Below are 68,202 nucleotides of genomic sequence, written 5' to 3' on the forward strand. Positions count from 1 at the left end.
AAAAACCCCTACCCCAAAGGGTCGGCAGAGCCGGTGGAATGCTGGATGCTCACCTCAGAGATACAAAAATAACAATAAAAATCAAGGTTCGTGCTGGCCAGCCAACACCTTCGAGAGGCTGCAAATGTCAAATGATAGCACCATGAGCATTTCTGAGAGGTTCTCCCCAAATTATTGCTGCTTTCAGTTCCCTTTCCCCTGCCTCCCGCTGGCACGCTGGGGCAGGGTGACCCCGGCAGCATCCCCTGGGTGTGGGTGGGGAGCAGCGGGACCTGCCCAGCCCCAGCAGCAGCCCCGGGGATGGTTTGAGCACCGTTTGAGAGCGGCGGGGCCGGAGAGCCGGGCGCGCCGGGCACGCGGAGCGGCGGTGCCAGCCCGGGCGGGCACGGCGCCGTCACCTGCGGGCCAGGCGCTGCCGGCCGCGCTGCTGCCCGGGCGCGGGCAGGGCAGGCTGGCAGCTGCGGCAGCACTGGGCACGCACCGTGAGCAGCGGGCACCGGCCCAGCAGCCGCAGCGTCCGGCAGAAGGCGAAGCTCAGGCGGTCGCGCTCGCAGGGCACACCTGGAGGGGAGAGAGGAGCACGGGAGGGTGTCAGTGCCGCTGGCACCACGGGCACCAGGTGCCTGGTGTGGGAACGAGATCATCGCTGGCACCACGGGCACCAGGTGCCTGGTGTGGGAACGAGATCATCGTTAATGTCCCTCCAGCCAAACCGACCCAGAATCTGTGGGAGCTGCAAGGCTGCGGAGACACGGACAGGGCAGAGCCCTCCTGCACCTGGGCACCTGGGCACTGCCCGTCCCCAGCAGCTCCAGAGCACCTGGGCACTGCCCGTCCCCAGCAGGAAGCACACCTGTGCTGCTGCCAAAGCACCTGGGGCACTGCCCATGCCCAGCAGGAAGCACACCTGTGCTCTGCCAGCAGCTCCAGAGCACCTGCCCAGGGCACAGAGCTGAGGTGCAGGGGACAAACCCCCCCAGTGTTACCTCCTGCAGCCCCCCAGTGCCAGCAGAGTGGCGGAAAGGCCAGAATTCCTTTTTTCTTTGAATTGTTTAGGTTATTTTGAGAACCTGCATCATCTGGTTCGCTTCCTGCAGGTGTCCTGCAGCCCTCAGAACAACTCTGGTGCTGCTCTGAGGACAGGCTTTGTTTAGGGAACGGCTGCTCCAGGGGCAGCCCAGGCCCCACTGGGCTCAGTCCAGCAGCACAGACCCATCCCCAAGTACTCATGGTTTATATAAATACAGAGCTGCTTGGTTGGAGTTTTTGATTTCCTCCTTCTCTATCTCAGAGCAAGGCCCGACTCGCTGAGCCTGCAGCTTCTCACCCAGCGGTGTCAGACTCACATAAATTACATCAACTCAAAACCGAGCCTAAGCTTGAAATCTAAGATTCTGTGATTCCAATTTTACCTCCTGTACAAGGAACTAAAATAGACGACAGCTTTTCTCTGCAAAAGGGCAGAGCTGATGCACTCTGCGGCCAACCCCCCGTTGCTTCTCCCTGGGCCATGGGACAGAAATGGGGCAGGGCAATGGGATTTCCTCTTTCTCAGGACACAGGGGAGCTCTGGCTGACCACTGGCCCTCTCCCTGTCCCCTCTGGAACAAAGGCTGTGCTGAGGGAAGGGCTGCTGCCCCCATTCCCACGGGAGGGGCTGAAGCAAGGGATGTGGCAGATGCAGAGCAGAGACTTCTCCCTGGTTTGGGATTTCAGCCACAGCCCCCTCCCCCAGCCCAGCAGAGAGGAGGCCACTACACTGCTCTAAAACTTATTTTCTGTTTCAGCTGAGGTATTTCCTCCCTGCCTCCTGAGCTGCAGCTCCTTGCGCCCAGCCAGGGTGTCCCTGTGTCCCCAAAAAGCGATTTATCACTGCACTGCTGGATCAGCATTGCTGAGAGAGCAGGCTGGAATGTCCTGGGCACTGCTGGGGGATGCCCATGGACGGGTGGGAATGCCCTGGGCACTGCTGGGGGATGCTCTGCCCTGGTGGGAATGCCCTGGGCACTGCTGGGGGATGCCCATGGACGGGTGGGAATGTCCTGGGCACTGCTGGGGGATGCCCATGGACGGGTGGGAATGCCCTGGGCACTGCTGGGGGATGCCCATGGAGGGGTGGGAATGCCCTGGGCACTGCTGGGGGATGCTCTGCCCTGGTGGGAATGCCCTGGGCACTGCTGGATATTCCCTGCCTGCCCAGCCCCTCCGGACATTCAGCACTTACAGCTTCCTAGAAAGTTATTTATGGACCACAACCAAGCCACCTTCCCTGGAAAGAGCTGGGAAGGCTCACGCTGCTTTCCAGGCCTGGGGTGATGGTTCAGCTCTTTCCTGCTCCCTCTCCAGCGGCTCAGGAAATTCCTGGGCCCATCAGGAAATTCCTGTCCCTGCCCCATGCCCAGGCAGCACCGAGCCCACCCTGCCAGGGGTCACTGCTCTCTGAACAGCTCCTCAGGCACCCAGGATGGGCTCCCTGTGCACAACAGCAGGGATGGGCCTGGGCATGGGGAGAGCAGCCAGCACCCTTGGCTGCAGCTCTGCTGACCCCACAGGAGACCCCAGCAGCACCCCGGGCTCCAAGGCCAAGTGACCTCATGGACGATCCAATATCCAGCTTGGCAGGGACACACAGGGACCATCCCAGTCCTGCACAGGACACCCCCTCGGTCCCAGCCCAGGCCTGAGAGCGTTCCCAGCGCTCCCTGAGCTCCGTGCAGCCAGTGGGAGTCGCGGAGTTCCCATCACTCTCCCAGATCCTGCTCAGTCTCAGGGTGGATGCGTGCAGGGTCAGCCTCAGGTCTGAAAATCTTGGCTGAGCTGCTGATTCCTCCCTGGAATTTGGGCTTGGGCAAGGGAAGCTGCAATAAGCACTTAATTTGTCAGCTCTTCAGAGAGGGACCTACAGAACCCACCCAATTTTCATTGAATTCTTTTACTGCTATTTCTTTCTATTAACAATTTTTTATATAATGCTCGCACTTCATTTGGAAACACGTTCCATAATTCCGTGCCAAATTTTAGGCTAAAGAAATAGCTTAAAGCAGGGCTTTAAAAATCCAGGCTAAGTCAGCACATTAGGGACTGAAAACCCCCACTTTTTTTGGGGCTGTTTTTTTAGGTCGGCGTGGAAGTCGCTTTAAATTTCATTTAAGCTTCTGCCAGCCAGGCCTAAGCTTTTACTTTTATTCCTGGGAAAAACAAACTTCCTGGAACAGGTTTTGTGAAAACAAGGAAAGGTTGAGCTCGGAGCTGAGCTGGCAAATCCAGGGAATTAGGCTGCTGACCTCTGGCCCTCGGGACGCTCTCAGAGCCAAGGCTGAATTTAACAAGTAAATTATCCCAGGGTCCTGCTCTGGGGCTGAGGTGCCTCCCTCGGTGTCTGGTCAGCATGAGGGGATGGAGGGGATGGGGAGGATGGATGGGATGAAGGGGATGGAGGGGATGCATGGGGTTCATCCCCGCTGACACAGCCACAGCTGGCAAAACTGGGAGAAACCCACAAACCCCACAGTTTTCAGCCCTGCTGCAGACAACATCTTTCTCCTACATTTTATCAAAACAGGGAGTCCTTTCTGCAGCATCCCTTTCCCACTGGCTCCTGCTGTTAATTAGCAGTTAATTAATTGCTCTCCATGCCTCACTCAGCAGCACCTCCTGGCCCCGCCACTCGGATAGGGACTTACACGCTCAAATGGCAGAGAAAATTGGGATTTGCTGCAATTATTTCCCACATGGATCCCTTGTGGATGAACTCTGTGACTTGCAGAGCCACGGACAATTTCATTTCCTCGCTCAGAGCAAGCAGGAGCAGCACGTTTAATTGGCAATTAATGGAAATGCAGCCAGCCCTGGCTAAGGAGCCAGCAAACAGGAGCAGTGGGACAGAGATGGTGTCAGGGGCTGACCCTGTGTGAGCAGAGCCCTCACTCCTTGGCCCCAGGCACTGCTGCTCCCAGGACACGGGCTGGGCTCCATCCTGTCCCAGAGGAGCTGCACCACTGGATACACACACACAGCACTTTACACACCCTTGTCCTTCAGCCAGTGGAGCCTGCACCTCATCCCCTTGGAATTCCAGGCTGAGACACCTGTGGAGCAGCTGTGTTTGCTGCTGGAGCCAACAACTGGCCCCATCACCTGCCTGGGCAGATTTGGGGAGCTCAGAGACCTCCCTGGTATCAGATCTGGAGAAATGGGCCCGAGAGAACTGATTAATTCCATGGTATGGCCCTGATGAGCACCCAGGGCTGCCTTGCTCTGGCCTGGGCAGGGATGTGTCACCACCACCACCACCAGGAGCTGCTGTGCCCAGCACAGCCACCCCCCTGCAGGGACCAGCTGAGTGACCAGCTCCGTTCACCCTGATTCCTCCTCCAGTGCACAGCAATTCCCACTTTTCTGGTCTAAATCTGTCTGATCTGGTTTAAATCTGGATGAACTGCTGCAGGCTCCTCCAGGCCCCCACGCTGACCTGGGCCCAGCTCCTTTCCATGACAGCACAAACAATTCCCAGATAAACATCCCTAGGCTCTGGAGCATCACACGGAGGCACTGGGGTGCCCACGGCCCTGGAGCTCCCAGGAGCCATCTAAGGACACCCTCACAGCTGGCTGCAGCTGTAAGGCAACAGCCACATTCAAAAATAACCTTGGCGGAATCTCCAATTAATTTATAACCTGGCAACAGCTCAGAACTCTGGTTCTAATTAATCCCGACCTCCTTTAATTGAGGAGCCGACTGCTGTGAGATGTTTGTTTGTGCTTCATCTGTTCCATCTCTGCCCCACATCCATCTGATAATGGTTTGAACATTTAAACCCTGCTGGGGTTATTGGCACTTCTGTGTCCAGTGAGGACATGGGCAGTCACAGAGCCAGCCCTGGCACCTTGTGCAGAGGAGGGAGAGGCTCCTTGCGCTCCTCACAAAAACACGGATCGCTCCAGCCTGAGCCCATTTGTGCAGTAAAGATCCCCTAAAGCACAGGAAAGGGCTAGAGTTACATTTCTGTCTTTCTGGGAGCCTTTGCCTGCGCATTTACACATCTGGGATTTCCTGCCATGTGAAAGTTTTGCTCCCCTTCATGCTTTGGCTGGAAACGTTTGTATTTCCAAGAGGCGTTTCCTGCCCTGGGCTGCAGCCAGAGCATTTATGTCATTTTTGATCCAGGCTTTTACCATTTACTTGTGTGCTTCCTACACATCTCAGTGGTTATTCTGGTCCAGCCTTGGCTCCACAGCTCTCATCACCAAGCCTGGCACGGAAATTTTCCCCTGACCAAAACAGCCGGAACCGCACATCGCGTCTTGAGCAGGGCTGACTCACCATTTCCTAAACGCTGGAGTGCCCCATGGCCCTGCAAATGCTCCAGAAAAGGAGCAGATTCATGGCTGAAAACATCCTGATGGCCAGCAGTGCCAGTGCCCAAATCCCAGCTAACCAAAGCCAGCGCTGCCTGCTCTGGAATTGGTGTCGGGATAAACAAGGAGAGCTGGGAGGCTGGAGTGGGTGTCCAGAGGGGACCTTAGGGATGTGTGGAGCAGCCATGGATCCACTCCTCCACCCCAGGCAGCTACTGCTGCCCCCCTGCCCCACCTCTCAGCCCTCCCTTTGGCCAGCAAACCTCCTGGAGGCCCAACAATACCTTCTGGGCAGCCAGAGATTTTCTTTTGCACAGGCACATTAAAGAGATAAAGCTGGTAAGTGACTGACTTGCTGATATCAGTGACATCTAATCCCTCATTATTCTGCATTTCTGTAAGCGCTGTTAACCCTTGCAGTGCCCAGATTTCTGATTCCCAGGGAAGTGCCTGGTGCTTGGGTTGTATCTCTGTGAGTGGAAGAGGGAGGAGAAGCCAAGTGAGTGCCCGTGGTGTGGCCAAGCACCGTGGCTGCAGCTGGGGCAGGTAAAGGATAAACAGGGGCTGGCTCCCTGGAGCACCTCCTCAGACACACCTGAAGATGCTGGAGAACTGTTCCTTTGTTCCATTTTATCATGCTGGACCCAGTTTGTTTCACAAGTCTTGTGTTCTGGGACTTTACCACTGAACAGCTTCCTGAGAGCTCCATCATTGGGTATTCCCTGTGCCTTCCTTTCCCTGAAAGCCCTGCTGCCTCTGGATGGGTCCTTTCACCCCACAGGGTCCCTGGGGTGTCCCTGTGCTGGGTGACACTGCTGACTCCAGCAAGCCCATCCCAGCTCACAAAACCCTGCTGGTCCCTTGAGGGACAGACGCTCTGGACATTTACATTTACAGTTACAACATTCCCACTGAATCATCAAGCAGCCAAGTCATCCTTACACAATCCATGTAGGAACCACTCCCTCCATCTCCCCAGATCTCCCACACCATTCTCCAGCCCGGTTCAGCTCACCTGCCTCGGAGCTGTCACACTCCTGGGGGTTGCACTTCTGGATGCTCTCTGGCCACGGCTCGTGGTCACACATGCTGCTGTCCTCCTCGGCCACCCCGGTCCTGGTGTCGATGCACTTCACCTGCCGCCGCTGGATGCCCCCTCCGCAGGGAGCCGAGCACTGTGGGGACCGGGGGCTCAGCCTGGGACAGCCCCAGGGCCACCCTGGGCAGCCTGGGACAGCACAGAGCCACCCCAGGTTCCCCATTCCCTGCAGGTGCCCCTGGAGGGCTCACCCCGCTCACCTGTCCCCAGGAGCCCACCACCCAGGTGGTGCAGGGCTGGCTGTTGCAGGGCCGGGTGCTGTTGGGCCTCAGGCTCTCCTCGCAGCGCCCCGGCTCCGGGCACGTCACCAGCCGGGCCTGCTCCCCGCCGCCACACGGCTCCGAGCACTGCGGGACACACGGCACGGCAGGGCAGGGCAGGGCAGGGCAGGGCTGAGCCCCTGCTGCACACAGCAGGGCCTGGGGGGGCTCAGGGAGAGACCAGAGCCCTGCCAGGGCCTGGAGGGGCTCGGAGAGAGCTCAGAGCCCAGCCAGGGCCCAAAGGGGCTCCAGGGAGGGCCCAGAGCCCTGCCAGGGCATAAAGAGGCTCCAGGAGAGCTGCAGAGGGGCTGGGGACAGGCATGGAGGGACAGGACACAGGGAATCGCTCCCACTGCCAGAGGGCAGCAATGGATGGGAGATTGGGCAGGGATGGATGGAAGATTGGGCAAGGATGGATGGGAGCTTGGGCAGGAATTGTGAGAGTGGCAAAGAGCCGAGATACAGTTCCCAGCACAGCTGTGGGTACCCCTGGATTCCTGGCAGTGTCCCAGGCCAGTGGAACACAGGGCTTGGAGCCACCTGGGATAGCACAGGAGTGTCCCTGGCCTGGCAGGGTGGGCCGAGCGGAGCCCAGGCCAGTGGGACACTGGTGCTTGGAGCCACCTGGGATAGCACAGGTGTCCCAGCCATGGCAGGGTGGGCCGAGCGGGGCCCAGTCCAGCCCGTACCTCTCTCCAGGAGGACGTGTACCAGTCCAGGCACGGGGCACTGTGGCAGGGCAGCTGTGCCGGCGGCTGTGCCAGCCCCGCCTGGCAGTGGAAGGGCCGCAGCAGCCGCTGGTCCCGGGTGTCAACGCAGTGAACGTCCCGCACCTTGGTGCCCCCGCCGCAGCTCCTGGAGCACTGGGGAGGACACAGAGACCGTGGGGAAGGGGACACAGAGCCATGGTGGGGAAGGGGACACACAGCCACGGTGGGGAGGGACACAGAGACACTGTGGGGAAGGGGACAGAGCCATGGAGGGGAGGGACACACAGCCATGGTGGGGAAGGACACAGAGCCACCGTGGGCCCCGTACCTTGCTCCAGGTGCCCACACGCCAGGCCGAGCAGGGTCTCAGGGAGCACCTCCGGGCGGGGACGGGCCTGTCGGCCATGGGACAGCCACCGTCAGCGCCACTGCTGCAGCGCACCGAGCGCCACACCGCGCCCAGGCCGCACGTGGCCGAGCACTGCAACACAGGGAACGCTGAAAAACCCGCCCCAAAACCCCTCTCAGCAATCCCACATCAGGCAGCACTCGGGGAGGGAAGGGGAGGAACATGCTCCTCCATGGCCCATTCCAGCTGTTTCTGCTCTGGCTGGGACCAACCCTTCCTCTCCCTGCTCAGGGTTTGCTCCCTGGATTCTCATGGCCACAGCAGAGAGGAAAATGGGGCAGCACCCTGGGGCTGGGGGTGCCTGTAGCTTTGGATTACCAGTTGCTTCTTAATTAGCACTAATGACCCCAGTCCTAAATAGCACTAATGACCCCATGCTGCCAAGAGAAACGTCCCAGAGGCAGCCAGGACAGGGACAGGTCCTCACATCCACACTGGCCCTGTCACACTGTCAATGGGACTCACCACGTACCTCACTCCAGTTCCCGACCTCCCAGCTGGGCTTGGCAGTGGCTGCTGCGGGGGTAGATGGTGGAAGCAGAGCCTCCTTCTCCTCCTCCTCCTCCTCCTCCTCCAGCCTCTTCTCCCAGAGCGGGGGGGGCAAAGGGGTGGGCTGGGACAACTCCTGCCCCCCGTCACTGGAGGCAGGTGTCCCTGGGGGTGCCCATGGTGAGGGGTCCCTCGTTGGTGTCCCTGGGGGTGCCCACAGTGAGGGGTCCCTCGTTGGTGTCCCTGGGGGTGCCCATGGTGAGGGGTCCCTCGTTGGTGTCCCTGGGGGTGTCCACAGTGAGGGGTCTCTCGTTGGTGTCCCTGGGGGTGCCCACGGTGAAGGGTCCCTTGGTGACGTCCCTGGGGGTGCCCATGGTGAGGAGTCCTTCATTGATGTCTCTGGGGGTGCCCACAGTGAGGAGTCCCTCATTGATGTCTCTGGGGGTGCCCACAGTGAGGGGTCCCTCGTTGGTGTCTCTGGAGGTGCCCATGGTGAGGGGTCCCTCGTTGGTGTCCCGGGGGGTGCCCATGGTGAGGGATCCCTCGGAGCAGGGATGCTGAGGGGGGTCCCATGGGAGGTCAGCTCGCTGTGGGACGATGCCAGATCCGGGTGCAGGGACACCCCCTGTGCCCCCCACTCCCGGGGGGACCCTGCAGTGTGGGCAGCTGGGCCATGAGCCGGGGCTGTGGGCACGGCTGGGCCCAGGGCACCCTGCTGGCCCCTGGGGGTGGGCTGGGGGGCTGGCCCGGCCATGGCAGGGGACAGGGACACTGCAGGGGCTGTTGTGGCCATAGAGGGGGTGGAGGTGGGGGCTGTGGGGCTGTGCAGCTCTGGCTGGAGCCCTCCCTGCCCCACGGGAGCCCCATCAGCACCCACAGGAGGGGGGCTCAGGACAGGGTGGGGGCTGCCAGCACTCCCTGCCACATCCCAGCCCGGGCCCTGCGGGGTGGGCAAGGCAGCATCTGCCCTCTGCATGCCATGGGATTGCCCTCCTGCCCGCGTGTCCAGCATCCCCTCCGGCATCCCCTCTGGCACCCCTGCCCACCCGTGCTGCTCGCTGGGCTGCGGGGCTGCACCAGGACTGTCACTGCTGGTGGCCAGAGCCATTTCCCTGGAGTCCCCGTGGCCTCTCCCTGCAGTGCCGTGTCCCTGTGTGCCCTCGCTGCTGCTGCTGCCCCGTGCTGCTGGCCCCAGGGACACATCCACCCGGGCACTGCCCCAGCCCACACCGGCGGGGTGGGGACCCCAGGGAGCGGGGACACCCTGCCCCAGGCTGCTCCTGCTGGGCACAGCTCCCTGGGGCTCATGCCAGGGCCCTGCCTGGCCGTGGTGTGCAGAGTCAGGGCTCACGGAGCTCTGGGTGGGCGGGTGGTGCTCAGAGTGGGGCACAGGCACGGCATCCTCCTCCTCCTGCTCCCCCAAAAAGGCATGGGTGGTGTATGTGGGAGTAGCTGATCCCACATCCTCGGGGACCGTGCTCAGGAGGTGATTCCTGCCTAAACCCCCGGGCTCTGTGTCTCGCCCATGCACAGGGGCAGAGGTGTGCTCCTCCTGGGGGCCTGGCTGCCCCTGGCTCTCTGCTCCCAGCCCTGTGGTGAGCAGGGCCTCGGTGGGCACCTCCCAGGGCCCCTCGGTGCCATCCGTGCTCAGCTCTGCCCTTGGCTCCTCGCCTCTGCTCTCCTTCTCCGTGAAGGGGTAGTAGGACAGATCCTCGTGGAAGTTGATGAAGTTATAATCGTAGTAAAAGTCATCCACAAAGACGTTTCCTTTCCTGGCTGAGAAGTCCTCCTCCGTGATGACGTTGACGTCGTTGGACTCCGGCCCGTGTGGGACGAAGGGGTTAAACTGAGGAACGTGCTTGCTGGGGATGTACTGGATGTCATTAAACACCTCCCTGCTGGAGGAGCCGCTGCCAGACCAGTCTGTGCTGTCCCATCTCTGGTGGCACTGTGGCAAGGAGCAGGCCCTCTCGGGGCTGGGTCTGTGGGCAGGCTCGCACGGGGTGCCGGTGCTGTTGCTGCAGTGCACCGGGCGCCGCTGGGTCCCGTTCCCACAGGTCACCGAGCACTGCGAGGGAACAGAGAGGGACAGCGCTGCGGGGCGTCGCAGACAGCTTCTACGGAAAATCCTTTCCTTAGGATTTTCCCTCCTGAGAAGCTGGGAGGCCTCAGGAACAAAATGTAAACAATGATTATCTGCTGCTGTGGAATGCAACAGGTGCATCTGGGATTGGCCCGTGTTAGATGTTTGTAATTAATGGCCACTCTCAGCCCAGCTGGCTCGGACAGAGAGCTGAGCCACAAACCTTTGTGATCATTCTTTGCTGTTCTATTCTTAGCTAGCCTTCTGAGGAAATCCTTTCTTCCATTCTTTTAGTATAGTTTCAATGTAAATATATATCATAAAATATGTAAATCTATAATATATATAAATATAAATATAAAATATATAAATAAATATATATAATAAAATAATAAATCAAAAACTATTCTGAAACATGGAGTCAGATCCTCATCTCTTCCCTCATCCTGGGACCCCTGTGAACACGGTCACAGAGGGGCAAGGCCAGGAGTGGTGCCAGTGCTCCCTCTGTGAGGGCTCAATGTCCCTTTGCCAGCTCCCACCACCCACCTGGGCCCCTGTGCCAGTCCCTCCTGTGCCAGTCCCGCCCTGGCAGCAGAGCATTGCTGCCCAAAGCCCCACTGCAGACCGTGCCAGAGCAGGGCTGGGGCTGTGGGGGTTTGCTCAGGGTGATCCTTGCCCTGCTTTCCTGCCCAGTTTTCCCGGGAGATGGAGGCTGGGAAGGGCAGGGGTGAGATGAGCTAATGGGCCTTTCCTGTGACCTATGGCCATGAATTGCAGCTCTTCTTCTAGAAGAGCGTTCTTTGAAGCAGGGAACAACAACATGGGTGTTGTCCCAGCAGGGAAAAAGCAAAGGTCAGGAGGGAGCTTTGTGGGGCCACAGCATCCCCCCATAATGGGCTCTTTGAGATGGGCCAGCACAAAAGGAGCTGGAAAGGAGAACAGCAGCATTTTCTGCTGCATTTGGGGCTTGGAGCAACCCAGGCTTGTGAGAGGTGCCCCTGCCCATGGCAGGGGGTGGAACCAGATGGGCTTTAAGGTCCCTTCCACCCCAGAGCATTCCAGGATTCCCCATTGGGAATGGCCATCACCAGGCATTTCCAGAGCTGGAATCAACCATTACCACACCAACACTGTGACAGGGCTGCAAGGAGCTGCTGCCCTGAAGAACCACAAACCAGCTCCTTTGGAAACTCCACAAAGCGGGGTGTGCAGAGCTCTGGGGTCCTCCTGAGGCACTGAGCCCCAGTGAGAAGCAGCTGTGGGCCCCCAGAGAGCCCCTGTGCCAGGGCCAGGTGCCCAGTGCCAGGTGGGCACACTGCTGCTGCCTGGGCTCTGCAGACAAAGCTGTGCCACCCTGCTGGCTCTGCTGACAGAAGGGCCACAGCTCTGGGAAGCTTCCCAGCCCCTCCAATCCCCTAATAATGGTGAGAATGGAAAAGAAAGAGGGCTCTCCCTTTAAATTAAAGGACAGAAAAATTACAGAACCTCAAAATCCCAAACACGTTTTCTCCAGGGCTCACAGATCCATTGGTGCCAACACCACAGAGGCCAGCAGTGAGGGCTGGGGCTGCCCTGCCCAGCTCTGACCCACCTACAAGCCGTAATTTTCCCTTTCAATCATTGCATCCCTCTTTCTCAGCCCTTAATTGTGGCTTTTGTGGGCCCCTAGAAAAATATTTCCAGCTCGCTCTCATCTAGCCTTCAAATCCTCTGCTCACATTTGATTCCATTTGTTCCTTAGCAACAAGCTCTGTTCCCAGGCTCTCCCCTTTCTCTCCTGATATTTGTCTTCACTCTGAACACTTTTGGAACGGCTGTTTAAATTAGGAGTTATCATTTTCTGCTTGAAACCCTCAGCCTGTGGCTAAGCTGATTCACAAAAACAGAAAAATAAATCAAGGCTACAGAGAATGTCACCATTAATCACTCCATGGAATCATTTGGCTTGGAAGGGACCTTGAAGATCATCCAGTTCCACCTCCTCTGCCCTGGGCAGGGACACCTTCCCATACACCAGGCTGTTCCAAGCCATGTCCAGCTGAAAACATCATTTCTGCCCTCCTTGTGCCAAGCAGAGCGTGGCCCTCACCCTGTGTGGGTGAGGGGGCTGCAAAGCTCAGGGCTGGGGCAGAGAAACTGCCCAATGCCTCCTCTTCACCCTGAGACTTCCATGAGCAATGGAACTCCCATCCATGGGAGCTGGGGCACAGTTAAACTCCCCAATCCTCACCATGAGACCTCCCCAAGCAATGGAATCCCCATCCATGGGGACCCACAGGGACACAGCATCACTCTGGGGCAGACTGAGGTGTCCGTGGACCCCCGTCCCCAGCTCCCGCCCCTTTGTAAGACACTGGCACATCCCCAGTGTCCCCTCTCACCTCAGACCAGTTGCCCACAGCCCACGGGGAGGGACAGGGGACCTCTGGGTGGCAGGGCATGGTGGCATCAGGCTTGGCGAGGTGCTGGCAGTCTGCTGGCTGCAGGGCCCGCTGCTCGTCCAGCCCCACGCTCTGGATGCACAGCACCGTCCTCTTCATCAGCCCTGCCCGGCCACACGTGGCTGAGCACTGCTGCCACTCACCCACCCACCACCTGCACAGGGGGGAAAGGGGGGGAAAGGGGGGAAAGAGGGGCGGAAAGAGGGGAAAGAGGGGAAACGGGGGAAATGGGGGGATGGTGGGGGGAAATAAGGGGAAATAAGAAGAGAAAGATCTCAGCCAGAGCAATCAGCTGTGCCCCAGAATCCATCCCATTGCCCATCACGTGAGGCCATGGGGAAAGGAGGATCCCAAATGTGTCAGCCCAAGGTCTGGGAGCTCAGACAGAGGGTCAGGGATGGGACAGTCCCCAGGCTGTGCCAGGGCTATGTGCACAGAGGCAGAGAGGAGCATCCTGCCAGGATGGGACCATCTGTGAGGCTCAGCCTGAGGACAGGCAATGCCTGCAGCAGTCAGACAGCCCCAGGGATGCTGTCACAGACCAGCCCAGGGCCTGGGGCCCTTGCCCAGGGCGAGGGAGGGGGGACAGGGCGGGTGGCACCTGGCTGGGCAGGGCTCCTCGCTGCAGGTGCGCTGCTGGTCGTCGGGGCGCGTCAGGGCATCGCAGAACCGCTCCTCCACCAGCCCCGCCAGCCTCTCCACGCAGTGCACCACCTGCCGCTGCACCCCTGTGGGAAAACGGGCTCTCAGGGCACCCCCGGGCACGGAGAGCCACCCTGGGGGCACTGACACCACACAGGCACCAGCACTGCTTTGGAAACCGAACCCGACCACCCAGCAGGGCACAGGAGGGTTCACTCGGTGAGCCAGGACAGTGGGAAGGAAATGAAAGCACCACTTGAAGGTGCAGGTTCATTGGTGCTGAGGCTGAGCTGCCCTCACAGAGCCCTGGCACCGGGGCAGGATGGCAGCTGGAGCCGTGCAGCCACGGAGCTGCACCAGGCTGGCACCACTGCCCGGAGCACACCCAAGGGGCAGCACTGGGCTCCTCTGGCAGCCCTGCCCCTGCCCAGCTCAGGGACAGACGCTGCCCAAGGCCTCGCGTCCCCAGGCTGCTCGCAGGGGTTTCATGGTGACCTCAGCACACGGCCTCGCTCCAGCCCTGTCCCCGTTTCTGTAACACGTACTTGACCTGGGACATGGAGAGCTGTCACCACAGACCCAGCTGAGACTGACAGAACCCTGCTGAAGCTGCTGGGCTGGGCTCCGGCTCAAGCACTTGGGAGCTTGCAGGGCCTTGGGACGCACCAGAGGCTCGCTGTGAGCTCTCCCAAACCCCATCTCATCTCACATCGTCACTCAGAGCAGGAAGAGGGGCTCAGCCCTCCTCACCCTCACCCGACCCCTGCCTGATTCACTCCTCTATTTCCCTTCCCTTCTGGAAGCCAAGCACTCGAATCATACATAGAAAAGCTGGTTTCAAACAAAGCCATGTCCTGGCACTCTGTGCTACCTAGAAAGCACAAGTGTCCTTGAATTCCCCTTTTTTCCGGTGCCAGCTGCTCTCGAGGAAATGCTTGCTGCTCCAGCCTCCCCTGGCAGTGCTCCAGAAATGTCCCCCTGCCCCAAAAGCTGCCCTGGGGACCCTGGGACACCCAGCCAGTGGGGCAGGAGGGGGGAAGCAAACATCCACACACGGACACTGTGGGACCGCAGTGCTCTCTGTAAAACCCTGGATATCCTCCCCCTGGAGAGGCCCAGCCAGGCAGGAGACAGCCCTTCCACACTCCCTGACTTCTCTAAAGCTCCTTTGTCTCCATCCCGTGCAGGGTAACAGGACACCGAGCACTGATAAAGCCCTGGGGTTCCTGCTGAGCACCGCGGGCACGACCTCAGCAGATGTGCCTTGCTTCTCCCCTAGCACCCGTGAAACCCAAGCGCCAGGAATCCCAAAGGCTCCCAGGAATGCCCCACTGCTCAGAGCCGTGTCCCAGGCTGTGCTCACCTGTCCCGCAGGTGGCCGTGCAGGTGGTCCAGGAGCCAAAGCGCCACAGGAACTCGGGCTGCTCGATCTCGTTCTCGCTGTCAGCTGGGCGCTGGATCGTGTACTGGTACCTCACCCCGGGGTTGGTCTCCTGGAACAGCAGCTGGGGACACAGGGGACAGAGACAGGGTGAACAGGGGCTGGGGGACACAGGGGACAGGCAGGAGGTGGCTGGGTAGGGCAGTGGGGGCTGGCACTGCCCCGGGGGCTGCCCAGGGTGAAGGAGCTGCCCAGCAGGACCAGGAGGACGCGACCCTGTGCCCAGCACCCCAACAGAGCTGGGGGGGATTTGGAGTAACCCGGTTTGTGGAAGGTGTCCCTGCCCACGGGTGGAATTTCCCAAGCTGCCTCCCACTGCAGAGGGGCTCCTGCTGCTCCCGTGGCCAACACAAGCCCTGCTGGAAGCGCCCGCCTCGCCAGGGCCGGGAGTTCATCCCTGTTTTTCTTAGCCTAAGCACTCCCATTATTGCCAAAGCTTTGTTGTTCTTGGAGCTTCGGCGGGAGAGCCAGGGCGCCTTTCCAAAACCTCTCCACGAACATCGAAACGTTGTTGTCCACGGGTTTTAATTAGGCTATGAATCCCAGAAAGCGATTTGTGGGTGCTGAGCGCGCCAGCACTCCCATTAACAGCAGCCCTTGGCAGCAGCAGGCCCAGGATGCTGCTCACATCCCACCCGAGCTGCTGCCGAAGGAAAGGCAGGAGGAGATTGCGGCTGCTCGGGGTGAGCCCGTGCAAAGGAGGGGATGTTCTGGGGAGTGCGTGGGGCTGAGCCGCGGCTGCCAGGGCAGGGGGATCCTGGGGGTCTGTGGGATGCAGCTCCCTGTCCACCACCACCCCTGCACCACGAGGGATGCCAGCCTGGTGCCAGCTGTGCCATCACGTGTGGGATCATTCCCACTGGTTTCTGCAGAGGAAGGCTTGGCCTCACGGTCACAAGGACAGTGACTCCCACAGCTCTGCGTGGGCTGGCAGCTCCCTCCCTCCCTCCTGTCCAGCCCAGCCAGAAGCACCGGGGGCTCTTCCCCTGCTGGTGATAAGATATGGGAAAGGCCTCAGGAAACGGCTCCTTCTCCTCACACTCCCTCTCCCGTGCAAATATTCTGCAGAATGCTGCAAAGGGGACGAGGCTCAGATCCAAGTGGTGTGGGCTGGAAACATCCCCGGGCTGGCAGCGTGTGCCTGGCTGCCCCAGTGCTGGCTCCCAGAGAAACACATCCCGAGGAGGGCAGGATCCATCCCCTGCATGCAGGGAGGGCTGTGAGGGACCACGGCAGGATCCACCCTACCTGGATCCATCCTACCTGGATCCATCCTACCTGGATCCACACGGGCTCCACGGTGGGCCCCGGAGAGGTGAGGTTCTCCCAGTTGCCTGTCCTCTTGTAGGTGAAGGTGGTCCCTGCCACCCTGTAGTCCCCGTTCCACTGGATGGTCCAGCCTCCATTCAGGAAATACTTCTCGGGGTCCTCGCTCCGCAGCGCCAGGAAATTCCCGGCTTCTGCCACCTCCTCAATCCGGATCTCCCGGGCTCCCACGGGGATAATGCCAATGTCCACGTAGCCTGGGAATGGAACCAAGCGTTGGGCTTGGGGGAGTCAGAGGTGTCTGGGATGATTTTTGTCCTTGGGTGGGTGCTGTGCCCCCGGGTGCCAGCACTGTGCCGATCCTTACACCTCTGTAAGGCACCAGTGGGCACCAAACCCCACCTGAGTTCCCTGCTGCCTTATCCCCAAAAATCAACAAGCTGGAATTAAACTCCTGTTCCAAAGGAGCAGCAGCAGCCCAGCTGTGCCAGAGCAGCACGGGGTGCTCTGGGGACAGCAGTGGGTGCCCTTACCCAGCCCCTCGCTGTCCTCGAACGTCTTGTGCACGGTGTGGCAGGTGGAGCCGTCCCCGTGGCACACCCCGCAGCGATCCTCCACGGCGTGAGAGTCAATCTCATAGTCACAGCCCACGTTCTGCAAGGCAGCCTGTCAGCCCCACACACACCAGCACCCCCCAGGCCCTCCCAGCCCCGGCTGCATCGTCCCCAGGGGATTCACAGCACCCTGGCATGGCCTGGGTGGGAAGGAACCTTGGATTCACAGCAGCCTGGGATAGCCTAGGTTGGAAGGAACCTTGGATTCACAGCACCCTGGGATGCCTTGGGGTGGAAGGGACATTAAAGACAATCCAGTTCCAGCCCCCTGCCATGGACAGGGACACCTTCCCTGAGACCAGGGTGCTCCAAGGTTGCTCCAGGTTGCACCCATCCTGGCCTGGGTGGTGCCCTGGCCCCCTGAGGCCAGCACAGAGGCTGACACAGCCGGTAGCACTCACTCCACAGGAACCAGGAACGCTCTCCAAGGGGGAACGGCACAAGGAGCGAGCTCAGCACCAGAGGGAGGGGATGCTGAGTGCCCAAGGCTGGGTGCTGCCCCGGGGGTGCCCTCCAGGCCCGGGTGTCCCGGGTGCCGGCCCACCTTGCAGATGCCGTTGATGCAGACGTCGCGGCTGGCGTCGCCGTCGTAGCAGGGCGTGCCGTCCACCACGGCGTCCCGCAGCTTCTCCGCAAAGTACTCGTGCTCGGGCCGGCAGTGCAGCTCGCAGGGGTTCACTGGGGAACAGGCACACGCTCAGCCCCGGCACCGCAGAGCCGAAAGCACAACCCGCCCCGCAAGCCCAGGGCGGCGTAAAATACAAAACACAGCACGGGTGGGCTGCGAGGCAAGGCAGGGACACAAACCGCAGCTCCAGGTTTGAGGCGTCTGCCCTGCACTCACTGTTGTTGGGCACCGGTGTCCACTTGTAGAGCTTGCCCTTGTAGAGCATGGGGTTGAACTGGCTGCACTGCACCTGGCGGAAGGAGGGCCCGTCCGGGGGGCAGCGCCGCACGTTGCAGATCCGGAACCGCTTGCGCTCGCCCAGGCAGTACCGGCCCCCGTACTTGGGCCTGGGGGAGGCAAACACAGTCACCAGGGCTGGCAGGGCACAGGCCTCAGAGTCACAGAGCTGTGAACGGTTTGGGTCGGAAGGGACCTCAGAGTCACAGAGCTGTGAATGGTTTGGGTCAGCAGGGACCTCAGAGCCCGTCCCTGTCCCACCCCCTGCCATGGGTGTTCCATCCACCTTCCACAGAGCAGGCGGCTCCAAGCCCCTCCATCCTGGCGCCCATCCTGCAGCTGCTCTGGAGGAGCTGCTCTCCATCCCGCCCAGGGAATCCTCCTGGCTCTGCTCCTCTGCTGCCCCAGGGAATGGCAAAGCTGACAGGGGGCTTTTTAAAGCAAGAGAGACTCGAGAAGCACAGCAGTGCTTTCCTCAGATGCCAGCACACCCTCACAACACAGCCACCATCTCCTGCCACACTGCCTTGTCCTTCAGTCACACCACTGTCCACATCCCATGTCCCAGGGACCCCATGAGAATTCCTTCTCCTGGGCACACTGTGCTGAAGAGAATGAAGCTAATGATTATTTTAGGGCTGTGTTTACACGCTCTGCCCTGAGGAATGGCTGTGGGAGGGGGGGATGCCCAGCACACATTTTCTCACCTCATCCCAAGGGCAAAGCTGTAGATTTACCTCCAGTGGCCAAAGCAAACAACTGCCCGGGAAATTCCCAGTGTTTGCTCTCCTGCCTGTCCACAGCTGTGTTTGAACACTCCACAAACCACCACAGCACCTCTGCCACAGCGTTTATGTCAAACACAAATCCAGGTCCTGACCCAGGACCGAGACGACAGAGCACTTCCCTCAAGAGCCCAGCAGCACATACCAAACTCACCCGAGGAAGAGGATGGGCAGAACATGGCTGGGAGGGACAGGAGCTCACTCTGGGTCTGCCAGAGCTCCCCATGCCATGGAAAAGCAACTCCCATGGAACATCACTAAAAGCCCCTTTCCTCCCCACCCCAGGCTGCTCTGACACCAGGGGGTTTTGGCTGAATCTGTGCAGCAGGGGTTTGGTGACCAAGGGGACATGTGGGGAGCAGATGGGTCAGCAGAAATGCCAGGATGGAGATGGCAGCTCCTCCAGCAGTGCCCGGGCACTTCCAGCCAGCACTGGCTGATGGAATGCAGCAGGGTGATAAACTGCAGCAGGATTTTTCAAAACAACTCTGAATCAGGCTCCAAGAATGCCTGGGTTGCTGTTCTGTCACTGAAGGACACTGTGGATATGTTTCACATCTCTGAGCGCGGAGCCTCTGCCCTTTGTTTGGGTCACAGTGCAGCACTCTGGGGCAGGGGATGGAACCAATCCCTCCCAGGCAAACCACCGCAGCACTCCAGGCAGGGGATGGAACCAGAACCACCCCAGCACTCTGGGGCAGGGGATGGAACCAGTCCCTCCCAGGCAAACCACCGCAGCACTCCAGGCAGGGGATGGAACCAGAACCACCCCAGCACTCTGGGGCAGGGGATGGAACCAGAACCACCCCAGCACTCTGGGGCAGGGGATGGAACCAGAACCACCCCAGCACTCTGGGGCAGGGGATGGAACCAGAACCACCCCAGCACTCTGGGGCAGGGGATGGAACCAGAACCACCCCAGCACTCTGGGGCAGGGGATGGAACCAGAACCACCGCAGCACTCTGGGGCAGGGGATGGAACCAGAACCACCGCAGCACTCCAGGCAGGGGATGGAACCAGAACCACCCCAGCACTCTGGGGCAGGGGATGAAACCAGAACCACCCCAGCACTCCGGGCAGGGGATGGAACCAGAACCACCCCAGCACTCTGGGGCAGGGGATGGAACCAGAACCACCACAGCACTCTGGGGCAGGGGATGGAACCAGAACCACCCCAGCACTCTGGGGCAGGGGATGGAACCAATCCCTCCCAGGCAAACCACCGCAGCACTCCAGGCAGGGGATGGAACCAGAACCACCGCAGCACTCCAGGCAGGGGATGGAACCAGAACCACCCCAGCACTCTGGGGCAGGGGATGGAACCAGAACCACCCCAGCACTCTGGGGCAGGGGATGGAACCAGAACCACCCCAGCACTCCGGGCAGGGGATGGAACCAGAACCACCCCAGCACTCTGGGGCAGGGGATGGAACCAGAACCACCCCAGCACTCCGGGCAGGGGATGGAACCAGAACCACCCCAGCACTCCGGGCAGGGGATGGAAGCAGAACCACCCCAGCACTCCGGGCAGGGGATGGAACCAGAACCACCCCAGCACTCTGGGGCAGGGGATGGAACCAGAACCACCGCAGCACTCTGGGGCAGGGGATGGAACCAGAACCACCCCAGCACTCCGGGCAGGGGATGGAACCAGAACCACCCCAGCACTCTGGGGCAGGGGATGGAACCAGAACCACCCCAGCACTCCAGGCAGGGGATGGAACCAGAACCACCACAGCACTCCAGGCAGGGGATGGAACCAGAACCACCCCAGCACTCCGGGCAGGGGATGGAACCAGAACCACCCCAGCACTCCGGGCAGGGGATGGAACCAGTCCCTCCCGCCCAAACCACCCTGGCACTCTGTGACCCTGACCGCTGTCCCGGGTGTGGGGCTGGCTTACGTGGGGTGGCTGCAGTGCCTCTCAGCGCTCTGCACTCCTGCCCCACAGCTGCGCGAACAGGAGGCCCAGGCGCTCCAGGAGCTCCAGCCGCCGTCGATGGGCTCGGGCCGGAAGCCCACGGGAACACACTCGCCGTTGAAGCACCACTGCGGGACAGGAGCGGAGCACGGGGTCAGGGTGGGCAGCACTGAGCCCAGCACACAGACTGGGCCCTGGAAATCCCTGCTTTGCTTGCACGGGGGTGCCTGGGCTCAGCCGGGCTCAGCCAGAGCCTGCAGCTCCTCAAGCCGTGGGAAACCCAGAGGTGTTGGGCTGTGTGAGGGTTTGAGGGAGAAAACAAACCCAAAGCTCCATGGAGACCCCTAAGCAAAGGGATTCACAGCCCAGTGTCAGCCCAGAGGGGCTCCCCAGCAGTGGGAGAGATCCCAGGGAGGAGCATCCACCATGGCAGCAGAACCAGCCTTGTGCTCTCCTGCCGCGGTCATCAACTGTGGGTTTCACCTTCCCAGGTGATTCAGGTGACCCCAAGTGAGTCACCTTCCCTGAGGGCAGCCCCTGCTGGGGCAGCGGGTGTTTGGGCAGAGCAGGGGCATGGGATGAGCCCATCCTGCAGTGACCCTGCAGAGCCCTGTGTATGACCCTGCAGAGCCCTGTGTGTGCAGCATGAGCCCACCCTGCAGTGACCCTGCAGAGCCCTGTGTGTGCAGCATGAGCCCACCCTGCAGTGACCCTGCAGAGCCCTGTGTGTGCAGGAGCAGGGCTCCCCAAGGCCATAGAAGGGTGTCCCCACCGTTACCTTGCTCTCCCCGCAGGCTGTGCCATCCACAGCTGCGTCCAGCTTGGAGTGACACGTGTTCCCCACCGTGCACCACAGCGTGCTGCAGACACTCTGTGGGGAGAGAGGGACAGGTTCCTGCCTGGCACAGAGCCCTCCCTTGGGCACAGATCCATCCCATGGGCACAGATCAGATCCCTCCCTCGGACACAGATGCATCCCTCGGGTACAGATCACATCCATCCCTGGGGCAGGGTGGGCACGGCCCCAGCCAAGCCCCCTGAGCCCCCCATGTCCCACCAGCCCCCCTTACGTCCATGTCGTCGCAGAAGGTGGAGTAGGGGCCGTACTGCAGGCGGCACTGGTGGCCCACGTCGTACAGGACACCCGGGGGCACCAGGGGAAAGTCCAGCAGCTCCCGGGCCGGGGGGTCATCGAGGCACAGCCCCCAGCCCCGGCTGCAAGAGAGGCCACAGCAGTGTCACCTGGTGTCCTATAGCAGCGTCACCCAGTGTCCCACAGCAGTGTCACCCAGTGTCCCACACCACCATCAGGGGACGGGCACTGGTCAATGCCCTGGATGAGCAACCAGCATTTCCCAGTGACACAGCCCCAGCTCTGCGGCCCCTGGGGCTGCCCCGGGGTGGATGGGCACCTCTGGGTACCTCATTGGGGTGGGAGACCCCCAGAGTGACAGCCCCATGTCCCCCCAGCATGGCAGGACATGGGGAAGGTGAAGGGACAAAGACAGAAGGGGCAACAGCCACAAATGTCCCAGTGACATTTATGTCAACAGCCAGAAGTGTCCCTGCAGACGCTGCTAACAGGAATAAAGGAGATGAATAAAGGAGATGAATAAAGGAGATTAATAAAAGAGATGAATAAAGGAGGTGAATAAAGGAGATGATGAGCAGCTGGACGTGCCCCTGCCCTGCTCAGACCAGGCTGGACAGCACAGCTCTGGGGCAGAGGTGCCTGCCCTGCTCCAGCTGCTGCTGACACCTCCAAACGCACCGGGATTGTCCCGCTCAGCCCGCGGCGTTATTTCAACAAACTCGTTTCCAGCAAGGCCGGGGCTCTGGCAAGGCTGCGGCGGGATCGGGTTACTCGGGGTTGTTGGGAATTCACGTGCAGTGAGGTTCCTTTTTGAGCCAAAGCAGCAGCATGGAAACAGGGCTGGGAGCAGAGAGCTGCTGCTCTGGGGCGCTGGCAGTGCCACGGGTGATGCCCAGCAGAACCAGCACCCTCCTCTCTTTCCCATCCCAGCACCGAGTTCCACACGGGACACCTGCACACAGCTCCCTGGGCTGGAGACAGCCCCTTAACTCCCCTGCATGTCCTCACTGAAATACACCTACATTTCCCTATGGAAAGGGGTTGTTTTCAGCAGCCCAGGGGCTCAAAAATCTCCATTTCCAAGCTCCCAAGAGCAGGAGCAGCCTGCTGCTGCCAGCCCAGTGGGAAGGGCAGGATCCCATCCCTGTGGGTGATGTGGGGCTGAGCTGGGATGGATGGGGCATGGGTTGGCCAGCCTGTGCCAGGCACACACTGCAGGGCACCTCCCACGTAGTTCCACAGAATCCCAAAATCCTGCCATGGTTTGGGTTGGAAGGAGCCTTAAAGCCCATCCCATTCTGTACACTTGGAGTGTTTTCTCCAAACACAGAAGGTGTCCTTACTGGAAAAAGTCCAGGCTCAAGCACTCCATCCTGGATGAGCCCCAGGTGTGACACTTGTGCTGCTCTGGACCCTTCACCCTGTGCCTGTTTGGGTTCCCCAGGTCCCCCCTTCACTGTCCCCAGCCTCCTCCTGTTCCTCCGGCCTTCTTGGGGCACCCCCTGCCCTGCCCCCGCTCACAGAGGGGTCTCTGTCCAGTCTGGGGTCTCTGGGATCTGCCTCAGCTTGTCCAGAATCTATTGCTTTGTTAAATATTTTACAGTCATTCTCCTGGCCTGTTCAGTTGGCCAAAACACATCTCCAAGCAGGGAAAAATTGGCCTGAGTTTCCCTCTGGCTTCCAGGGGTGTGCAGTAAATCCCAGTGCACAGGGAAAGATGCAGGGCCTGCACTGCTCTGCCTGTTCCAGCCCGCTCCTTAACGAGCTGGAGGATGGAGTGGATGGAGCAATGATTAAATCCCCATCTGTGAGCAGCCTGACAGGATCTGCAGATACATCTGAGAGCAGGATTAAAATTCCAAAAGCTCCCAGAGAACTGGAGGAAGGGTCCAAAGAAGCCAGGACAGAATTCAACAAAAACAAAGGCAAAGCTTGGAGCTCGGGAAGAATCAGCAGCACAGCCACGGGGCTGCAGGGGCTGGCACAGGGTGGCAAGGGCAGGGCAAGGGCAGCAGGCCCTGGGAGGAGGAGGATGATGGAAGAAGAGCTCCAGCACTGAGGAAAGAGGCTGAAAATCTGGTTCTGCTGTAGAGCAAAGACTGAAGGGTCCCTCCAGCACTGAGCATCAGCAGCCACGCTGTGCCAGCACCCTACAGTGGCCTGAGAGAGGGGACACCCTCCTTGGGGACAGCTGCCACAACAGGGACAGCACCCTCCCAGTGCCCCCTGACGCCCAGGCAGACCCTGAGTGAAGCCCCAGCTGCAGCAGCACTGACTGCAGCGCTGGGGCCCTGCTGCTGCCACAATCACTTTCAGACGCTCCCACATTCGGCAGCGCTTGTGAAATAACAATGATCTTGTGTAAAATAATAATCATCACCATGCAAGAGCGTGGTTTTCCCGAACATGAGGTCTGTTCCAAGCACACCCAGCAACCCCAGGTCGGCAGGGTCGGGTTTCCTGGCTCCCTCCCTGCCGTCCTCCTGCCAGCATGCCTTACAACACTGTCTGTGCCCGGGTGTCACGGCCGGTGACAGACAGCCCAAGGAAGAGCTGCTCCTTTGGGGAGCAGAGACACCAAACCCCGGCAGAGGAGCCTCCAGCTGCTCTGCCTCCCCACCAGCAGCAGCCCGGGGTCAGCACAGGCAGGAAACTCTTCCTGCCCAAGTGAAGGTTACAAGCAGAGGGCCAAGAGCGCTGCGGAAGCGGGAGAGCTCCATTCCTCAGAAAGCCATAAATCAGCACTAATTCCCTGCACGGGGCCAACCCACACGGCCCAGGCTGGGATCTGGGAGCGGGGCCTGGCCCCAGCAGCCTCCCTGGCCCAGCTCTGCCCTCGCTGCTCCTCAAACCTTCCTGCAGCACGGGGGAAATGTTCCTCCAGTGCAAACCACTGGCTGACAAACCAAACTCGGGCTGGGCTCCTCGGAACTTCCTAACAACAGGCTGGAAAATCAGCCACGGGTGCTAAAAATAAACAAAGGCGGGGAAGAATTTGGCTGGATCTGGTTTGCCCATGACAGGCAGAGAGAATGGAAGAGACTCTGCAGAAGCTGCAGTGAGCACTGAGGGAAAACACTCTGGTTTTATCTGTGCAGCCACAGCCCCTGAGCCCCCTTCACAGCACAGAGTGAGGCAACCCAGGGAGGATCCATGGAATCGTGGAATGGTTTGGTGGGAAGGGACCTCAAAGCCCATCACATCCCACCCCTGCCATGGGCAGGAACACCTCTCACTACCCCAGGCCTTGGACACTCCCAGGGATGGGGCAGCCACAGCTGCTCTGGGCAAAGACCCCCAGCTCTCTTAGAGAGATATCTCAGAGATAAGAGCACCCCCGTGCCTGGGCCCCGACCCCCAGCCCCATGATGAGGAGGAAGAGGAGGAGGCACTCACTCGAGGAAGCGTGTGATGTACTCGCGGCTGCAGCGGGACCAGGTGAGTGGGGACGTGTCATACAGGAGCTGTGGAGACATGATGAAAGGTCTTTTCCCAACTGGCTCACAGTCATTGCTGCTTCCATCATGCTGAATCCCAAAACTGTGTAAGACACAGCCCACGGAGGGGAGGTGAGCCACGAGCACCACAGGCACCGCCGCCGCCGCTCCCGGCCCCGGAGCAGGGGCTGCCCTGGGGATGTGCACTGACAGCCTGAGCTCTGTCCCTGCTCTCACTGCAGCTTTCCCGCTGAAACTCAGGGATATTCAACAAGATCTCGCTGGTGGGTGCTTTCCCACATGTAGATGTTTACTGGGAATGTCTGTGTCTTCAGTTAGATGTCTATGTCTAACTGAAACTGCAATGTTCAAGTGATCCTGTCAAACTTAACTGAAACCAGGACAAGCGAAATTCTGTCACTGATATTACAGACAGATCCTACTTTATAACCTCTCAATGGGCAACCTCTGCTCCAGAACCTTCCCACACCACCCCAGGACAATACACAGGTGCAATTTCTCCAGGTTGCCTTGGATTATGTGTTCTCATTAAACGTGGGACAACCCAAACCTTAACTCTGGAATGAAACCCTCAGGGAGCAAGGGAGTGTTTGCACCCGTGAGGAACCACCTGGGAACCCTCTCCCACCTTCCCCCGTGCCCCCTCCAGCCCCAGGGTGCACGCAGAGAACAGGAGGAGGAGGAGGAGGAGGAGGAGGGTGGTACCTGTGTCCCAGCTCGTGGGCCACGGTGAAGGCCAGCGGCAGCCCCGTGTCCTCGTTGATGTTGCAGCTCCGGTGGGGCTGGCACATCCCGGCCACGTGGGACAGCCCCAGGGTCTCACAGGGCCTGTTCATGGCAGCACAGATGTCCTTCCTTGGCCGAGGGGACACACGGACAGACAGACAGACAGACAGAGAGCACAGAGGGCGTTGGAAGGCGGCAGGACCCGGCACACGGACAGCGGCCAAACAGGAGCGAGAGCAGGACATCCAGCTTCCTTCCACAGGGGAAACATTTGTGACCTTTCCTTCCCCCTTTCCTCTCCCAGTATCCCCAGCTCACCATTAAGCCTGATTAATGGAAGCTGCTGGCCAGCCTGGCTGCATTTATTCCCTTGTATAAATAAAGCTGATGCTGGGGATAATCAAACAATGCTTTGGGGAAGCACATCCCAGAGGTGCCGTGGTTTTCCAGGGCAGCTCCAGCCACCCAGGAAGAACAGCCCCACTGAAGTACAAGGCCTGAAGTGCCTCATTTCTGCTGCAAAGCAACCTCCCAGGGAAGACAGAGCTGCTGTGGGCTGTGAATCATCACCCAAAGCACCACAGCAGCCAGCTCAGGCAGCCTGAAAGCCTCAAAGCAGGCTCTGACTGCAAGGTACACAAACTTGGCCAGAGGCAGGAATTCCTGCCAGCTCCGTGGGAGGCCAGGGGCTTCCCAGGGGCTCCTCTGCCAAGCCCAGCCTCTGAGGGAAAAAGGAGAGTTAATCCCATGTACAGCTCCTGGATCCAGCCCTTCTGGGGCTTGGCAACGGGGCCACGGTGAAAACCTGGTTTGGTGAAAACCCCAGCTGGGAGCCGTGTCCAGGTTTAAACCTGAGATCTGGACCAGTCCATGGAATCACAGACTCGTGGAACGCTTTGGGTTGGAAAGGATCCTAAAGATCATCTAAATCCAACCCCTGCCATGGGCAGGGCCACCTTCCACAGCAGCTCCAGCCACCAGGAAATGTCCCCAGATTTCACATCACAGATCTTACGTGCAGGTGTCCAGGCAGGGAGAGTGAGACTCCAAGAGCTGCCAGGAGACGTTCCCTGGCTGTCCCACCTGCAGCCAGGTGAGATTTTGGCTGCCCCAGCCCTGGGTGTGGCTCCACACCTGGTGAGCAGCACGGCCACGTCGTGGTGCAGGGGGTGCGAGTCTCCCTTCACGTTGATGCTCTTCTGCCACTTGCAGAAGCTTTTCAAGGTGTTGTCTGCGTGGTGGGAGATCTTCAGGTCCTCCTGCCGACAAAAAGGGAGATCTGCTGGAGCTGTTTGGGTTTTGGGATGGGGAGGGGAGGGGTCCAAGCCCAGGCACATCAGAGGGGGATTGGGAGTGACTGCCATCCAGATGGAATTGCTCCATGTTTATAGCTTGTAGGCTGGGTGGGAAGACAGCCCTTTTCCTGCTTTCTTTTCATCTGTGATTCAACCAAAACATTAAATCATCCAGTAATAGGGGTTAAGAACCACAGCAGGAAAACCCCGAGTGTTGGGTGGCAGAGAAGGACATGGCTGTGGAGACCCTGAGTGGCCTCAGGCCCCCCAGAGCCACCACAGCAGCTTGGACATGGCCACCAGTGCCCCAGAGCCCTCTGCCAGCACGGTGACGCTGTGTGTGACACCATAAACCAGCCCAAACCAGGCCCTGCAGCTCCTCTGCCCACCCCATCCCTGGCCCCACCAGCCATGAGGAGGAGGCAAAGGTGGGAACCTGGATTTCTCCCACACACACACGGGGCCAGGCCAGGGGCACAGCCCAGGAGGGAGGCAAACCCTGGGGGTCTCCAGCCCAGCCCAGCCCAGCCCAGCTTGGGCTCACCTCCTCGTGCTCCAGCAGGATCAGCCGCACTATGGCGACGTTGATGGGGTTCCCGATGCTGGCGTGGTGGAACAGCCCTGCCACCTGCAGTGGGACACCAGGGGACACGGCTGGGGACACAGAGCAGCCAGCACGCTGCCCCTGCCACCGCCAGCTCGGCAGCTCCTGCTGACAGCGTCTCAGGAATTCCCCCATGGGAGGCAAGAGCAGACACGGGGCTGGAGCTGCCATGAAATCCATTTACACTCCATGGGATCTGTGCAGGCACTGGAACCCAGCCAGAAACACCTGGGGGACCCCTCTGCTCTCACTCCTATTGGATGTGTTTAACATCCCAAAGGATTTGGTGCTTTCTGGGTCCTTCAGCAGCCCCAGAAACCCAGGGATGTAACGTGAGCTCCTCTGCCCCATCCCACCCTTTCCTGGCATCAACCAAAGCTTTCCTCTGGAATGCCAAGAGGTGCCACCCAGCAGCAGCAGAGGGACAGACTGAGCCACCTCCTTCTCTGCTTGTGTCATGCACTCACCATGTTCATGACGGTCAGCACGTACTTCTCGATGTTGGCACTGCCGTGGAACTCCACCATCTTGGTGTCTGCCACCACCAGCGTCTCCACCCACTTCTCCCTGCTGATGGAGCGCTGCTTGATCCTCCTCCTCCTCCTCCTGTGCTGCTTCTGCTCCCACCTCTCCCTGCGCCTCTCAGACCATTCCAGGCTCTCCTGAGACTCTGAGCGATTGAAGGGGAAATTATTTTTTTTCCTTGATCAAGTGCCTGCAACTTTAATATCTTCTTTTTTAATTCAAAGGAGTCACCTTTGATGTGGAGAAGGCTCCACACTTAGAGCCATAACTCAATAACTCCTGTGCATTTTGCTGTGCTCTGTTCCAAAGGATTCTTGAGCTCAGCCTGCTGCACACGAGCAGGACACAAAAACCAAAATAAACAGAGCATTTGAAGGAATTTCTTTGACTAGAACAAGATTTGCAATATTCCACAAGAAACAGGGAGCCTCGCAAAGCAGAGTGAACCATAACTCAATAACTCCTGTGCATTTTGCTGTGCTCTGTTCCAAAGGACTCTGAGCTCAGCCTGCTGCACATGAGCAGGACACAAAAAACAAAAAACCCCAAAAACAGAGCATTTGAATTTGAAGGAATTTCTTTGACCAGAACAAGATTTGCAATATTCCACAAGGAACGGGGAGCCTCCCAAAGCAGAGTCGGGGTTTATAATGACACAGGAATTTACAGAAAACACTGCAGAGGTGCTTGAGAAACAACCTGAGAGAAGGGAGAGGAGAGGAGAGGAGAGGAGAGGAGAGGAGAGGAGAGGAGAGGAGAGGAGAGGAGAGCAGCTCTGCTCCTTCCCAAGGGGGAACAAGGGGAATGCTGGCCGGGATGCGGAGGCGGGCAGAGCTCGGCTCCTCACGCACACCAGCCCCTGGGAATTGTGCAGCGGGGACTTTTCCTGTGACACGGCTCCGAGAGCAAGGTCAGGGTCAGCCCGAGCCGGGTGAAGGCTTTGCAAACCTCATCCCACACAGTGGGAATCGCTTTCGTGGCTCCCCTAACAATGGACTCCTACACTTCCCGGGCTGCGCTGAGCAGCAGCGTGCTGTGAAAGGGCGTTTCAGCCCCAGCTGAGCTGAGAAATGCCAGCTATCTGCACCTCCTGATGAACTGCTAACGCCACTGGGACACTTGAATCGCAGCAGCTTCCTTGGAGCTCCTTCCCATTGTGTCCTTAGTGCTGAGCTCCCAGCTGAGATGTGCGGCTGCTGCAGGGCTGGGGGCATTTCCCCTTGGCATGATCCCTGCCCAACACCACCCAGCGAGCATCAGGGCATCCTTGGGCATTTCCCTTGGCATGATCCCTGCCCAACACCACCCAGCGAGCATCAGGGCATCCTTGGGCATTTCCCTTGGCATGATCCCTGCCCAACACCACCCAGTGAGCACAGGGCATCCTTGGGCATTTCCCTTGGCATGATCCCTGCCCAACACCACCCAGCGAGCATCAGGGCATCCTTGGGCATTTCCCTTGGCATGATCCCTGCCCAACACCACCCAGCGAGCATCAGGGCATCCTTGGGCATTTCCCTTGGCATGATCCCTGCCCAACATCACCCAGTGAGCATCAGGGCATCCTTGGGCATTTCCCTTGGCATGATCCCTGTCCAACATCACCCAGTGAGCACAGGGCAGCCCTGGGCACTGACAGGAGTTAAACAACACCAGCAGCACCTGCCTGTCGTGGGCACAGCAAAGAGCAACACAGCAGAGCTCAGCGAGAGGATGGCAGTCACTAAAACCCTACAGACTCTGGGACTCCTTTGGGATTCCCCTCCAGCACATCCACCCCACTGGTGCTGATTACAGAGAGCCACGTGAATTACACACAGGCCATGGTACACCCAGAGAAATTAATGGTCAATAATAGACTTCAAAGTCCAGAATGGACTTGAGTCAAGAACAGACTTCAAAGCCTAAAAGAAGCCATTAAGATCATTACCACAGATTAAATAATTAATTTACATTATCAGAGGAATGCCTGAAGATAACCCTGTTACAAAAGCAAACCCTGGTTTGTGGAAGCAGAGAGCTCCAGAAAATGTGCAGCACAAAATGCACTGCAGCTTCATCAGGGAGCAAAGTGCCCATGAGCCTCTGGGAATGCACTGAATTCCTCAGCACTTGAAATGTTGGATTTGGGAGTTTATCCATCTGCAGTGCACAAGGAGGGACCCACAGCCCTCTGTCCACAGCGGGAACTCCTGGGGCAGCCACAGAGTTCCACTCCTAAAGTCCAATGCCCCGGCAGGTCACAACCAAAGTTTTGGTGGAAATGAAGGCAAAAGCTCTGTCTCCACATTCCCCCTGGGGGCAGCAGACGAGCCCAGAGGGGTGCAGCCCCACCGGTGACACGGAGGAAGGGACAGTACCTGGCACGCCGCAGGGCTCCCGCGGGGCCGGGGGGCTCCTGCCCTGCTCGGCCCTGGCCTCGGGCACCTGGCGCTTGTAGATCCTGTGGGGCTGGGCTGCTCCCTCCTCCCGGGGGCTGCTGGACACGGGCTCGATGAAATAGTCCTGGTCCATGAGCTGAAACACTCCTTTCTGCCAGGGAGACACCAAGTGCCACCGTGAGGCCACCGCCTGCAGCCCAGGTGCAACCTGGCACTGGCAGTGACCATGGGACCTTGGAATGGCTGGGGAATCAAGGAATCAACAGAATCAAGGGACCTTGGAATGGTTGGGGAATCAAGGAATCAACGGAATCAAGGGGCCTTGGAATGGCTGGGGAATCAAGGAATCAGTGAATCAAAGGACCTTGGAATGGTTGGGGTGGGAAGGGACCTCAAATCCCATCCAGTGCCACCCCTGCCATGGCAGGGACACCTCCCACTGTCCCAGGCTGCTCCAAGCCCTGCCCAGCCTGGCCTTGGGCACTGCCAGGGATCCAGGGGCAGCCCCAGCTGCTCTGGGAATTCCCTCCCAGCCCCTGCCCACCCTCCCAGGGAAGGATTCTCCCCAGTGTCCCATTCACTCCTGCCCTCTGGCAGTGGGAAGCTGTGGAGGATCTGACGGAGTTAAGCTCCCTCCAAAGTGAATGATATGAACATGAGCACTGCCCTACCAGGTACATGGGACATTTCTGCAAACACACAGGAGGCTCTAAGCCCTTTCCCCCAAACTCCTCCAGGTCACTGGAGGAAATACAGGAAATACAAACAGTGGAGAGTTGAGGAAACAGCTTTGCTGCCCAGGAGCTGTGCTATCACACCTGCAGCTCCCAGCCCCTCGCTCCCAGGCGTGCGCCTCACAATCCCACTCATGCAGCACAAGGCAGGGAATTGCTGCTTTTGGGAATTTGGACACAAACAAGTAAAGCCAGCCCCGGAGAGCTCCCAAACCACTGCAATCCATGGGAAATTCACAGTCAGCCCATCCATGGTGTACCAGACGTGCATGACGAGATGCTGACTCTGCTGCTGGGAGTTTTGATGTCACTTTTGGCAGAAACAAGGGTTCCGCCGAGCTCCTGCCGTTCCCTTCCGGCCCAGGGCTGCCGCGGAGCGGGGCTGTACTCACCAGGCCGTCGCAGGTGCTGAGGGCAGCCAGCCCCGCCTGCCGCGGGCCCCGCACCTCCCCGATCATGTGGCACGGGTTGTGGGAGCGCGGCTGGATCTTGGCGCCCGCGATGCCCCCGAAACGCCGCTCGCTGACAAAGCCCGGGGCCAGCAGGTGCCTGTTGAGGCTCAGGTTGAATTTCAGGGCTTGCCCCCTGTACTGCAGCTCGTAGAAGGCGGGGAGCTGGCTCCTGGAGGCAGGAGACCTCCGGTGGAGGGCCCGGTGCGACAAGTCGTAGGACAGGAAGGCTCCGCTCTCGTCGACCTTGATGGGATGGACGATGTCGCTGCCGGAGCGCGGCTCTGCGGAGAGGGGGTGCAGCGCTTACCTGCAGGGTCCTTCACCTTTCCTCTCACAGCCTTTCCACCCGCGGCGGCGGCTGGATGGACAGCAGCGGGATGTGCCCGCTGGGACGGAGCGGGGACGGCAGGGACAGCAGGACAGCAGGGACAGCAGGACAGCAGGGACAGCAGGACAGCAGGGACAGCCCTGCTGCCCCCGGGGCCAGCGCTGGGGTCCGCCGGGGACAGCGTTAAGGTCAGGGTTAGGGGCCGGCCGGGCGAGGGGGGTCAGGCAGCTCCGGAGCCCTGCCCCGGCTGGCCCCGCGTAACTCCCGCGGTTCAACTGCGGCTGCCAATAAAACAACCACGGAACAAACAACGGAAAAACTCCCGAAAAATGCAATCCCCGGTTTGAGGCGGCGTTGGGACACGCCGTCTCTGGGGGCAAAGCACCCGCGGGCACGGAGCGCTCCGGAGCCTCCCCAGGCGGGGCTCGGCGGCCGCGGGGAGCCGGGAGGAGACCGGGGCTGGCTGCGGGCTCCGAGCGTGCCCGGCCCGCGGGCACGGGGCGCGGCAGCGGCGGGGGCACCGGGCTGTCCGGACCGCGAGCATCCCGGGACAATCCCGCGGACACCCGGTAATCATCCCTGCGGACAATCCCGCGGACACCCAGCACTCATTCCCGTTCATCCCGCGGACACCCCGCGCTTATCCCGCTCATCCCCGCGGACGCCCAGCGCTAATCCCGCTCATCCCCGTGGACAATCCCGCGGACACACGGCGCTTATCCCCGCGGACAATCCCGGCGTTCATTCCCGCTCATCCCGCGGACAATTCCGCGGACACCCCGCGCTCAAACCGCTCATCCCGCGGACGCCCCTCGCTCATCCCGCGGTCCCCCCGCTCCCCACGGACATCGCGCCCCCATCCCCGCGGACCCCCGCGCGGCCCTCCCGCGGTCCCCGCCGTGCCGTCGCCCCGGACCTGTCCCCGCGGTGCCCCCGCCCGCGGCCAGCGCCAGCGCGGCGGCCACGGGGACGAGGGGCAGGAGCGGGCGCAGCGCGGCCGGGGCCGCCATGGCTGAGGCGGGCTGGGGGCTCCGCGGGGCGGGGCGGCTCCGCGGGGGCGGGGCTACACACAACAGAGGGCGGGGCTATGCACAACAGAGGGCGGGGCTACACACAACAGGGGGCGGGGCTATGCACAACAGGGGGCGGGGCTACACACAACAGGGGGCGGGGCTATGCACAACAGAGGGCGTGGCTACACACAACAGGGGGCGGGGCTATGCACAACAGAGGGCAGGGCTACACACAACAGAGGGCGGAGCTACACACAACAGGGGGCGGGGCTATGCACAACAGGGGGCGGGACTACACACAACAGATGGGCGTGGTTGTGAGCATTAGGGGAGTGGTTATGCACATCAGAGAGGGGTGGTTATGCACATCGGAAGGGCGGGGTTATGCGTAGTAGGGGCGGGGTTATGTACATCAGGGGGCGGGGTTAAACTGAGGCCTTTAATTTTGGCTTTCACATTTTCCAGATTCTGTACTGCGTTAGTTTATAACTCTGAACTTCATATAAAGTGTTAGCAGTTCTCCTCACAGCTCAGTCAGATAAAACAAACCTGTTCCAGCCCCAGAACAAGGACACTGCAGCAGCTTCAGGCCCAAAAAGTGTAAAATAACACTGAACTGAGGAGAGCAAACTGGGAGGGTGGGACTGCATAACCTGGAGCTGCAATTGGACAATTAACTCCAATATGGAAATGGACCAAAATTTATGACAGTGTGAAAACTTGTGACCTGGAGTCCAACTTGGGTGTAGCCACAGCCAGGCTCTTTTACTGCCCAAGGTGTGCCCTGTGAAAACCTTTTAATAAATCCCTACTTTATTCTTTAACTCTGCCCAGCTCGGTTCCAGGCAGCCTCTCAAGGCATCAATGCATGCCAGATGGGCGGGGTTATGCTTATTAGAGCAGGATTATGTATATTGGGGCGGGGTTATGCACATTAAGGGGCGGGGTTTATGTTACGCCTTGCCGGCGTGGCCCATGGCGCCCTCTGGCGCTCCCTTGCCGCATTGCTTTGTCTGCCCCGTCGTGAGGATCGCGACTAAAAAAATCACAAAAATTCAGTGAATTTTCGATCACAAATGAAAAGCGGTGCTTGGCTGATGCCGCCACGTCCCTCCTTTCCTCAGCCGAGGCTGCCCGTCGCTGTCTCCTTTTATTTTCTCTCAGATTGAAGCGCACCGGGAGCAAACACCCGGGATTACTGGGCTCTATGAATTACCTCCTCGGACACTGCTCGCGGCCCCGGCAGCCCACAGCTTTCCCGGGATGGCTGCATCTCCGGTCTCTCCGTACCTGCCGGGATTTAATTAGGGGATAATTAACCGACGTTTGCGATGATGTTTAATTAGACGATAATGTTAAATATGCAGATCAACCGGGGCAAGCGCCCTCTGGCGGCCGGAGCGGGGAACGCCCGTGGCTGGCGGGACCGCTGCCGAGACCCGTGGCGGCCAGGAGGCGCGTGTGGCGCCCGGCTAGCTCAGTCGGTAGAGCATGGGACTCTTAATCCCAGGGTCGTGGGTTCGAGCCCCACGTTGGGCGCATCAATTTTTTCCTGTGTTTTCTTGGATTTTATTCATTTTTTTCCTCCCAATGTGACTCCTCACGGCGCACGCACCCAGCACTCGGCAGCCAAGCCGCCCCCGCCCGCCGAGCGGGGCGGAGCGGGCGCGGAGCCCGCGGACTCCATGTCCCGGCATGCCCGAGCCGCGGCTGCGCGGCGGGGCCGGGCCGGGCAGCGGCGGGGCCGGGCCGGGCAGCGCCGGGGCCCCGCGGGGAGCGGCCGGAGGAGGGACCGGCCCTTATAAATGGCGCCCAAGCAGGACCCCAAGCCCAAGTTCCAGGAGGGTGAGTGCGGGCAGGGCTCGGGGCCGCGGCGCGGGCGGGCCGGGGCTGCCGCGGATCGCGGGCCGCGCCCGGCGCGGGGGGCTCGGCTCCGGCCCCGGGGCTCGGGATCCGCTCCCCGCGCTCCCGGCTCAGCCCCCGGCAGGTGCCGATAGGTGGGAAAGATGGGTTCCTGCAGGCTTTGTCTGCTCCCGACCCTTCTCTTTCCTCCCGGGAACACGCGGGCCCTTCCCACCCCGTTATTCTAAATATGCTTCGTTTTCCTGCGCGGATGTTCCTTGGCATTAAAGCTGCTGAAATCCCTCTGGTTTGTCGGGGGGTTTGTTGTAATGCGTTTGAAAAATGATTATTTATTGTCCCCCGGAAGGGAGCCCCGTGCAGGAGGATTCATGGAGGCAGCGCTGGATTCCAGCACAGCTGGAATCCACATCTGCCGCAGAGCACCGGGCTTTGGGTGAATGGGGATGATCGGGCTTTTCAGGAGGCTTATTCTGTGTTTATTTTGATTTTTATGTAATGGTTGCGGTTGAGAGCAATGCAGGTAGGATAAATAACAATAGCAATGCAGCGTAAGATGGATGCCCCATCCCTGGAATGTCCCAGGCCAGGTTGGATGGGCTTGGGGCACCTGGGACAGTGGAAGGTGTCCCTGCCCTGGCAGGGGTGGGAAGGGATGAACTTTGGTGTAAGGAACAGGGTGTGCATCCAGGGAACAGCCCTTGTTGAGGCAGCAGGAGCCTGGGTTATCATGGAGACAAAGAGCCCTTTCTGCAAATCATCCGTGTGCTTTTTAAAAATGAATGTTCCTCAGTAACCGTGGGCATCTCTCCTGGAAAACACTGCACAGCCCTGAGGCAGGGGTGTGTCTGCCACCCGCACTGTGACAATGAGGGTGGTAATGTCACCTCTGATTGTCAGCCCCGTCTGTAGGGACATTTTAAATAAATTAAAGTACTGCCTGTGTGATGTATCAGTTGGGCACTTCCGGGAGAGCTCTTCTGAGCCTTTCTCTTTGTTGAGACACGGAAGCATTTCACAGCTCTGCAGCTCGTTTCCCAAAACCGGGAGGCACTGCAGCCTCCAGCAGGAGATGTGTGCCCTCAGATATCCTGTGTTATGTACCCTGCAAATCCCGCAGTGGAACCACGCAAGGAGGCTTGGCCAGGAGCAGATAAAGCCAGGCTAAAGGGCAATTTCATCCTGCTCCAAACCTGCTGCCCTGTCCCACAGGCTGGGTGGGGAAGCAGCATGGGGGTTTCCCTTCCTGACTCCCCAAGCTGGGAATGCCACGTGTTGCCCTTCCTGCAGGAAAGGACACGGGTGGCAGTGCCTTTGAGGTGTCAGGAGCTTCAGGTGCAGAGGTGGGATGTTAGGGGAGTGCCCTGGATCAGAAACCCCGCAGAGGGGCAGCTCTGCCTGCCTGTGGCTGAGCCCAGACTGCTGTGGGGGCTGCAGCCCGACCTGAGCCTGGGCAGGAGATCTGGGCACGCCAGGGAGGGGCAGGGATGTGGGGTTTGCTGCCAGGTTTGTGGGGTTTGCTGCCAAAGGCCCCAGCACTATTGCTTTGTGTGTGTGCAGCTGCTCCTGGGATCCTCAGGGATCTCTGCTCTGGGCTCCAAACGATCTCAGCTCTGATCCCTTTGGTGGGACAGAGAATTTGCTTCTGCAGTCAGTTCCTGCCTCGGAGCCCTCCCTGGCTGCCCTGTGCTGTTGCTGGTGGCAGGGCTGTGGGCATGGCCCTCTGAGCTGTCTCTGTGCTTCCCTTGCAGGTGAGCGAGTGCTTTGTTTCCATGGACCTCTCCTTTATGAAGCCAAGGTGGGTGTGTGTGGCTGCTGCTGCTGCCCAGGAAAACAAGGACATGTTTCTGTCTGCTGTGCCTCTAGGTGGGACCGAGGGCTGCAACTAAAATTAACAAAAACCTGCCTGAAATCAATGTCAGGCCCTGGGGCTCCATTCCAGAACAATTTCAGGAAGCCCAGTGGCGCGGTGCAGCTATTCTGGGAAGCTCCCAGAGGCTGTTGGAACATCCCAGAACACTGCAAATATCCCAGAACACTTTGTGCCTGCAGGATTTGGTGCCTGAGCTGCTCAGGGGGAGAGGGCTGAGTGCAGCCCATGGTCTTCCTCAGTGCCCAGGAGGGGCTGCACTGCAGTGACAGTGGAAGTGGCAGCCCCAGTTCTGCTTCCCAGTTCTGGCTCTTTAACCACAGGAGCCTGCACTGCAGATTTGTGCCCCTGCTGCCTCAGTGTCTGAGTGCTCCCACTCCCTCTGGAAGGGAAGGGAAAGGGCTCTTGGAGCTGTGTGGGTTGGAAGGTGTGCAGAAGTTCCTGGGGTGCCTCAGACAGGGATTTCAATCCTTCAGGATTTGGTGTCAGTGCGTGTTAACGCAGGGAGGCAGGAGAAACAATTTCTCTCTTCAGGACAAAGAGCTGTAATGCTAAAATCCCACCCAGAGCACTGAGAGGGTTTGGGCTGCTGCAAACCATTCCCACCTTAGGGCTCCTGCTCTGCTCCTTGCTGCCTCTGGAACAGGAGGGTGAGGTTGTGGGAACGTGGGACCATTCCCACCTTTTGTTGGGAGCTGTTGTGCCGGTGCTGCAGACAGGAGGGTGATGGAGGCTCCTGGTTTTGAGGAAATGACCGTGTGCCACTCAGCCTGAGCTGAGAGCAGCTGTGCTTGCCCTCCTTTCCCAGAGTGGAGTGGGTGCTGCAGGGCAGGCTGTGCCAGCTGGGTGCCGAGGGGATCTCCCAGCTCACAAGTGGCTTGTGGCTGCCTCTTTGTACTGAGTGCATCCTTCTGAGTTCCTGCGCTGGCACAATGAGCTTGAAGTTTCGTTTTGAAAAGGTTTGGCTTGTTTATTTTAAGGGTTTAATTTTAAAAGCTGCTTTGTCAGTATTAATGAATAACAACCTTGGCTTTCTTCCTGCTCCTTTGATCTGTTTTTCTCCCGTGGTTCTCAGTCCAGCAGTTGTTTTGTTCCTGACCACATCCTTGGTGTGCCACAGCAAGGTGGTCAGAGCAGCTCTTTGTGAGGGCTCGTGGCAAACAGGAGCTGTTTGTGCATCTCTGCCATGCAGAGTTGAAGGAGATTCACTTCAGGCCCTTCCAACGCCCAGCAGGGAAAATGTTTTGCTGCAGAACTGTATTTGAGTCATCTTTTGCTTGGTGCTCAGCCCTTTATTCACCAAAACAAGCAGAGGCAGGCACAGGCTGTGTGTGGCTGGGTTAGCTCCAGGCTGTCAGAACAGGCACTGCTGCAGCAGAGCAGGAGAACCTTAGTCCTGGCTGGGTTTAAGTTCCGTGTGTGGCGTTTTGCAGCCGTTTCCTGGAACGGGAGGTTCCTCTCTGGCAATATTTTGTAGCTGAAGTGGGTACAGCACAGTGTGGTCTTGGGAAAATGTTGTATAGCCAAAGGTTCTGCCCTCTCAAACACGTGGAGGTGGCTCTGCGTGCCAGGCAAATACCAAATGTAATTTTGGGAGCGGTTTTTACTTCAGTGCAGGAAAAGCCCCTTTTACAGAGACTCAGATCTGGAGCCCTGCGGGTTTTACGGCAGCCTCATTCTGTCACTGTCAGGGGGCAGTGGCAGCTGAATCTCAGCACCTCCAGAACAGGACTTGAACTTCCTGGAGGAAGTGTTGAGTTGGTGGATTTGATTTGTGCAGCCAAGAAGTTCAGGGGCAGGGAGAACTGCAAGCTAAAGCAGCAAAATTCCCTGAGCTCCCCCTGTTTTCCCTGGGACTGACTGACCTTTCTTCTCTGTTCCAGTGTGTAAAGGTTGCCATAAAGGACAAGCAAGTGAAATACTTTATCCACTACAGTGGTTGGAATAAAAAGTAAGTAGCGCATGGAATAAAAGCAGGATTTCTCTTTCCTTTCCTGGGAGATGCTTTGTCTGAGTGTGGGCTGGGTGCAGCAGCCCTGCCATGTCCCTGCAGCTGGCAGATCCTCTGGGACTGACCAGAGTGATTTAACACCTGAGCTGCTGATTTAATACCTGATTTATGGAACACAGAGAGAACGTTGCCAAACTGGCCATTTCCTGCAGAGCTGTCAGAGGCTGCTGGGAATGCTCTGGGGCATTCTGGTTGGTCAGGGTGGGAAACACTGGAGTTCCTCCCTGGCAGAAGCCTCTGCTATGAAAACTTCCTGGTTATGCCTTGGGAGGAAGGGCAGCTCCTGCTGAGGTGGGGCAGAACCACTGAGATCCCCTGCCTCTTACCCCAGTGTTCAGGGGATTTTGGAGCACAGCTTGCTGAGGGCTGGCTTAGCAGCAGGTGCAGCCTGTGTTCCAGCTCCAGCCTCTGAGATTAGAGTAAACCTACAGATGCTTTTTCCTCCTGCAAAACTGGCAGGGTTCCAGGTGGGAGATGGCTGAGGGCTACAGGCACCTCTGTGGGATAAGTGTTGAGCCCATTAGAGGTGAAAGCTTCCATGAGGTTGTTATTTTGATGTATTTTTCTCTCTTTTTTTGAGTTGCTTTCTGCCCCTCAGGTTGAATTTAGGAAATGGAGGTTTTTTCCTAGGTGATTAAAAACCTCAGCTCTCCAGACCCAGAAGTCTCAGAGGGCAGTTTCCTGTTTGGTTTGGTTTGATTTCAGTGCTGAGGACTCTTAGTCACAGCAGTCTTGATCTCTGTGATGTGACTAAAAGCTGAAGCTCGTGTTTTAGATGTGACTTTTAATTGCATCCGCCCTCCCTGCTGCCAGAGGGCCAGGGGATGGCCCAGTGTAAACACGGCACTTACAGGGGCACAATCACTGTGTGCTGGCTCCTCTTAATGAGGCAGCATCAGTGTGGCCCTTCCTTCCCTCGTTTGTGCCACGGAGGGGCAGAGCTGCTGTCCTGATCCCGCTTTTCTCGCTTGTGCTGTTTGAGTTTTCATTTTTGCCTTCAAGCTCCAATTAAGGACATTAAAAGTGGCGTTGCTGCGAGAGCCAGGGCAGCAGAGCCTTCATCTGCAGCTGTCAGGGCTGGCTTGGAATTCTTTTGCCAGTATCCAGAGTCAGGATAGCACAGAGCTCTGTCACCGTGGGGCACAGAGGTGTCACCTGGGCGCACAGCACATCTGGAGGGTCCCTTGCAGTTGGACAGGCAGGAGTGGGATAAGTGCTTGCACAGCTGAGCACAGCACTGCCCGAACCCCAGAGGCGTTGGGCACAGCTGGAGCTGTCTCTCTGCAGTCTGCAGGTGCTGCCCTTGCCTTCTCTCCACCCTCTGAGCTCCTGCTGCTCCTGCAGGAGCTGTCTCTCTGCAGTCTGCAGGTGCTGCCCTTGCCTTCTCTCCACCCTCTGAGCTCCTGCTGCTCCTGCAGCAGTATCGGTTTGGCCACGTGCTGCTCCAAGAGTGGCAGCTGCTGAAAGCTGGCACAGAACTCTTCATCAAGAGCTTTAACTGATGTGCTTTGGGATACCTCGGCCACTTCTAATGTGTTTTGTTTGAGATAAGTTGTCAGATTGCTCAGCTGAGGCGCTCTGTGTTGAAGTGGAATTCCTGCTGTAATGGCAATTTCCCCAACACCTGTTCTCTTAAATCGTTCAGATTCTGCAAATATTCATGCCATCTTGGTTCCCTTCACAGACAGAAATCAGAGCTCTTCTCCTTACAGTAAGATCCTATTGCTGAATTTGTTAACCTATGAAATGTTGGAATAGATAAAGGAAACTTTCTCAGTAATATACTGTGGCTACAGATACCCCATATTTTTGTAAGCATATTTTTTTCCCCTGTGATGCTTCCTTTGAATTAAAGACTGTTCTCTCCCTCCTCATTTGCCCATCTCTCAGGTTTGGGAAGCTGGAAATGCCAGAGGGTTGCACTTCCCTGGATAAATCATTCCAGCTCCAGTCAGTGGGGAACGTTTGGTGACTTTGGCCTTGAGCTGTGCCAGTCCATGACTTGACACAAAGCAGAGTTTAGTCCCAAATTCTGTGAAGCTTTTAATTGACTGTTGTGTGTAGAAAGCAATCACAGGAGGGCTTTGAGTGATGATTTATTTCTCTTTGGGTTTTTTCCAGCTGGGATGAATGGGTTCCAGAAAGCAGAGTGCTCAAATACGTGGATACCAACCTGCAGAAACAAAAAGAACTCCAGAAGGCCAACCAGTGAGTAGTGGGGAAGGAGGCATTGTCAGGGAATGTTTGTTCAAGAGCTTCCATCCACAGTTATCAGGGGAAGCTACTGACTTTCAAACCAAAACCAAAGAAGCTTCTTTTTCCACCAAAATCTTATTTCTGAATACGCTCTGTTTAAAGGGAACAGTATGCAGAGGGGAAGATGAGAGGAGCTGCTCCAGGCAAGAAGACTTCTGGTCTGCAGCAGAAGAATGTTGAAGTGTAAGATTCTTTTTATTTAAAAATAAAAAACCCACCCCCAACCCTGCCCAAAACACCTCCCAGACTTTGGCTCATCAGTTTTAGTGGCTCTGCAGCTCAACTCCATCTCTTGTGGCACAGCCTGTGCAAAGGCACTTTAATGGCACCAAAAAGGCCTTTGTTAAAGTATTTCATTTAAAATGCCTTTTAGGTGGTGCACAGTTAATGTTGAATTGAGGTGCTGAGCAGACACTCTGCATTTTTTGCAGTCTATTGTTGGTGGCCTGACACTCAAAAAGTGGTGATTCCTCATAAGCCCTGTGTATCTCAGTAAAATCAGTTTCTCTGTAGAATTTCCCAGCTCTTCCAAGCACTTTGGAATAAAATCCTCACAATGCCTTGCCTTCTGCCATGGTGCAGCTGTCAAAACTGCATTTAAAGAGCTTTTCTTTGGCTGGTTTTGACAAAACTAAACCAATAAATACGCAATTAAAAATGGGTCTGCATGTTAAGAAACCAGAAGCAAGCTCAGGCATCTACTAGAAAAACTTAATTTGAGCTGTGACTGTCAGATTTCCTTCACTCCCTCCTTTTGGTGATTCAGGAGAGATTTTGTGGTAGGTTTGCAGACAATCAGTCCAGCTCTGCTCATTTGTCATCTTCAGTTTGGGCAGGGTTTCATTTAATGATGAACGTGGCCCTTGCTAATGGGCTGTTTTGAATCCCTGACTTCATTTGTGATCCCGGCTGTCACAAGGAAGCTGCTGAAACGCCACCAGTTCTTCAGAGGTGGATTTGGCAGCAGCCTCAGGCTGCAGGGCTCACTCAGGGGCAGGGTTGGCGTGGAATGTGAGTCATGGCTTTGAGGAGTGCAGCACAGCTGGGGACAGGGAGTTGGGGTTTGCTGTGGATCCGGGGGCAGTTTCACTTTGGGACGGGCCAAAACCTGGCCAGGGCTGGCTGTAGCTGGCTCCTGGTCTGGGGAAGGGGGAATCAGTGGATCTGCTGGGTGCTCCCCTGTGCCCAGGTGCTGAGCTCCAGCTGAGTCCTGCCAGCTCAGGAGCAGCCTGCACAGGAACCACTCACTCACTGCTGTCCTCACCTGGGGTCAGACAAAACCCAGCCCAACTCTGTAGGCAGCTGATAACGATAAGTGTCATTAAAACCTAATTAAAACAGGTCTGAATGATGACCAGCACTGATTTGGCTGCTGAAGGGGCTGTTGCAGCTGGGTGTCTCCCATGTGAGTGGTGGGAGGGAGCTGATGGTGGGTGTGAGTTTGACTCAGCTCTGAGTGTGTGTTGATTGCACTGCAGGGTAATGCTTCCCAAAATACTCTTCCAAAATCCAGCCTTGGGGTTGTCCCCTTGTACATCAGAGCTCATTGCAGACACACGAAGTACTGGTGGTGGGGAGGGGAGAAACTGTTCTAAAAGGGTGACACTGTCCTCCTCTGTGAGCCACCTTTTGTGGCACTCCTGGAGGATCTGAGGGAAAGGTGGTTTATATTAATACATTAATATATTAATTTATTAATACATCTGAGATGTATTCCCCTGCTAAGCAGGCAGTGGTGGCACTGGTGCAAGCAGAGCGTGTCCCAGCAGTGCTCAGTGTGGTGAGCTGCAGGAGGGCTGTGTGGGGCTGCCCACGAGCTGTGTGTGCCCTGTCCCCAGGTTTTTCCGACGGGATGGAGCCCACACCGTGTGCTGCCTGGAGACCCCGGCCATCTCCACACGGTGAGTGAGGCCTGGGGCAGCTGCCACGCAGGGCTGCCAGCCCGGGGCCACCTCCTGCTTCTCCCCTGGCTGCTGGGCAGGCCCTGGGAGCCCTCAGCTGTCCTGGGGCCCAGCTTTCCTCTCTCCTGGGTTCTTCCCTGCTTTTGTTGTTGGGTTCTGGGCAGGCCCTGGGAGCCCTCAGCTGTCCTGGGGCCCACCTTTACTCTCCCCGGGCTCTTTCCTGGTTTCTTTGTTGCTTTCTGGGCAGGCCCTGGGAGCCCTCAGTTCCCCTGGGTTCTCTTCTGGGTTTTGGGCAGGCCCTGGGAGGCTCCCCTGAGTGCTAGACAGGCCCTGGGAGCCCTCAGCTGTCCTGGGGCTCACCTTTCCTCTCCCCTGGGTTCTTTCCTGGTTTCTTTGTTGGGTTCTGGGCAGGCCCTTGGAGCCCTCAGCTCCCCTGGGTTCTAGACAGGCCCTGGCTTCCCCACTGTGTTCCCCCTGGGTTCTGGACAGGCCCTTGGAGCCCTCAGCTCCCCTGGGTTCTCCCCTGGGTTCTGGGCAGGCCCTGGGCTCTCCCCTGCGTTCTGGGCAGGCCCTGGGGGCCCGTGGCTGTCCTGGGCTGCTTTGGCAGCCAGCAGGGCCCTGTTTGGGGCTGTTGAAAGCCCATCTGCAGCTCCTCTGCCCTGCACTTTGTGGTGGGGCTGGGTGCAGTGGGAGGACACTCCCTGTGCCCATCTGACTCCAGGCTTTCAGCCCTGGATGCTTCTAGAGCCTGCAGCTCCTGGAAAGCAGCACCGAGGAGTTTTCAGGGGCCTGGGGAAGGGAGAGCTCAGAGCCTGCTCCTTGTGCTGTGCCTTTGTCTGAGTCTGTTCAGGGTAACTGTTCTGCAAACTGCAGCAACTGGTTCCAAAAGCTGTGAAGCAATCTGTGATCAGATAGAAATATGTATGAAGTGCAGCTTTGGGTTTGAAATAATTGCTCATCTTCTGGTAACTGGAAGCTGTAGCAGAAAAAAATGTGTAGTTAAAGCAGGCTGCCTGTGCAACACCTTCTGACTCTGTTAAATGTAGCTCTGCTGAATCTCAGCTTCCAAAAGTTTATTCTACATTTCATGGGCCTAAAAATCAGGAAACAGAGTTAATGGGTGCTTGAAAAATAAGAAAGGTAACCAAGTGTTCTGGAGGGAAGATATGGCACTGAGTAACAAATTAGGGAATAAGATCTGGTTGTAAATGACCTAAATGGAGTTTTTAAAGACTCTGCTTCTGTTCTAATGGTTAACCTGATTTTTATCTTGTGAATTAATCCTGGGAAAGGCTCCCTGTTCCTCCCTGTTGGCTTTGGGTTTGGAAGAAAATCCTTTCTCTTCAATGCACCAGCCCACTGTTGGTGACTTATTGCTCCCTCTGAGGGATGAGCTTTATCCTGCCCACAGTTTCAGCCTCATTTCAGCTGCTTTGCCTTTAAACAAACCCTTTATTCTCCCTATCTCCAGCCCTTCCTCAGAGCTCTGCCTGTTTCCTGGCCCTGATAAACCCAGTCCAGAGCCTGAAAACAAGAGTCATTGAGGGAGTGCTGAATTTCTGAGGGATCAGTGTTGGCCTGGTAGAGTTTTATCCACCCAGTGCCCAGTTTCTGAGCAGTGGATCCAGGCTGCTCCTGGCAAGGAGCAAACTGAGAATAAATCATGGTACTCCAGTTAAAACTTGCTGAAAATGGGTAGTAAATAGACAAAGTGCTCCTGCATCTTCCCTCTGCTGCTGCACTGGTAAAGCTGGAGGTTTTTTCAGTCTTTTACTGGAAGTTAATTCAGTTTAGTGAGATTTTTCTGGGAATTCCCAGCACTTCTGTCTCCTTGTGCCATATTCTGTCCGAAATAAAACAGCCACAAACCTCACGTAGTCCTCCAAGAGCACTTGGGAAGGACAAAACTTTCCAAAACCAGTGAATTCTAACCTGTTCCATGAGGAATCTCGTGGTACCATAGCTCTGAAGCCAAGTTGTAGCTTGTGTTTCCTCTGTGTGTCCTTAGCTAAATACTGCCCAGGCCCCTGAGGATTGCTCCCAGTGCTTGAAACATTTTTTGGCTTTCTGCTGTGGCTTCCTTAAGTACCACTCTCTTGCCATGTGCACTAATTTGTGTTCTTCTTGCAGGAAAACAAAAAAGAACAAGCAGAAAAGTAAGTGTGTTTTATTTTGCATCTGAGTGGGTCTCTAGTGAAGGGTTTGTAGCTGAAATAACACCTGCAGCCTGCCCCAGTAATTCCCTGTCATCTTGTGCTGTCCCTCCTGGGCTCCTGGGGCTCTCCCTGCTCAGGAAGGGGAAGGTTCACACTTTTCTGCTTGGTACAAAATGTACTTGTTCCAGTCTGTCAGGATTTTGGGCTCTTGCAATTGCGAAGCTGATCTGCTGAAATAATTTCCCAACTCCAACTTAGGTTTTCTTAATGAGATGGAGACATGACACAGCTGCAGAGCTGAGCTGCTGGGTCCAAAAATTCTCCCCCAAAACATGACAGACTGGTGTGCTTCTAGTGCAGAAACCTCCCTCAGATAAGTGCCAGTGCAGCAGTTTAAACTGGCACAAACGTGGGACTCCCACAACAGAAGTAACATTTAAAACAACAACAAGAAAACCCCAACAGGAGCAAAGGTGACCTGAGAAAAATCTGAGCCTTACTTTGAAATCCTTGCCCTAAATGTTGCCTGCTGTTTTCTGTGCTGCTGTGTGTGCTGTGCACAGCTCCAGGCATTGGGGAGGGGAGCAGCACCAGTGAGACTCCCCAGCCTCCCAGGAAGAAGAGGGCTCGGGTGGATCCAACTGTTGAAAGTGTGAGTATTTTCCATTCCCTCCCAGGGATTTTGGGTGGAAAACAGAAGGGTGCTGTGCTCCCAATTAGTACCTGAGAGTAATTAGTCTGGCTTGGCTGTTCTCAGGAGGAGACGTTTATGAACAGAGTTGAAGTGAAGGTGAAGATCCCTGAGGAGCTGAAGCCATGGCTGGTGGATGACTGGGACTTGATCACCAGGCAGAAACAGGTACCTGTGAAAATCCTGCCCAGCTCTGGGGGACACCTTCCACTTTCCCAGGCTGCCCAGCTTGGTTGGGTTTTTAAATGCCCAATTAAACCCTTGGAGTAAGAGTAATTCTTTCCTAACCTGTATCATCTTAACCTGCTGATTTCATCCTAGACTTGTCCTGGTGAGAAGGGGTTTCAGTTCAGCTTCCAGGTACAAATGTCTGCAAGAATGAGACAAACTTGTATTCTATTTTGCGTTTGTAGCTCTTCTACCTCCCTGCCAAGAAGAACGTGGACTCCATTTTAGAGGATTATGCAAACTACAAAAAATCCCGAGGAAATACTGATAACAAGTGAGTAGTGCTCACTGCCAGCCCTAAACACGTCCTTGGCTCTTGTTGTTGGACTTGGATTCCATGGAAAATGGAGTAAGGCTGTGAAACCTGACCCAGCCCCATGTCCAATGCCCTGTTCCAAGCCCAGGGTGATAGTGGTGCTCAGAAATCCTGAGGGAGTAATTCCAAACTGCACATCTGCTTTCTGGATGTGAGTTCTGCTTCCCCACTTGCCCCAAGCCTTTTCCTGAAGGAAGCTGATGAAACTTCCCAGAGAAGCCATGTGGGGTGAGCTCAGAGCCCCAGGGCTCCCTCACAGAGCCAGGGGCCAGGGAGGTGCACGAGGATTTGTAAATACTCAGATGGGCAAAGCCAATTATTGTTTGTAATTACCCAACAATCAGCCCTGAGCAAAACAAGGTGTGTTTACTCTGCAGGAGGCTTTCCTGTTTGAAAGGGAGAACAGAAAGGGAAGTAATTTTCTTCCATTCAAGAGGAAGCAGGTTATTGACTTGTCAGGGTGTTTTAACCTGCTCTGATGTAATTGTCCTGATGCCTGTTCTAAATTTGTTCCAGGGCGGGGTGAGGGCTGTGCTCCTCTGTCACTGCCAGGTCCTGTACAGGCAGGGTGAGGTTGGAGGCCTGCAGGAATCTGGCAGGAGAAGCTTGAGAGGAAGGGAGCAGGTGCCTGAAATACCAGGGGACTGTCCCCCTGCTCAGTGTAATTAATTCAGTATTGTCCCTTGAACATGGTGTGAGCTGGGATGAGCTTTGGGTGACAGAGAAAGCTGCTGAATGTCCCCAGTGCTGCCTGTGCCTTCAGAAGGCCATCTCTGCTGCTCTTGGTTTGCCTACATCCTGGCTCTGTTCAGAACAGCCCATTTTCCAGGGAGGTCTGGGATTGCATCCCTCCCTGTAGCTGTAGATTTTGAGGTCTCCAGACAAATTTCCTTGCAAGATGTGAAAGACCATCCCGATTTTGGTGGTCTCCCCAAGCCAAGCCTCGCCCTGGAGCAGTCCCTGTTCCTTGGAGCAGGCCTTGCAGAGCTCTGTGTCCCCAGGGAGTACGCTGTCAACGAGGTGGTGGCTGGCATCAAGGAGTATTTCAATGTCATGCTGGGCACCCAGCTGCTGTACAAGTTCGAGAGGCCCCAGTACGCCGAGATCCTGGCGGATCACCCCGACGCCCCCATGTCCCAGGTGTACGGGGCCCCACACCTCCTGAGGCTCTTTGGTGAGTGCCACCTGGGCAGGGGGGGTGGACAGCACTGGGAGGGGGTCAAGTGCTTGTTTCCCCCTCTGGAGCCTGTGGCAGGCAGCTCTGAAGGGGGGGGTCACTCCCTATCCGTGTACCCAAAAGGCTCAGAGCCATTGCGCGGTTTGAGATGGAAATGAATTTTTAAAGTCTGGTTGGTTTGGGTGAAATTGTGTATATTGGAATAGATTCCTGGGCTGCTTTCCTGGGCTGCTGTAAGGCTGTGGGCTCACACAGTGACTTGAAGCAGTGTTTGTGACAAGTGTCCTTGCCTTGGGCAGTGCGGATCGGAGCCATGCTGGCCTACACGCCCCTGGATGAGAAGAGTCTGGCTTTGCTCTTGAACTACTTGCATGACTTCTTAAAGTGAGTACTTGTGAGGTCTTCCAGCAAGAAAGAGAGAGGTCAGGGAGCTCAGGCTGCTGTGAGGCTGCCCCTTCTCGGTGAATTGTTGTGTAACTGGGGCCTGTGTGTGGGATCTTCCCCACGGCTGCAGTGAAGCCTCTCAGACTCCACTTCTCTGGTTCTGTTAATCTGCACTCCTACCCTGTCCCATCTGCTCCTTGTTGCAAAATAAATGCTTCAACATTTATTTATAGCTGCTAAAGAAAGCAGATGATAATTCCAGCAAGCTATTAAATTACACAACAGTTACTCAACAACAATTGAGCAAATGTTTAAAAAGTGATGAACTTTAGGAATGTTATTTCTGGGACAGACTGTCACCAGAGCTTTAGTGTGCTATGGTTCCCTGTAGCCGTGGGATGTTCAGGAGGAAAACATCCTATAATAATAAAGCACTTCAGTGTGAAATGAGGTGAGCTTTAAGGTCCCTTCCAACCCAAATCATTCCGTGATTCTGTGATTAGGAGTTATTGGAAGCTGAAAGAAAAGCCTCAGTATATTCAGGACAGCTCTGCAGCAGGGCTTGACAGGAATCAGCCTGTTGGCCAGGGAAAACCTGCCCAGGGATAGCCCTGGTCCTTTGGGGCAGTCTGGGGTAAATGCAGGTGCTGGAGAGCTCTGGCTGTGAGGTAGAAATGTGAACCCAGTGAGCAGAAATCCTGAACCCATCCCATGAGAATTAATGGCACACAACCTTTACCTTTGGCCATTCCTTGTTTTGCCATCCTTCACTCAGCCCTTGAGGTCCCTGTTTGTGCAGACAGAGCTTCCTGGTGTCCTGTTCTGTTCCTCCTCCTTTGAGCAGAGCAGTACCAGATCGATTCTTGGTACAGCAGCTGCCTGAACCTCAAATACCACCAGCTCCATCCTGTTCATCCTGAGCTGCCAGAGCTCACCTGGAGCCAGAGGTGCTTGGCAGCTGGTTTGGAATGGATTTTTTGGCTGAGATTCTCAAACCCTGTTGTGTGTCTGGGCATTCACTGAACCACAGAGGATCTGGGCAAGCAGCAATGCGATGTTTTTGTTGTTTTTGTAGATATTTAGCGAAGAACTCCTCTGCGTTGTTCAGTGCCAGTGACTACGAGGTGGCCCCTCCGGAGTACCACCGGAAAGCGGTGTAACCCACGGAGCGAGGCTTGGATCCTGCACCGTGCCCACTCCTGCATCCTGTCCTTCACCTCCCCGTCACACAGCTCCTGTAAACATAGAGTGGTTCAAGTTGTGCGTGTGAAGTGCAGCTGCCACGTGAGTCCGGAGGATTCCTTGTTCTGCCCTGGAATCTCTTGTCCCACGGTGGGAGCTCCGTGGCGTTTCTGGCTCGGTGTGTGCATCGCTGGGATGTAAAGGAATGTGTTCTGGTGTGTCATTGTCTGGACTCAGTGCTCGTAGGGCTGCTCTCCCCAGAGGCTCAGCCTCACTAACCTGCTTTATTCCATAGTAATGACAGACCACGAGGGCTGTGTCACCTGTCTCGGTGCTATTCACTGTCTCACTCACCCCAGTGACTTTTTGGTGTTGAAAGTTCAATGTTTGGTTCATAAATGTCTGCTTTTCATGGGGTAGTTGAAGGACTGTGACTTTTTTTTATATTCTAATGATAGGAAAATGCATTCTCATCTCGTAGTGTTTGGAAATGTTGGTCTTTGGCAGAGCTGTTTTACAGATCTGCAAATAAACTTTTTTAATTTCAAATGTGGTTTCTGGTGTTTGTGTTTGCATCGGTCTCTGCCGTGTGAGTGTCCTGGCCAGGCTGAGCAAGGGAATGAGGGGTTTGGATCTCTTAAAGCCATTGCATGACTTGGCTCTGAGTAGCTGCTCTTTGCAGGCAAAACACCAGGTTTTAATCAGAGATGTTACTGCAGGAAGCCACAGTGGCCAGGGAGCTGGGACCCATGCTGTGCCAGGGCTGCTCTGGGTGGGACTGAGGGGCAGGAGGGTCCCAGCCGTGTCCCCAGCATGGGGGTGAGGATGGGCTGGGCTGCCCGGGCTCAGGGATGTGAGCACATTCCCTGGATGGGAGCCCAGCAGGGTCGTGTCCCACCCTGCTGCCCTCCTGTGCTGAGCACAGCCCCGGTGGTGCTGGGGAGGGGACGGTCCGTTGGATAAGGAGCTGTTTGAAAAAGCAGCAGGATCTGCTGTTCCGTGGAAAAAGGACGAGATTGAGCAATGGGGTGAGGGGAAGTTGCCATGGGAACTGAGGCAGGGCTGGGAGCAGCTGTGGCCCTTCCGAGGCGGTTCCTGCTCGGAATTCTGGTCAGGGCAGGCCGGGAGTAGGGAAAGGGGCACTGTGGGTTCCCTGCCCAGCGCCCAGCGCCAGGCTGGGCTGGAGCCATGTGGGAAGGTGGGTGCTCCTCTGCTCCTGGTGCTGCTCCAATCACTGCCCGCTCGCCTCAGCCTTGTTAATTGGCCACTTCTCATTATTTATCCTGGCCATTACCCGGAGGCAGGATCATGTTCCAGTCTGAACAATGGATTTATCCTTTGCCAACCACCCCAAGAGTGAAAATGGCCTTTTGCTGTCAGTGCTCATGCTCACAGAACAGGGTTTGTACCAAGGCCTGTTGGGATCTTCTGGTCATTCTGTTTTATGGCAAGGTCCCTGGGCTCCTGCTGGCAAACCAGGGTTCCCAGGCAGAGTTCACCTGGTGCTGTGTTGTCCCTCTGAGCTGGGAGCCTCTGCTCCCTCCAGCTATCCTGGAAAGGGTGAGCTCTTCCAGGCTGGCCTGAGGCAGGAATTGTTGGCTTTCTTGGTGCCCTTGGCCCCCATGGAGGCTGGGTGTGGTTCCTCAGACAGGGCTGTACCCCCTGGAGAAGCTGAGGAGTTTGTAGGGCAGGAAACGAGATCTTTGCAAGGATGGACTGCTGGAGGCCAAGCCCCGTGCCCAGGAAGGGAGGCCATTGGAAATGGAGTCCCTGGCACAGCACGATGTGACAGAGCCTGGGGCAGCTCAGCTGGCCAAGCTCCCTGCTGGAAGAGGTGCTTTTACACATGGGACATGATTGTTTGAGGAGTGGTGGGGAGCAGTGAGGAGCTGTCCCTGTTGGGGTGACCCTGGCGGGAGGGCAGGGCCGTGCTGTGCCGTTCCTGATGTCCCAGCCGTGCTGTTCCCAGTGTTTGGGCTGTGCCTCCTGCCCCACGCTGTGTCCCTCTTTCCTTCCTTTGCCCCGATGTGAGGGTGGTTTCCTGTGCTGTGGGTGCGGAGGGCTGGGTCCCTCCTCGCCTCCTTTCCTGCTGCCCTTTCGAGCCTGGCCGGCGCAGCAGCGCCTGTGCCAGATGCAATCCCAGTGCTGCTCCATCCCTGCCCTGCTGCCTCGGGACAGCCAGGAGAGGAGAGGGGGAGCAGAGCGATCCCAGTGCTGCTCCATCCCTGCCCTGCTGCCCTGGCACAGCCAGGAGAGGAGAGGAGAGGGGGAGAAGAGTGATCCCAAAACTGCTGCGTCCCTGCCCTGCTGCCTTGGGACCGCCAGGAGAGGGGGAGCAGAGTGATCCCAACACTGCTCCATCCCTGCCCTGCTGCCCTGGCACAGCCAGGAGAGGAGAGGGGGAGCAGAGAGATCCCAACACTGCTCCATCCCAGCACTGCTGCCCTGGCACAGCCAGGAGAGGAGAGGGGGAGCAGAGCGATCCCAACGCTGCTCCGTCCCTGCCCTGCTGCCTCGGGACAGCCAGGAGAGAAGAGGGGGAGCAGAGCGATCCCAGTGCTGCTCCATCCCTGCCCTGCTGCCCTGGCACAGCCAGGAGAGGAGAGGAGAGGGGGAGCAGAGTGATCCCAACACTGCTCCATCCCTGCCCTGCTGCCCTGGCACAGCCAGGAGAGGAGAGGGGGAGCAGAGCGATCCCAACGCTGCTCCGTCCCTGCCCTGCTGCCTCGGGACAGCCAGGAGAGGAGAGAGGGAGCAGAGTGATCCCTGTGGCACTGCCCCAGCTCAGCCATGGCATCTGCACAGGTGAGTGCCCCATAACCATGTCCTGGTATCCTCCTGGCTGTGTCCTGCGTGTGCCATGTCCTTGTGCCTCGGGCTGTGCCGGGAGCTGTGCCCTGCCCAGGGATCTGTGCTGGGGGGGCTTGGGGGCTCAGCCCTGACATGGCCGAGGGAAGGAGCCGGGGCTGTCAGAGCTGCTGGGGCTTCTGGAGCTCTCTGCAAGGGACAAGGAGCTTATTGCAGGGGATAAGGAGCTAACGGGTCCCAAAGCCCATTAAGGCTCCATGGGGCTCCCTGTTACCTGCAATAGGCACGTGCTCACTGGGCTTTCTGTGCTCTAATGCCACACCAGGATTATGCCAAGGCTTTGCCCTACTCCCTCCTGCTAATTATTAACTGGAATTAATGAGATGAAGGGTGGAGAGATGCAGGGAGTGCTGCAGAGGAGGCTCCCCTGCCCCATCACCTCAAGGACCTGCTGGTACCCCCAGAGCAAAAGCAGCACCAAATCCTTCAGCCCCATGTGGGTTCTGCTGCCTGTGTGGCCTTCCTGGGTGCCAGGGAGCTGTAATCAGCTTCTCTGGAGTAAAGCAGCTTTCTGCAGCTGCCCTGGGCCTCGAGCAGGGGGTGCCAGGGGCTGCCAGGAGCCGTGTGTCTCCTTGAGGACCCTGCTGCTGGGTGGCGCTATTAGGTGTCCATTCCCATGGCTTCACCAGCTGCTGGAGGCTCTGGAAGGCCTTGGCCAGGCACAGCCACTGGCCACATGAGTGAGTGGAGGGTGGGAGTCCCACGGGATCCTGTCCCTGTCCTTGGCAGGAGCAGCCAGGGCAGCAGGGCCAGGGAGCAGCTCTGGCTCAGCCGCTGCCCTCACCTGTAATTGGCACTGAGGGGTTGCTCAATGCAGCAGTGAAGGCTGCTGGCTAATTAGTTTATTCTCTAAAACAGCCTCTCAGTAGCAGCTCGGTGATCTGGGAAAGGCCAGGGCTGGACAGGGGTGTCATTACCTCGTTAGGCCGGCTAATGGAGCTGGGAAACGCAAACCTGTGCACGCTCTGCTGTGACACTGCAGCCGTGGGCCCGTGAGTCCCTGCTGGGGTACGGGCACCCCTGAACCTGGGGAGCCTTGCCGGGGGACAGTGCTGAGCGGCTGCCCTGGCTGCCAGCCCTGTGACAGCCCCAGGGAAGTGCCTTTTCCAGAGCCGTGCGGTGTGAGCTGGCTCGGGACGCCCTCCCTGTGCAGCTGCGGGAGCGCTGTCAGCCCCTCCCGCTGCCACAGTCGCTGCTTTTGTTCCTCAGCTGGGTGGGGAGTGGAAACCCGGCGTCCCTTCCCGTATAAAACAACAGGGCTTCGTTATCCAGGGCCCCAGTGCTGCGCCCATGGAGCTCCCACCCTTCTGCATCCCTCCTGCTCTCTATGGAGCTCTCCATGGAAACGGGATCAGCATCACCACCCGAGTCCCACAGCCACGCTGGGTTATCGGGCTGGGGCTCCGAGCTGGCACCAGAACAGCTGTGCCCTCCCTGCACTGAGAGGATGCCCGATCCCTGTGCCCTCGAACTGAGAGGATGCCCCGCTCCCTGTGCCCTCCCTGCACTGAGAGGATGCCCCGCTCCCTGTGCCCTCCCTGCACTGAGAGGCTGCCCCGCTCCCTGTGCCCTCCCTGCACTGAGAGGCTGCCCCGCTCCCTGTGCCCTCCCTGCACTGAGAGGATGCCCCGCTCCCTGTGCCCTCCCTGCACTGAGAGGCTGCCCCGCTCTCTGTTCTTTCCCCGCATTGAGAGGACGCTCCGTGCTTAGGGACAAGTTGGCCCTTCCCTTCCCAGAGCCTGCTGTTCCATACAGCAGCAGGGCAGGTGCCAGTGCCCGCTGCCATCCGAGGGACAGCGGGACAGAGCAGAGCGCGGCACGGCAGCCACCGGGCTGTGCCGATTGTCCCTGCTCCTCCCTGGCTTGCTCAGCGCAGGGCGATGCCGGGAGCGAGGAATGCAGGCCTGGCCGAGCCCCTCCTGCCGCTGGCAGCCCAGGGCAGGGCAGGGCAGGTATCGCCACCACACCCAGACCTGTGCGGGGAGCCCTGACCCGACACCCCGAGCCTGCGCTCGCACCCGGCCGCAGGTGCAGGTGATGCTCCGAGGAGGAGGAGGAGGAGGAGGGATAATGACTGGCCCGGGCCATCGCTTCGTGGCCCAGCGGCTCAGCAATTAGCGCTTGGGAGCGGCCGGGGAGGAGCCCCTCGGGATTCTTTGTCTCTCGGGGTTTCCCAGCAGGAGCTGTTCCCCGTGATTTGTGATTTGTGATTTGTGATTTGCTCTGCAGTGTGGCTGCCCCAGCTGAACCTGTGCGGCAGCTGCTGCCTCACCTGCCCGCAGGTCTGGGCAAAGAAAACGCTGGTCCTTCCATAGAGTCAACATCACAGTAGGCTCTGATTATATCCTGCAAACAGACGCAGTCACACATATAATGATATCTTTTTTCACCCATGGAGAATTAATGATAGAGAAAAATTAATTTTAATTAACAACTGTTGTGTCACCAAAAATGATTTCTTTTTAATGAGAGGGAGAACAGTTATGCCAGAATAATCCCAAACTGGTGCCTCAGCCAGTCCTCTGAGGAGATGGGATCAGTTCTGCAGGAGCAGGGGAAACCGAGGCAGATGGAGGTGAGGGTCGGTGCTGGAAGGAGAAGGTGCAGCAGGACAGAGGGCTGTCAGGGGTTGGCTTGTCACCTGCCACCTCGGCTCCATGCTCCTGCATGCCCAGGGCAGTGCTGGAGGCTGCAGGAGTGCTGGGCCGGCTGGAGCTGGGGCACGGCAGCTCTGCCCGGCTGTGACACCGGTGACTGAAGTTCTGGTGGGTGACCTGCAGAGTGTGGGCACCTTGTGTGCCACCCCAGCACCTCCTGCCCTCGTGTGCGGCACCCAGGGGCTGTAACCAAAGCTGGGAGGTGCCCCAGTGGTGTCTGGAATGTCCCCTGGCCCGAGTGGGAGCGCTGGGATGAGAGCCCTGCATCCACTGGCATGTTTCTACTTTTAACATGTTAAGGACTGTGTCTGTAACCTGCCCTAATTTTAGGTCTCTGGCGCTGAATCCCGCAGGGAAGGATGAGTGCAGGTGTAAAATTAGCTGGATTATTCTGGGCTGGCAGTTACCAGTGCCCCACCACAGAAACGTCCTGCTCAGCCTTGTGTGTGCTGCTGCCTGCCCGCAGCCCTGCTCCCACCTCAGGGTCAGCCTGCAATCACAGTCTTGTTACCCACCTGCAGGTTTAGAGGGAAAGGACACCATCCCTGCATTCAGGAATCGATCCACGTTAGGGGCAGCTAAACAGAGCAGCCTTGCAGTCCCAGTGGTTTGGCTGGAAGAGATTGGGAAGCAGGGACTGAACAAGGATAAATGGTGCGTTTCCAGGCTCTGCCACAGCTGGAGAAGAGATTATGTGAAATAACTAACATGGAAATGTTAATCAGCATTAGCCGTAGCCCAAATTCCATTAGAGGAATGCTAAACAAAGAGAAGGAAAAGGCTGGGATTAGGGTGGCTTGGCAACAGGCTGTCCTCCCCAAAGTTTGGGTCTCATGCTCCAGGATTTAAGCTGTTATTTAAAATACAAGTTATTTTCTTTCCCTCCTCGGTGCAAACACCAGAATGTCCAGGTGCAGAGCAGCTGGAACCAGCACATGGAGTGTGCAGCAGCCTGGAAGGCTCTGCTGAGGACACAGCACAGCAGCAGCTCCTGGCTGTGAGCACGAACAGCCCTGCCCAGGCTGCTCCTGGCACAGCGCTGCCAGGGCCTGGTGTCACAGAGAGGCAGTGACCGAGGGGGCTGCAGGGGACACGGCCAGGCTGGCCAGCTGAGGGGACTCTGAGAGGACATTTCTCGGGGCTTTGGTTTCTCATGTCTCCTGAGCTTTTGGGTTTTAAACACTGAATGTTACCTTGTGTTTGACTGTTCACTCCCTGGTTTCAGTGCTTTTCCCTGCTTGCTTTGTCCTGGCCCTTTTTTACCAAGTTCTCTGAGTTAGTATTTCTGAAGTATCTCAGGTTCCTCCTGTTCTTCCCCTAAGGAGCCAGGCTGGCAGAGCTGGGGGTTCAGCCTGGTGGGATGCCCCATGGCAGGGAAGCATTCCCAGTGGGATAGGCCAGCCAGGGAAGCATTCCCAGTGGGATGCCCAGCCAGGGAAGCATTCCCAGTGGGATGCCCAGCCAGGGAAGCATTCCCAGTGGGATATCCCAGCCAGGGAAGCATTCCCAGTGGGATGCCCAGCCAGGGAAGCATTCCCAGTGGGATATCCCAGCCAGGGAAGCATTCCCAGTGGGATAGGCCAGCCAGGGAAGCATTCCCAGTGGGATGCCCAGCCAGGGAAGCATTCCCAGTGGGATGCCCCATGGCAGGGAAGCATTCCCAGTGGGATATCCCACAGCAGGTGCCATCCTGGCACGCTGGAGGGGCTGATGTTGGGGCAGTGTCTGGTGCCACTCACCACACCAAAAGGGCACAGCACAGTGCTCCCGGACAGGTTCCCAGGCTGTTTGGGTGCTCTGCCCACGGGTATTTTTTGTCTTCTCCTGAGATGACAAGACTTTGAGCAAAGGCACCCGTGAATAGCTCGGCAGGAGCCGGCTCAGGTTTCCCAGCTGCCGAAGCCATCCAGCAGGTATTTCGGGCAGGTATTTCGGGCAGCCGAGGCTTTGTCCAGCAGGCTGTGGGTGCCGCTGGAATCAGGACACAGAGGGCCTGCCCCTCTCCCAGGACTGCTCCAAGGGCTGAGGCCTCAGCCCACGGCGAGATCAGCTCTGGGATTTGCGCACAGATTGCTGCCCAGCAGGACGGGCAGCTCCTTTCCAGAACGAGTCCTATTCACAGGAAACTCAGCCCCGTTTGCCATCGGCCAGCATCCAAGAGAGAGCAGTAGCAGCAGACACAGGATTTATTTTGAGTGCCATGAGCTCGGGGGTGCAGTGACTGGTGTGAGTGACGATCGTGTGCCAGGCTCAGGTCACCCTGCTCTCCTGTGCCACCCCGGGGCTGTCCATGCCCAGCCTCTGTTCTGTGAGGCCAGGCTGGTTTGGCTGCTGCAGGTTCAGCTGCTCCCTGCAGCAGGCGGGAGCTCAAACCCCGCTGCTTTCCCACTGCTCAGAGCAGATGGAGAGAGGGAAGGCCCGGCCAAGATAATGGAGCTCATTTGCGAGGCTCGGGGAGCTGTGTGGGGTTTCTCTGGCTTCAGGAGACGCTGCTGGTTGGGATTACTGCGGGAGACACTGGGGTTGCTATTATTACAATGAAAATCCTGCGTGCCTGGATGGTTTCTAACCTGGGACCCTGCTGGCTTTGCTCCTCATCACCCTAAAAATGAATCCAGGGTCTCCGGTGCTGACAGGAGTTCCCAAGAAGAGACACAGGGTGAGGGAGATACTGAAGGTCACCAGGCTCCAGTTTCACTGCTGATCCACTGGAGCTTACACAAGGCTCCGAGCTGCTGATGGTCCAACCCCAGCCATCACACACACAGGGATAAGAAGCTTAGGAAGAGCTTTGCCTTTGCTACTGACTCTAAAGCTTTGGAAAGTGCGCTGCGGTTGCCTGGGAGCTCTGGTTTCCAGCGCAGCCCATCCGTGAGGATGGGGGAGATGTGCTGATGACAGCAGCTATTTGAGATGTTTTATCCTGAGCTGGGCTGGCTCCCCACAGACAGAGCATTGTCTCCCTGAAGACCTGTCTGCAGCTCTGCCAGGGCTCTGATGGATTTGCACGCTCTGTTGCTGCCACAGAGTCCCGTTTTTCTCTCTCTTTTGCTGCAAATGAAACAGTTAAACTGCAGCATGGTCACTCCCTGGCCAGACTGCTCTGTGCAGGAAGGCATTCAGCTCTGCCTAAGTTCCTTTTGATCTTTACATTCCTTTGGCTCCTTATCACTTCTCCTTATCCCTGCTGTTAGTCTGTCCTCCCATTTACCATAGTCCATGGTTAGGCTTTATCTCTGGGATCACACCAGTCCAGGGGAGATCAGAGTTTCTCCTGACACTGCTCTGTCCCCTGGTGCAGCCCCAGGAGCCCTGCTCCGAGGTCCCTTTTGCCTCCATGTTCCAGGAGTTGCATAATCCCATGGAAAGCCTGCCTGCCCACGCTGATAAACCAGGCAGCAGCAAACCCCGCTTCTGTTTGAGGCGAGGGGAACCAGAACCTATTGGCAGCAATGTCCTGATGGGAACGTGAGAAGATCTGCTCTGTCCCTTGCACCCACTTCTGTTTCTAATTCTGTTCCCACCGTCGGGTGTGCCCAGAGCACGGTGACACAGTTCAGTCTGTGTGGGACACGCTGCCCTCGGTTCACTTGGGAACTCGGCGGCATTACACTTGCTGGAATGTGCTGCTTAATTAACACCATTTACCACAGATCCTGCCACCACAGTGAACACGGGCTTGCTGGCTGTCCCTTGAGAGTGAATTTGCTTCCTCTCAGCAGCTGAAGTGCTCAGCAAGGCTTGGAGCTCCCAGGAAAGATGTTCACCTTCCCCAGTGACATTCCAAACCTTTTTCCTGGCATCTGGAACAAGAGTTCACTGCAGTTCAGAAAATTAAATTCACCACTCCCCTGAAAGCTGTTTTCAGTCTTCATCCACAACCTGAACTTTCCCCTCTCCTGCTGCCAAAACAGCTTCCCTTCCTTTGGGGCGTTTTCTCCTTTCGGGATGTGCTACAATCCGCAGTGAGTCCTCAGGACAGCGTGTTCTGCTGGCTCTCGGGGCAGCGGGCAGCAGCCCTGGTTTCTGCACCCACTTGTGCCCTGACGAACAGCCCTGGGAGCCGTTCCCGGCCGCTGCCGCTCCCGGGCTGCCCCGCTGGGCTGGCACGGGATGGGCACCGGCGCAGCGCGGCTCCCCGGAGCTGCTGCCAGGCACGGATGGCGCACACGCTGGCTCTGGGCACGGCCCGAGCGCTGCCTGTGCCTGTCGGGCACCGCTCTGCGGCAGCGAGGGACCGCAGCCAAGCTGGCACCGGGCACTCGCTGCGTTGGCACGCGCTTTGTTTTTCCCCCGCTCGGCCTCAGGCCAGGCGGGCTCAGAGCTCGGTGTGCAAACGCTGCTGAGCGCAGGTTGCCGTCTAAACACGCTCCCTTCCTCCTGCCTTGCTGGGAACACGGCACAAGGTGGGGGTGGAAGGACTGAGAAGAAAGGAGGTGGCAGCGATTTGGCATCGGGCTCTTCTCCCAGGGAACAACCCACAGGATAAGGGCAAACAGCCGCGGGTTGTGCCAGCAGAGGTTTAGGTTGGATGTTCAGAATAATTTCTTCACTGAAAGGGTTACCAAGCTTTGGAAGAGGCTGCCCAGGGAAGTGGTGAAGTCATCATCCCTGGAAGTGTTCAAAAAAACACTTGGATATGGCTTTCAAGGAAGAGGTTCAGTGCTGAACGTGGTGGTGTTGCATGGTTGACAACTGGACTTGATGCACTTAGAGGTCTTTTCCAGCCTTAACAACTCTCTAATTCCATGGATATAATTCCCTGGAGCTTGGACATTGGTTTGCCTTGGCTACGTGTTGTTAAACCTTCCCACCGCTTGTCTGTACGTCCCTGGGGCCGTGTCCCCTCCCCACCCAGCAGCGCAGGTCTGTGCACACCTGGCTGGGCTGGCACACCTGGGGGTGGGCAGGAGCTGCCCTGGGGATGGTGGGAGCCAGGCAGGCTCCAGGGCAGTGCCCGTGTGTTTGCTCGTGCTCCTGTGGTCACTGCTGCTGCTGGGACATCCCTGCTGTGACCCTGGGACCCGGATCAGACATGTGTGTCCTGCTGGGGACACTGCACCCAGGGGGTGGCAGACACCCCACGGCCCCTCTATCCTTGCATTGGAGACTGGGACTCTTCCTGGGCTCAAGAGCAAACGGAGATAAAATTATATTCTCCTCTATGTGTGTGCCTGGCATGGGGATTAATTTATCCACATGATTAAGGCAGCAAGTGATGCAGGAGGTGGCTGGGTAATTTAATGACCCAGGTGGAAACAGAAAGCCAGGAGCATGTTTCCCTTTCAGTCGTGCTGGGGTTTGATTTTTATGCCCTGTTACAAATGGATTGATAAATGAACCCTGGAGAAGTGGAACATATTCACACTGATCTGCTTCTCTGTCGTACGAAACTGCTGAGAGCCAGAGCTCGCTGAGCTCTCTTTGGGGACAGATGTGGCCATGGCTTGTGCACAGGGGGCTCCCCAGCTCCTGTGTGGCTGCAGGATGGTGTCACTGAGCTCAGGTGCATCCTGGAGTCACATCCCTATGGATATGGGCCTCAGTTCCACCTCATTTTGTGGAGCGTGTGACCAGCTAGCGCTGTGATTTTGTGACTGACTCCAAAGCTCTCTGGGTTCTGGCTGGGGTAAGAGAATGGCACAAATGCTCTTCCACTGGAGCAGAAACACGGCTCTGGCACTGTAACTCTGGAAATCCCACCGTGCTGCAGCAATTCCTTCCTCCTGCCTCGCTGTACAGTTTGGCTCCAATTAGTTGGTCTCGCCTGCTGCATGTGCAGGCCAGCACCGCTTCTATTTCAGGGGAACTTGCCAGAGATTAATTAGATCCCAGGCCTGCAGAGCACCAGCCAGCACATTTCGTGTGCCATTAACTCGGCACTTATCGGGCGAACACTGCGGGGATAAATCTGCCTTTGTTGTGCTGCTGTAAGCGAAGGCTGTCACAAAGATGAGCTGGGAGCAGACACGGGGCCGTGGTTTGGGACGAGCTGCTGGCCGAGCTCAGACGCCAGCCCCGCTCTGCTCACGGCACTGCTGAGGCACAGCAGCCACCAGGCCTGAGTCAGTGCTCAGGGATGTGCAGTGTCAGCCCCTGCTCCAAGGAAAAAACCTGCGCTCCGAAGGGGAAAATCACACACAGGGAAGGCACGGAGCGGGGAGAGCGGGAGCCGATCTCCAGCAGGAGCTCCAGGTTTCTGTCTGGAAATCACAAAGTGACCTTATCTCCCCAGCCTCAGGTTGTGCTCTGCTCCTTGTGCCCACGCACTGGGAACACAAACCACAGCGGGCTGGCTTGTCCTGGCTCGTCTCACTTCCAAGAGAGCTGCGAGAACGTCTGGCCAGACAATGAGGGATAGGAGCCAAGAACCAGGAATGGAGCGATGGCAACAGCGAGACAAAATCAGGGAGCAGAAACAAAAAGCAGCTTGGAGCAACCTTGTCTATGGAAGCTGTCCCTGCTCATGGCACGGGCTGGAACTGGATGGCCTTTAAGGTCCCTTCCAACCCAGAGCACTCCAGAATTTTACGATTCCATGATAAATCACCTAGCTAATCATCTAGAGGGGATGGGGCGTGCAGAGGGGTGATGTAGTGGGAGCTGCACACCAAGAATCTTAACAGCAGCAGCCTGAATTAATTTGAAGAGCAAAGCGAGAAGTCTGGAGAAAAAGGCTGCAGAAGTGTCCAGAATGAGGGATAGCCCTGGCAGTGTGGTCAGGGAAGGGCCAGCCGTGGAATCTGCCCGGACTGCGCTGGAACAGCCCGGCCTGGCCTGGGGACTGTGGGGTGAGGCTGGTTAGCTGGGCTCCCGGGGCTGCCACTCACACCCACAACTCCAGAAACTCAGCGTGAAACATCTTGTCCTGGGCTGACACATCGGGCTGGAGATGGTGCTCAGATAGGGAACTTCCTGCTTTGACAGCAGGGGAGAAATGGGAAGGTTCTGCTCCAGCTGCTCGGGCTGAGGCTCTACCCTGCACTGAGCTGGCCAGAGAGAACTGCGGTGTGCCCGGGACCCGCCGCCCTGGGATGGGCTACAGGGGGATGCAGCTGGATCCCAAGGCTGGGTGCCACCCTCCCAGAGCCACCCTCCCAGCGCCATCCTCTCAGTGCCATCGTCTCAGTGTCATCCTCTCAGTGCCATCCTCTCAGTGCCACCCTCCCAGCGCCATCCTCTCAGTGCCATCCTCTCAGTGCCACCCTCCCAGAGCCACCCTCCCAGCGCCATCCTCTCAGTGCCATCCTCTCAGTGCCACCCTCCCAGAGCCACCCTCCCAGCGCCATCCTCTCAGTGCCATCGTCTCAGTGTCATTCTCTCAGTGCCACCCTCTCAGTGCCACCCTCCCAGCGCCATCCTCTCAGTGCCACCCTCTCAGAGCCATCCTCTCAGAGCCATCCTCTCAGTGCCACCCTCCCAGCGCCATCCTCCCAGCGCCATCCTCTCAGTGCCACCCTCCCAGAGCCACCCTCCCAGCGCCATCCTCTCAGTGCCATCGTCTCAGTGTCATTCTCTCAGTGCCACCCTCTCAGTGCCACCCTCCCAGCGCCATCCTCTCAGTGCCACCCTCTCAGTGCCATCCTCTCAGTGCCACCCTCTCAGAGCCATCCTCTCAGCGCCATCCTCTCAGTGCCATCCTCTCAGTGCCACCCTCTCAGAGCCATCCTCCCAGCGCCATCCTCTCAGAGCCATCCTCTCAGTGCCACCCTCTCAGAGCCATCCTCTCAGCGCCATCCTCTCAGTGCCACCCTCTCAGAGCCATCCTCTCAGTGCCACCCTCTCAGAGCCATCCTCCCAGTGCCACCCTCTCAGTGCCATCCTCCCAGCGCCATCCTCTCAGAGCCATCCTCCCAGCGCCATCCTCTCAGTGCCATCCTCTCAGTGCCACCCTCCCAGCGCCATCCTCTCAGTGCCATCCTCTCAGTGCCACCCTCTCAGAGCCATCCTCTCAGTGCCATCCTCTCAGTGCCATCGTCTCAGTGCAAAGCCCTCAGCAGAGCTATGGCTCAGCTGATGTGGATGTGTGTGATTATCAGGGGACAGGGATCGGCTCTGGAATTGGCCGAGCCCTTGGAACCGCTCCGTGCGTCTTCTCGGCACTGACTCGAGAGCAAGGAGTTAATTTAAAGATTCTGCTTTCCCTCGAACTGGAATGACTCAGAAGGAGCTTCCTTTAAACAGCACAGATTTGGTGGGAAAAGGGGAAAGCTACTGGTGTTAGCTTGGCCCTGGGAATGTGACAATATTTTTGTAAAGCTGAAACTTTTGGTAAACTTTTGGTGAGAGGTGTCCGGAGCTGTGGCTTCTGCTCCAGGACAGGCTGGAGTTCTGTTGGTGACAGATGCTGCCTGAAACATGGCTCTTCAGGGAGAAAAACACCACAAACTTTACATGGTGTCTGGGGCATGAACAGCGTGTCTCCAGAGAGCCCAAATGTGGGATTTATCCGTGTGGGATGAGGGGTCAGAGTGCCCAGGGGAAGGATTCCATCCCGGAGCTCACTGGGCTCCCCAACCACCCCGCTGTGCACAAAATGAGCTCATTTTTATCAGCACCATTTCCTTTCCTTCTGAACAGGCCACCTATGGAGTAACCCGAGTGTTTGAACAGGGCTTGGCCAGATTGATTAAAAGGCAGTGACATTTACCTCCAGCCTTGCTTGCATTAGAGATCCATTGATCAAACAGCCCCGTTCCAGCTCTAATAAGCAAGGTCTTAAACCCAACCCATGGGCTGTAATTAAATAAATGTTAGATAAGCTTTAAAACCTTCTGTCATCAGTACAGTGTGATGGGGTTGTGGGGAAGATGGGGCGAGAAGGGGACAGTAAATAAGAGTTGGGACAAGCAGAACTGAACTGAAGCTCGGTCATGCTCACGCCGAGGCCGGAGTTCATTGTGTTGTTTAAACCGCTGCCTGTGCCCAGCTCGGGCCTCTGGAGCGTGACCCCTTCATTCCTTTGTGCGCACAGGTCGCGTTTATTGCATAGACTGTTTGCACGGCGGCCATTGGCTCGGTGAGCAGGTGAGCGGCCGGGCTCTGAGCTTCCTTCTCGGCCAGGAGCTCTGTACTTGGAGGGACAGAGACGGTGTCCCCCCGGCGCCAGGTGCACCTGTCCCGGTGCTTTACCCGGCTCTTTTCCCGGCTCTTTTCCCGCCGGTTATCCTGGAGTCCCGGGATTCGCAGCCGCGCCCTCTCTGTGGTGCCCTGAGGGGCCGCCCCGGGCCAGAGCGCCGCCCCGCCCGCCGCGTGCGTGCCCCGCCCGCAGCGCGCCCCCTGCCGGCCGGGCGGCTCCGCGCCGCCAGCGCCCCTCCGCCACGAGGAAGTCCCTCCCCTCCGTCCCGCTCGCTGATTGGCCGCAGCGCCCGCGAGGGCGGACCGCCATTGGCCGCGGCGCGGGTGGGCGGGGCGGGGCGGGGCGGGGCCGGCGCGTCCCGGCCGTGGCGGCGGCGGCGGGAGCGCGACGGGGCCGGTGCGGTGCGCGCCCCCCGCCCGCGGCCGCGCCATGAAGAGCCTCAAGTCCCGGCTGAAGAAGCACGAAGCGGTCATCGGGGGCAGCGCGGTGGGTGCTGGGGCACGGCCCCCGCCTGGCTGGGGGGTCCCGGGGTGCGGCAGGGCGCGGGGATCCCGGCGGGGCAGAGCACGGGGGGGGGTCCCGTTTCCTGGGGTGCGGCAGAGCTCGGGGGTCCCGGCGTTTGGAGGGGCGGAGAACGGAGGGTCTGGCTCTCGGGGCGCAGAGCTCAGGGGTCCCAGCGTTTGGAGGGGCCGCGAACAGAGGGTCCGGCTCTCGGGGCGCAGAGCCTGGAGGTTCCGGAGCACGGAGATCCCGGCTCCCCGGGGAACGGGGACTTGGCGGGGAGCGGAGAGCTCGGGGAGCCGCGGTGACTTCGCGGGGCAGGGAGAGCCCGGGGTCCGTGGGAGGGATCCGAGCCGGGGGTTCGGGGCTGGAGGAGCGGCCCCGAGCCGCCCCCCGCCTCTCGCTCCGGCTGACCCCACAGGTTCCCCGTGCCCCTCCGCTGTGTCCCGGCTCCCGCACACATTAACGCCGTTTTCCCCAAAACTTGGGGAGCCGGCAGGAGCGGGTTCCGCGCTAGGGATTGATGTGAAATCGGAGCGCTTTGATGGAGGAATTGCTCGGAAAGTGGGCAGGGAGCTGGTGAGCACGCGGCTGTGGATGCCGGTCATCCCCTCGGGAATGCCGAGCTGAATGAACCAGGCAGAACCTCTGGAAATGCACCTCTGCCATGGGGCAGTTTTCTTGTCCGGCTTCTAAAATTCAGGCTGGTTTTAGCTGCCTTTAACCGGCTTTATCGGACTTTATTTTCACTTCATTCATCCCTGCGGATGACTTTAGTTCAGGGAGGAGGTCTGTAGCTGGAGAAAGCCGCGTTTGGAAGCTGTTGATCATCGTTAATTGTGCCTGTTGGTAAATGCTTCCCCATCCCGAGCTGTCCCTGTGCTCCTCTGCCGGGCTCGCCGCTGGCTGCGGGGAATAGCGGCACAGGGAGGTGAGTGCGAGGCGCTGGATTTTATCAGCCGTCCTTTGAGATAGTGGCTATCTCCGAAATCCTGCTCTGAGGATGTTACCTGGCTATCTCCAAAATCCTGCTCTGAGGATGTTACCTGGAGCTGCTGGAGCTGCTCTGGGATGCTCCCCTGGCTGATGACAGCTCCCAGGATCCACGGGGCTCAGCAGTGATTCATGAGCCTGTTATGAGGATTTGTCATGCGTGGGCTGGCACTGCTCCGTGTTCATTAGCTGTCCTGTACTTTAGAGCTGTTTGTTATTCTCAAATTAGCCCGGTAATTACATTCAAACAAAGCCTGGCAGCACCTGTGTTTGGTTTTGAATAGACGTGGAGATTTTTCACTTCCAATAAACCCTCTCTTCAGAGGAGGTTTGAGCAGTCTCAATACCTTCGAGAGCTGAAGTTACTCTGAAATACGTGCAGGGAAATTCCTTTCAGCAAGATCCTGTAAAAACAGGGATTTTTCCCCATAGTAAACTTACTTCCCCTGTTTATTACGTAGCTTGGTTGTGTGATCACTCCAGCATCTCATCAATAGCAGCTTTTAATGTTCTCTGTGGGGGACAGCCCCATCCCGGTGGGTGTTTGGGATGAAGCCGGTCTCTGTTCTGCTGGAAGGAGGGGAACTGGGTGGGATCCCTGCCAGCGGCAGCTTCAGAGATCCTGTGTGAAAGGAGGGCACAAGGGCTGCCTGTTTGGGAAACCTCATCCCCCTCTCCTCTCCTACCCAGCCTGTGTCCTGCGGGGGGCAGAGAAACCTAATCCAGCCTGCTTTGGGGAGTTTTTCCTCCCGCTTTGGGGAGTTTTCCTCCCGCTTTGGGGAGTTTTCCTCCCGCTTTGGGGAGTTTTTCCTCCCGCTTTGGGGAGTTTTCCTCCAGGTGAAGGTGGTAGTGACATGCCTTCTGATGGGAATGGCTTTGTTACTGATTTGTGATGGAGGGAAGTCACGAAAAGCAGCAGAAAGTAAAAATCGTGTTTGTTATTAACAATTGCACGGTTGTCCAGAACCTGAAAGTGGAATTACCTGCTCCAGCTCCAGCTGGCTGCTGGTGCTTGGAAAATCATCTGAGCAGCCTGTTCAGTGCTCTGCATAGTGAGACAAATGCCTGGCATTAGCAGGAGGGCAGGCTGGAAAGTTGGATGTGGGTTTCTGTGGGGCATGAAGGTCAGGGGAGGTGCCTCATCCACCAGCATTTACAGGAAAGATCTTAATTAATGTCCTCAATCCCACTGGGACCACGGCAGCTCCCACTGCCCGTGCCTCTGAGATTGCAGAGTACATCCTGACACCATAAACGTGTGTCTGGGACCTGGGTTGAGGTAAGGAAACGTGTTCTTCAGCAGAGCTGGGAGTTGTGTCTCTACCTGTGAGATACTCACTGCTTGGTCTCTCTTGAGAAGGTGATTGGGGAATGGTTGGCTTCTTGTTGTGCAAAAAAACTTATTTTCTCTGGGTCAGACCTTTGCAAATGGACCTTCAGAGTTCTGACTCTGGCCTCTGCAGGGGAAAAGGCACCTGCTTATTGCTGTAGCTCTGGGGGATCAGCTGGGGAGGGCTCTGCTCGGTCCCAGGTGTGTTATCCCCTCAGCTGGGCCTGGAATTCAGGGAAGGGGCACCTGGAGTTACTGGGAAGCCACCGGTGGGGCTCCTGGTGGTGCTGTGAGCAGAGCTGGAGCTGCAGCCCCAGGAGTGGGATCCCCGTGGTTCAGGGGCCTCACCTGGGGGAGGTGATGGGGATCAGGTGCAGGAGGTGATGGTCCTCACCTGAGGGAGAGGTGATGGGGCTCACCTGCTGATGGTCATCACCTGTGGGGGGTGATGGGAATGGGCAGCTACAAAACCACGTGGAAACTCCTACCAACCCTCTGTCCCCTGGGAAAAGTGGCGCTGGGTTTTGTTTAATTAAGAGAAACCAAAGCTGCCGTATAATTAGCGGAAAGCATTGTGCAAGGAACAAAGGGACACCTGAGCTCTTGCCCTGGTATAATGAGCTGTGATTATTAAATGAATATCTGAACAAGCTCGGGAGTCAGTGACAGCTGAGCTTGTTCAAGGCTGTGCCAACGCTCCTTTCCCTGTGGGTGCTGCCAGCTCTGTGAAGTGGCTGAGTGGAGAGGAGGAGTGTGGCTCTGTGGGGTGACCCAGTGCACATGAAGCACCTGCTCCTGGCCTGTCAGCAGCAGAGAGGGCACGTACCTCCTCAGGATGCTGCTGGGGTTTGCTAATTCATCAGCAGCACCTCTTGCTGGCTGTGCAGCAGCATCAGTGTTAGCAGTGATTTATAGCCCCAGTGTGCTGACAAATGCACATCAGTAACCGAAGGGGTGAAGTGGAAACCAGGTGTTTGATAACCTGATTTTAACCCTTTAAAGGTTCAGGGTCACTCACAGAAGAGGAGCCTGGTGCTGCTGGGGGCACACGAGAGTTTGTACACGAACAGTAATTCTGTGGCACTGTGTCCTGACTGTGCCCTGTGCAAGGACACAGAGCGGTTTGTCAGCCAGGCTCTTCCCGGTGCCCTGACCCATCAGCAGGATTTTCCAGTGCTGCTGCTGCTCTGGCTGGAGCAGTTCTGCCCTGTCCCCCTCCCTGAGGTGACTTTGCCATGGCATCCTCAAGCACCCGCTGCACTGTAATATTCCAGTGTCATTCCCGGCCTGGCTGGGGCTGTTCCTCGGAGCAAGTTTGGTTCCAGGAAGCTTTATTCAGGCTCGTGCTAATGTGTTTGTTCTTGGGAAAAAAATCTCTCTGTGGTTCATTTGCATTTAGTTAAGTGGAATTAGAGCTTGTTTGTGGGGTGAAGCTGAAGAAACACAACTGGCAATTTGTGGTGCAGCAGAAGCTTTGTGGTGCGGCCTGTTTACAGGTGCATTGTAATTTTCAGGCTCCGTAGAAAGGAGAGTTAATGCTTTATCGCTTTGGAATGTAGCAATTAAAAATATTTAAAAGAGCGCAGGTTCAGTGCAGGCCTGGGAGTTCAGTATCCTGAGCCGATGTGCAGACATAATTACACAGTTAAGCACTCTGCTTATCTGCTTGGAGTTCACATGACCTTTTGTGTAGAAGCAACTTATGGA

General features: G+C 57.6%; 3 protein-coding genes and 1 non-coding gene across 5 annotated transcripts in view; 3 read left to right on the forward strand and 1 right to left on the reverse strand.

Moving 5' to 3' along the window:
• Window positions 1-394: 394 nt before the first annotated feature.
• ADAMTS7 (ADAM metallopeptidase with thrombospondin type 1 motif 7) lies at window positions 395-34,732 on the reverse strand. Its single transcript, XM_054272983.1, has 29 exons — window positions 34,651-34,732; window positions 34,000-34,071; window positions 32,893-33,085; window positions 32,408-32,601; window positions 31,635-31,975; window positions 30,462-30,659; window positions 28,070-28,261; window positions 27,543-27,626; window positions 26,838-26,962; window positions 25,683-25,832; window positions 24,916-25,059; window positions 21,497-21,641; window positions 21,205-21,297; window positions 20,409-20,554; window positions 17,659-17,828; window positions 17,359-17,492; window positions 16,734-16,854; window positions 16,213-16,457; window positions 14,857-14,998; window positions 13,453-13,579; window positions 12,792-13,005; window positions 9,202-10,392; window positions 8,500-8,881; window positions 8,308-8,351; window positions 7,755-7,907; window positions 7,406-7,579; window positions 6,657-6,803; window positions 6,373-6,532; window positions 395-561 (listed from the first exon to the last, which is right to left on the reverse strand). Exons 1-29 carry the CDS (start codon window positions 34,730-34,732, stop codon window positions 395-397), a joined length of 5,730 nt encoding a protein of 1,909 aa, XP_054128958.1.
• On the forward strand, window positions 34,502-34,574 carry TRNAK-CUU (transfer RNA lysine (anticodon CUU)). Its single transcript has one exon. It is a non-coding gene; the product is annotated as a tRNA-Lys (tRNA).
• Window positions 34,733-34,776: 44 nt separating the features above from the next.
• Window positions 34,777-49,616, forward strand: MORF4L1 (mortality factor 4 like 1). The gene is made up of 13 exons (XM_054272959.1): window positions 34,777-34,880; window positions 36,647-36,693; window positions 38,649-38,716; window positions 40,898-40,984; window positions 41,135-41,215; window positions 42,871-42,933; window positions 45,064-45,089; window positions 45,653-45,741; window positions 45,847-45,948; window positions 46,194-46,282; window positions 47,326-47,498; window positions 47,801-47,885; window positions 48,961-49,616. The coding sequence occupies exons 1-13, from the start codon at window positions 34,841-34,843 to the stop codon at window positions 49,043-49,045; spliced, it is 1,035 nt and encodes a 344-aa protein (XP_054128934.1). The 5' UTR covers window positions 34,777-34,840; the 3' UTR covers window positions 49,046-49,616.
• Window positions 49,617-64,065: 14,449 nt separating this feature from the next.
• UACA (uveal autoantigen with coiled-coil domains and ankyrin repeats) overlaps window positions 64,066-68,202 on the forward strand; it is a 26,516-nt gene continuing 22,379 nt past the window's right edge. For both annotated transcript variants that reach the window (XM_054272916.1, XM_054272917.1), the window contains exon 1: window positions 64,066-64,157. In XM_054272916.1, coding sequence (XP_054128891.1) covers window positions 64,101-64,157 — 57 coding nt within the window. In that variant the 5' untranslated portion in view covers window positions 64,066-64,100. The remainder of the gene's footprint in view (window positions 64,158-68,202) is intronic.

Source organism: Melozone crissalis, unplaced genomic scaffold, assembly GCF_028551555.1.
Source record: "Melozone crissalis strain CALT ecotype California unplaced genomic scaffold, PUWL_Pcris_2 ptg000014l_1, whole genome shotgun sequence".
Taxonomy (NCBI): Eukaryota; Metazoa; Chordata; class Aves; order Passeriformes; family Passerellidae; genus Melozone; species Melozone crissalis.

Coding starts and splice junctions, on each gene's coding strand:
- ADAMTS7 (XM_054272983.1), bottom strand. CDS start 34,732: ATGCCGGGACATGGAGTCCGCGGGCTCCGCGCCCGCTCCGCCCCGCTC. Junction 7,908..8,307: donor AGGTCGGGAACTGGAGTGAG/GTACGTGGTGAG, acceptor CCTGTGTTGCAG/TGCTCGGCCACGTGCGGCCT. Junction 6,804..7,405: donor ACACGTCCTCCTGGAGAGAG/GTACGGGCTGGA, acceptor TGTGTCCCGCAG/TGCTCGGAGCCGTGTGGCGG.
- MORF4L1 (XM_054272959.1), top strand. CDS start 34,841: ATGGCGCCCAAGCAGGACCCCAAGCCCAAGTTCCAGGAGG. Junction 45,090..45,652: donor AAAAAAGAACAAGCAGAAAA/GTAAGTGTGTTT, acceptor TGCTGTGCACAG/CTCCAGGCATTGGGGAGGGG. Junction 45,949..46,193: donor TGATCACCAGGCAGAAACAG/GTACCTGTGAAA, acceptor TTGCGTTTGTAG/CTCTTCTACCTCCCTGCCAA.